At 48.7% G+C, this 60,408-nt stretch overlaps 16 protein-coding genes, 1 non-coding gene and 1 pseudogene across 23 annotated transcripts in view; 12 read left to right on the top strand and 6 right to left on the bottom strand.

Moving 5' to 3' along the window:
• The first annotated feature begins 8,715 nt into the window (after positions 1–8,715).
• Positions 8,716–10,724, top strand: LOC9659154 (proline dehydrogenase 2, mitochondrial). The gene is made up of 3 exons (XM_002990743.2): positions 8,716–9,538; positions 9,681–10,329; positions 10,418–10,724. Exons 1-3 carry the CDS (start codon positions 8,891–8,893, stop codon positions 10,699–10,701), a joined length of 1,581 nt encoding a protein of 526 aa, XP_002990789.2. The 5' UTR covers positions 8,716–8,890; the 3' UTR covers positions 10,702–10,724.
• A 3-nt stretch (positions 10,725–10,727) lies between these two features.
• On the top strand, positions 10,728–12,411 carry LOC9658553 (pre-mRNA-splicing factor CWC25 homolog). Its single transcript, XM_002990744.2, has 3 exons — positions 10,728–10,986; positions 11,060–11,345; positions 11,443–12,411. The coding sequence occupies exons 1-3, from the start codon at positions 10,799–10,801 to the stop codon at positions 12,271–12,273; spliced, it is 1,305 nt and encodes a 434-aa protein (XP_002990790.2). The 5' UTR covers positions 10,728–10,798; the 3' UTR covers positions 12,274–12,411.
• Positions 12,412–12,468: 57 nt separating this feature from the next.
• On the top strand, positions 12,469–12,542 carry TRNAV-AAC. The gene has a single exon. It is a non-coding gene; the product is annotated as a tRNA-Val (tRNA).
• A 268-nt stretch (positions 12,543–12,810) lies between these two features.
• On the top strand, positions 12,811–13,311 carry LOC9658555. Its single transcript, XM_002990746.2, has one exon. The coding sequence runs from the start codon at positions 12,811–12,813 to the stop codon at positions 13,309–13,311; it is 501 nt and encodes a 166-aa protein (XP_002990792.1).
• A 149-nt stretch (positions 13,312–13,460) lies between these two features.
• Positions 13,461–17,257, bottom strand: LOC9658556. The gene is made up of 5 exons (XM_002990806.2): positions 17,128–17,257; positions 16,843–16,936; positions 16,116–16,776; positions 15,738–16,051; positions 13,461–15,680 (listed from the first exon to the last, which is right to left on the bottom strand). The coding sequence occupies exons 2-5, from the start codon at positions 16,895–16,897 to the stop codon at positions 13,513–13,515; spliced, it is 3,198 nt and encodes a 1,065-aa protein (XP_002990852.1). The 5' UTR covers positions 16,898–16,936; positions 17,128–17,257; the 3' UTR covers positions 13,461–13,512.
• A 169-nt stretch (positions 17,258–17,426) lies between these two features.
• On the top strand, positions 17,427–19,599 carry LOC9659155. 2 transcript variants are annotated; one of them, XM_024664554.1, is made up of 13 exons: positions 17,427–17,672; positions 17,728–17,792; positions 17,844–17,885; positions 17,959–18,030; positions 18,092–18,247; positions 18,298–18,347; positions 18,394–18,559; positions 18,623–18,733; positions 18,806–19,081; positions 19,129–19,185; positions 19,242–19,289; positions 19,354–19,410; positions 19,461–19,599. In XM_024664554.1, exons 1-13 carry the CDS (start codon positions 17,441–17,443, stop codon positions 19,524–19,526), a joined length of 1,398 nt encoding a protein of 465 aa, XP_024520322.1. In that variant the 5' UTR covers positions 17,427–17,440; the 3' UTR covers positions 19,527–19,599. The 2 variants fall into 2 exon arrangements, with proteins under 2 accessions (XP_024520322.1, XP_024520324.1); XM_024664556.1 differs by having other exon boundaries at positions 17,558–17,672; positions 17,723–17,792.
• Positions 19,600–19,697: 98 nt separating this feature from the next.
• On the top strand, positions 19,698–21,488 carry LOC112342563 (heat shock 70 kDa protein 12A-like). The gene has a single exon (XM_024664596.1). The coding sequence runs from the start codon at positions 19,698–19,700 to the stop codon at positions 21,486–21,488; it is 1,791 nt and encodes a 596-aa protein (XP_024520364.1).
• Positions 21,489–25,525: 4,037 nt separating this feature from the next.
• Positions 25,526–32,366, top strand: LOC9658557 (annotated as a pseudogene).
• A 261-nt stretch (positions 32,367–32,627) lies between these two features.
• Positions 32,628–35,015, top strand: LOC112342564. The gene is made up of 8 exons (XM_024664597.1): positions 32,628–32,747; positions 32,913–33,279; positions 33,329–33,388; positions 33,479–33,558; positions 33,645–33,874; positions 33,936–34,519; positions 34,568–34,631; positions 34,710–35,015. Exons 1-6 carry the CDS (start codon positions 32,628–32,630, stop codon positions 34,285–34,287), a joined length of 1,209 nt encoding a protein of 402 aa, XP_024520365.1. The 3' UTR covers positions 34,288–34,519; positions 34,568–34,631; positions 34,710–35,015.
• Positions 34,398–34,862, top strand: LOC112342565 (telomere repeat-binding protein 1-like). Its single transcript, XM_024664598.1, has 2 exons — positions 34,398–34,519; positions 34,568–34,862. The coding sequence occupies exons 1-2, from the start codon at positions 34,398–34,400 to the stop codon at positions 34,860–34,862; spliced, it is 417 nt and encodes a 138-aa protein (XP_024520366.1).
• Positions 35,016–39,773: 4,758 nt separating the features above from the next.
• LOC9659156 lies at positions 39,774–40,896 on the top strand. Its single transcript, XM_024664599.1, has 2 exons — positions 39,774–40,673; positions 40,774–40,896. Exons 1-2 carry the CDS (start codon positions 39,774–39,776, stop codon positions 40,894–40,896), a joined length of 1,023 nt encoding a protein of 340 aa, XP_024520367.1.
• A 605-nt stretch (positions 40,897–41,501) lies between these two features.
• Positions 41,502–42,983, bottom strand: LOC112342546. 2 transcript variants are annotated; one of them, XM_024664558.1, is made up of 5 exons: positions 42,684–42,983; positions 42,331–42,597; positions 42,219–42,267; positions 42,065–42,140; positions 41,502–41,626 (listed from the first exon to the last, which is right to left on the bottom strand). In XM_024664558.1, exons 2-5 carry the CDS (start codon positions 42,402–42,404, stop codon positions 41,577–41,579), a joined length of 249 nt encoding a protein of 82 aa, XP_024520326.1. In that variant the 5' UTR covers positions 42,405–42,597; positions 42,684–42,983; the 3' UTR covers positions 41,502–41,576. The 2 variants fall into 2 exon arrangements, with proteins under 2 accessions (XP_024520326.1, XP_024520325.1); XM_024664557.1 differs by lacking the exon at positions 41,502–41,626 and having other exon boundaries at positions 41,634–42,140.
• Positions 42,984–43,105: 122 nt separating this feature from the next.
• Positions 43,106–45,738, bottom strand: LOC9658559 (fasciclin-like arabinogalactan protein 17). The gene is made up of 3 exons (XM_002990808.2): positions 44,135–45,738; positions 44,000–44,062; positions 43,106–43,927 (listed from the first exon to the last, which is right to left on the bottom strand). The coding sequence occupies exons 1-2, from the start codon at positions 45,594–45,596 to the stop codon at positions 44,019–44,021; spliced, it is 1,506 nt and encodes a 501-aa protein (XP_002990854.2). The 5' UTR covers positions 45,597–45,738; the 3' UTR covers positions 43,106–43,927; positions 44,000–44,018.
• A 539-nt stretch (positions 45,739–46,277) lies between these two features.
• Positions 46,278–47,804, bottom strand: LOC9659157. The gene is made up of 4 exons (XM_002990809.2): positions 47,469–47,804; positions 47,141–47,380; positions 46,889–47,048; positions 46,278–46,818 (listed from the first exon to the last, which is right to left on the bottom strand). The coding sequence occupies exons 1-4, from the start codon at positions 47,706–47,708 to the stop codon at positions 46,640–46,642; spliced, it is 819 nt and encodes a 272-aa protein (XP_002990855.2). The 5' UTR covers positions 47,709–47,804; the 3' UTR covers positions 46,278–46,639.
• A 38-nt stretch (positions 47,805–47,842) lies between these two features.
• On the bottom strand, positions 47,843–49,999 carry LOC9659158 (adagio protein 1). The gene is made up of 2 exons (XM_002990810.2): positions 49,622–49,999; positions 47,843–49,558 (listed from the first exon to the last, which is right to left on the bottom strand). The coding sequence occupies exons 1-2, from the start codon at positions 49,897–49,899 to the stop codon at positions 47,920–47,922; spliced, it is 1,917 nt and encodes a 638-aa protein (XP_002990856.2). The 5' UTR covers positions 49,900–49,999; the 3' UTR covers positions 47,843–47,919.
• Positions 50,000–51,865: 1,866 nt separating this feature from the next.
• Positions 51,866–56,226, bottom strand: LOC9659433 (DNA (cytosine-5)-methyltransferase 3). Of its 4 annotated transcripts, none has more exons than XM_024664550.1 (20): positions 55,168–56,226; positions 55,020–55,115; positions 54,873–54,974; positions 54,702–54,824; positions 54,557–54,653; positions 54,350–54,498; positions 54,230–54,295; positions 53,907–54,173; positions 53,801–53,859; positions 53,683–53,749; positions 53,389–53,631; positions 53,251–53,337; positions 53,133–53,201; positions 52,992–53,072; positions 52,685–52,939; positions 52,529–52,633; positions 52,437–52,480; positions 52,317–52,386; positions 52,159–52,262; positions 51,866–52,108 (listed from the first exon to the last, which is right to left on the bottom strand). In XM_024664550.1, exons 1-20 carry the CDS (start codon positions 56,053–56,055, stop codon positions 51,967–51,969), a joined length of 3,114 nt encoding a protein of 1,037 aa, XP_024520318.1. In that variant the 5' UTR covers positions 56,056–56,226; the 3' UTR covers positions 51,866–51,966. The 4 variants fall into 4 exon arrangements, with proteins under 4 accessions (XP_024520318.1, XP_024520317.1, XP_024520319.1 ...); XM_024664549.1 differs by having other exon boundaries at positions 55,020–55,118; XM_024664551.1 differs by having other exon boundaries at positions 52,685–52,794; positions 52,852–52,939; positions 54,873–55,118.
• A 152-nt stretch (positions 56,227–56,378) lies between these two features.
• On the top strand, positions 56,379–59,211 carry LOC9659434 (pentatricopeptide repeat-containing protein At4g21065). Of its 2 annotated transcripts, XM_024664553.1 has the most exons (2): positions 56,379–56,575; positions 56,725–59,211. In XM_024664553.1, the coding sequence occupies exon 2, from the start codon at positions 56,764–56,766 to the stop codon at positions 59,128–59,130; it is 2,367 nt and encodes a 788-aa protein (XP_024520321.1). In that variant the 5' UTR covers positions 56,379–56,575; positions 56,725–56,763; the 3' UTR covers positions 59,131–59,211. The 2 variants fall into 2 exon arrangements, with proteins under 2 accessions (XP_024520321.1, XP_024520320.1); XM_024664552.1 differs by having other exon boundaries at positions 56,379–59,211.
• A 50-nt stretch (positions 59,212–59,261) lies between these two features.
• The window catches only part of LOC9658560 (pentatricopeptide repeat-containing protein At3g12770), a 2,373-nt gene continuing 1,226 nt past the window's right edge, over positions 59,262–60,408 (top strand). Inside the window, exons 1-2 of the mRNA XM_002990751.2 lie at positions 59,262–59,791; positions 59,837–60,408. The exon at positions 59,837–60,408 is cut by the window's right edge and continues 1,226 nt beyond it. Of these exons, the coding sequence (XP_002990797.2) occupies positions 59,263–59,791; positions 59,837–60,408 (1,101 nt within the window). The 5' untranslated portion in view covers position 59,262. The remainder of the gene's footprint in view (positions 59,792–59,836) is intronic.

A 60,408-nucleotide genomic window follows, 5' to 3' on the forward strand; every position in this document is an offset into this window, starting at 1 on the left:
TTGTCAACACAAAGACCAACAAACTCACTCCATCAATCTTTAATACTTGCAGCTCAAATAGTAGCATGGGCTACTAGGGATCTCCATACGGTAGTTTCCTCTTCAGACTCAATGGCCTCTCAAAATAAAGATTACCAACATTGTCCAAAACAATCCCTGTGGATATGCAAAGTTCACAACATAGTATTTTTCCACACCTGAAACTTTTTTTTGGAGAAGTTATATGTCAATACAATAATATTGTCAACTATACATAGATGACTTTGACTATTTGCTGCGACTTTTGATTATTATCAAGTACTTGGGTGGCTAAGTACAAACACATTGGGTCCTCATCCTTGGGAGGCAAAGATGGACAGCACCACCAGCAGCCCTCCACAGACATATTTCCAAATGTTTGGCCACTGCTTCTCTAAATAGCTTCCAAAGTCTTTGGAGAACTCTGTGTCGGAGAGGCTGCAAAATCTGTGTCAAGGCTGGATATCTCCTCAGAAGCTGTGTCACCTACCTTGGGCTTGGACGACGGATCATAGCTTAGCTCGGTTAGAAGGCCAGAATTAGATTTTGCCACACCTTTCTCGTCTTTCGTCTTGCAAGTAGCCACAAAGCCCATACGCTCTGCTAGGCGCTGGCCTGTGATCTTCGACCACAAAGTCGAGAAAGGAAGTGATGTTCGAGTACTTGCTACGTAGAGCCTCGTCCTTGACAAAGACCTGGAGCTTGGTCTCGTACCAGAAGGTTCGGTGGATCGCGAGAACAAGCCCATGAGCACTCCCAGGATAACGATGTAGCTGCCACACGTCCCTGCCAGACTTCAAACAGCATGGCACCAGCACCGTGGGGCACTGGGGACTAGGCAGTGGATAGACAAAAGCTCCTCCAGTGTCCTCCGATCGGCTGCTTAGACGAGAGTCAGAGGAAGTATGGCACTACTGATTAGATCTTACGTCATATAGCAAGGATAGAGCTTCCTTCCTCTGCATGCTCTCGACAAAAGACGGGACACGCTCCAAGTATCCCAAGGGTGACTGAAGAACCTGTGAGGCAACCAAACGAGAATGAGACAATGAAACAGCAACCATAACGCTTACCACTTCTTCTGCAGCTTCAATAGCCCGAGATGGATCTTCCACTTCCTCCGCTTCGATATCTGGATCTTCCCCTTCTTCCGCTTCGTTGGGATCTTCCACTTCTGCTTCGAAAATAGTCCCATCCCTTGCGAGACAGTCATCTGCAATGAGAGGCAGGAGTTAGATGTCTAAGGAAAAACAAGGGAAAACTGTGCACGCACAGCTAATGTTTCGGAACGCTGCGAATGGAAACGTAGGGCTCCTCTCCAGCCACAGCCTGGCGTGCGTAACACAGAAGTAGACCGCGAGGCGGTGGGAGAGAAAGACGGAGTGAGGTGGCCGACGCGTCACCAGGTGGAGCAGGAGCTTGCTTTCCTGCACAGCGGACAGAAGCTCCTTGAATTCGATGTTTGTGACGTGACGCCACCGCCATGCAGGCTCTCGCTCCCCGTCCGCTTCCAAGTCCTCGGTCCGGTCTATCTCACCGACCCCGGTATAGCCAAGGACGGCGCCGAGGCTGCTCCGGTAAACGTTTTCCCAATCCGCCACCTCAACTGGAACGTAGCCTTCTTTGTAGAGTTTGGTCACCTCGCATTCCACAGCCTCTAGACGATCGGCCTCGTCACCTCTGGCTCTGGCCTCCTTGATCCTGCTCCGGAGAGTGGCCAGCGAGGTGGCACAGCTCGGCCCATCCGCGTCACGTCTCGGTGGCGAGAGGAAGTACGTGCGTCGAACAACTTTGGCTACGATGGTGCGAAGCTTGCCATGCTGCGGGTGCTCCCTGAAGGAAAAAACCAAGAGAAATTTAATAGAAGCCCCGTACATCTCACCTTTGCCAATCTTCTTCGACTGCATCCAGGGCGAGCATGGTGCCATCGTTGCTCAGTGCTCCCGCGGGGAGGGGCTGGAGGAGTGACGAGAAAAAGTTGACAAGAGCGGAGAGGGCTTCCTCCGTGACGCCTGCGGAGGATGCGCAGGCACGGAGCTCGGCAGCGTTGCCCTTGAGCAGCGACGACAGATAAAGCAGCGCCACCAACCTGAAGAGATGGGGATCAGACGCCTCGGGAAGCCAGTCGTCACAACCCCAGATATACACCTGGAGCTCGTGGAAGCACTCGGCATCGCGCAGGTCTTGCTGTGCGCACTCCACCAGTTCCTTGTCGAGATCCTTGAGGAACTGATAGACATCCCACTCAGCCCTGGATCCGGGATATAAGGCAGCGCGGACAACACCCTCCATCCTAGAATTTAGGGTTCGCCACAATACTCCACTCTTTATAAGCCGGATAAACGCACGCAAAAATCGTTTGCTTCTCCAGCACGTATCCCCAACACCTGCAATGCATGCTAAGTATCTCGGGAGCCAGCAGCTCTGGAAAGTGGCCTCTTGTAACAGATGCTTGCTGGGAGGACGCGGAGCAGGAGGTTGGCAAGCCTGCATGCTCAGATCCCGACGTCGCGTTCCCGGTCGCAGAATGCGGCTCCCAAGAGCTCGCAGCAAGATTTTCGGTAATACAGGTCGATCATAAGCAGCAGTTCGATGCTCCTAAAGAACTGCAAAAGATCCAGAGCATTGTTCTGAGAATGTGATGACAAACCTATAACCGTGAGAACTGTATTGATTCACGAGGTAACATCCATCACCTGAACCAGAAAACATTTAGCAAAGCACCACCTGGTTAAGAATTCGGGGAGGAACAAGCAGGATTAAAAATGATCGAGCTAACTGAAGAGGAAATGTAAGTCTGAAGTAAGCCATCTGAATTGTATCTGTAACCGTTTTGATGCATGTTTTCTTCTTGTGAAAAAAGCTACTAGGCCGATCACTAGTCTTTGATACAGCGTAGTTCGTTATCTGAAAGATTGTTAAATTAAGTTCAGTTGAACATTTAACATACCGTCGTAAGAGTTTCCAAAAACTAAAGTGAAAATAGCTATGAATCAGGCCGTGGAATAGACAGTTCCAGTAACATACCACGTATGCTTAAAGTGGAATTGAAAAGAGCTCTGCACAAGCGCGACAAAGGAGCCGACTGCTCTGTTGTTTTGTGGATTTCAAAAATGTGTTCAATGCCAATTAGAGCACCATGAACACAATCCGCCACCTCTACACATGCATTCAAGCCGAGCTGGCCAGACAAGCCCCCTGTCCCATGCGATGCCAGGGTCAAGCAGGGACACAGCCCGATGCTGTTCAGTATATATATCAACGCCTTAGAGAGTATGCTGGCCGAGCGCAAGCTATCTACCATGTAGATCACTGGCCTTTCACTACACCTCCTACTATATGCTACTTTTCGCCACCACCAAGAAATCCTCGCCTCCAGGACTCACGGTCAACCTGTTTTGGATCCAAGCTACGCACCACCCACAAGGGACAAGAGATACTCCAAGTGACTATCGGCTATGTGCACCTGGACCATGGGCGTCACACAACGAGAAGCTGCTGCGGAACACATGTAGTATGGCATGATTTTTTGGAACAAATAGCAACAGACCAGACGCAATCAAAGGAAATTGCGAAGGCAAATATAAACGCTGACGGTTGGCCGTCAAATTTCCGCCGCTCAAATGAAATCGAACACCTGTACCCGCCTTTCGTTATCAACAAATATTCGAAATTCCAAACTTAGTGGTCGATAAGATTGATCGCCCAATTCATTCAGTCACACAAAACAGCAGAGATTCTTTTGTGCTGTCCCAGCAGCCGCACTCAGGCACTCAGGCATAATTCCTGCAAAATCTCCTTTAGATCATGAAAGCTTCAGAGCTTCTTCCAGATGTTGCTCTTGTGATGAGCCCTATGGTCTCTTTTAATCATTCTAGAGCTATCATGCTTCCAAGTTCATGAAATGGCCATCCCATATGCCTTTATAGGGAATCTTGTTCCGTTTAGGCATCCTCCAAGCCCAGGTATCTGCCATATGCCCAAGGATGGCATGGAAATTTGCATATGCCCACAAAGGTCATCTTGATGATTTACATCAGGCAAGGAGGCAAGAGGGAGAAACAATGAGAAAAAAAACTTATCTCATCTCATCTAACAACGTCGCCTGCGCAATCACCTGGTTGATCACGCCATCCACAATCTCTCGTCTCAGCTCTCCAAAGAACGCCGCAACTTCCTCATGCAGCAGCTGGAGTGACTCGTCACCACATCCGGCAGCCCGGTAAAGAACGCCCATCTTCGACAGCGTCTCGAAGTTCCTGGGAGCAGTCTCGTGCAGGATTCTCAAGTAGTCGCCCGCGCTCGGAAGCTCCGGATGCTTGAGCACGCAGACCGCAGAGTAACGCTCCACCTGTGCCGCACGGATGCAATCCTTCTCCTCGTCGCTGAAACCCCTCGCAGTCATCCTATTCTCCAAGTCCAAAACTTCGTCGAGGGTCTTCTCCGCGTCACCTCGACGACGATCTTAGAACTTAAAGCTGGCGAGAAGATCCTTGTTCGTCCTCTCCAAGATGCACCGCTTGCAAGAGCACCCAAAGTCGAGGCGCTTGCACTTCACCTCCCGCGCCGGCAACGGAGCCAAGAGCAGTGGTTCCATGCTCCTAGTCGCCTCGAGATAAGAGAGCAGAACCTCGTCTCCGGCACTCATGTTCCTGGCAGCCCGGATGAACATCACGCGTCCGAAGCACACCTTGGAGGCATTGGGAGTGCACGAGTGATTGAAAAAGCCGCTCGAGGCCCAGACTCCGGCGATCCAGGCATCTCCGGCCTGGGTGGTGAAGCCGCACCGGTGGCCAACTCGTCTCACTCGCTCGATATCCCGGCGGTACCACAACTCTTCCAATGTTGCACTTGAAGCGATCCAATCGTCATCGTGCTCGCGTCCGCCATCGGTACCGTGGCCTGCTGGAAGTGCCGCAAGATCGTAACAGCTCCACGTACAAATCCCTGTCCGCGTTCTCGATCCTCGGAGTCTTCCGTACGCAGTCGGGTTGCAAACGATGAGCAGCTCCCCCCGCCTCACGTCCCGAGTGAGATACACACCTTCTCCTCGACCGTCCGGAGTCATCCTCAGCTCCAGAGGTCCGAAGTAGTCACTACACTCAGGTTCCACCTTCCGGCCCAGCACGAAGTTCGTGATATCGTACTCACCGTCCCGGCTCTCCCGCAAGTAAGTCCTGGATCTCTCCAAGTCGATCGAGACGTCAGGCGGAGCGTCCGGCAGCGCCACAGACGACTGGAAGCATGGAAGTGCGAGCTCGTGCTCCTGGAGCGCGGTCAGGCTCTTGCCTTTGCACCACAGGCTCCGTGCATGGTGGCTATCGGACGCCCCCGGGATCTTGGTGGCGGTCTCGGCGTCCACAAAGGGCTCCTCGTACCGTCGCAGCCGGAGCTTCGCCTCGGCTCTCCTGGACAGGACTTGCTTCTCCAAGACACCGTAATGTCCAGCAGCTCGGTGTAGTACAGCTCGGCCAGCACGTAGCTTCCTCGACTGAGCAACGCGTTGGCTTCCTTGAGGAGCCTCCCGAGCGGCTTGGCGCTGGCGGCTCTCGCGAATCCCAGGAACTCCACGGACGCGGGGCTGGAGCAGACGAAAAGCACAGCGGCTCTTTGATGGCAACTCTGGCATTTGGCGGAAACAAGAGCTCGCCATCTTCCTGCCTCGAGGTGGAGGCGACGGCATTGAAGACGTGCAGCAGCGCACAGCCGCGGTTCCTCCTCCGACTCCACGAGGCACAGCACCGCATTGGCGGCCGGGAGAGCTGCGGAGGTGCATATGTTAGCATACACTACGCGACCGTGATAGCAAACGTCGCGGCTGAGGCAGGCGTATGTTCCCAGGACACTTAAGTTCTCGCGAAGTATGATCACCGGAACGTGGATGGATTCCCGACGAACATGGCGTACGGAGGTGCCGGTAGCTACGCGCTCGCGGAGGACGATTGCCTGACAAAAATGTCTGCGCCCCCTGCTCTTGACTTTGGCAAGCTTGTCACCAACGAAGCGTCCCCATTTGGGACGCAACCTCCAGAGACCATGCTCTCAAACAAGGAAAGCGTGTTTCTGGAAGAACAAAGTATCAGTCCGTAACCAACGTAGGAGTAGACTCACGATTGCAAGGAGCTATGTTGGTCACTGTTCCTTTGATCGGCCCAGAGTTTCCACAAGCAAGCGAGACAATGATGCCTTTCTCCAGGGCCATCATTCTCCAGGGCATGGATGTCGACGAAATGCCTCATACCTGTTACAGTGTACTAGCACTGAAGTGTTTGTTTTCGGATCATTTACGCAAGAGCTATACCTGTGCACTGTGTAAGAGTGTGATCCAACAATCATGTCCATACCTGTCTCAAGGACTCCAATTGTCACGTCGCTGGAGGTCTCACCCTGAATTTTATGCTCAGACAAAGTTACTGCTTTCGACTCTGGGACCTGAAAAAAATCCCACGACCGAGTTGACGAGCTTTGTTGGGATGAACAGTGAGAACACTTCTGGCATTCCACCATCACTAGTGCTTCTCGGCAATTCGCACGGCATTGAGAGCTACTTGTCTTTAATTGCTGCACACGAAGATGTCTAGCCTGAGAGAAAATGTGAGCATTTTTTTGGATAAGCAAAAGAGAGAACCCATTTTGGCCATTTTGAGAGAGATCACGCCTTATCCTTCCCATAGCAACATCATCCATGCTTGACACTTGGCTTAAACAAGTGAAAACTCTAGTCAAATGGAGTATGGAAACCACTACCTTCAATAGCCCCACCATCAACCACTGTAACCCCAGTTGTGCTCGACAGTATTTGTGTCACAGCTACTGTGCCACAAATGCACTAGATTCAAAACCACTTTGATAAACTCAGATCTTCACTAATCTGGAAGAATCAAGCATTAAAAAAAGTGAAAAAGCTTGAAAAGAAGCACCTATGGCTATTTTGTGAGATTTCCTACACCACTTGGCTGCAAGCAAGAAGCAAAAGAGTAATTAGGAAATCTTGATGTCTAGAAGCCCTAGTGGAAGTCGCAGTGGAAATCTCATAAAATAAAATAAAATAAAATAGTTAATATAAAATAAAATATTTAGAAGTATTAGATTACATAAACAAATAAACCTTCTGTATATGATGCTATTGCTGTGAGATTGCCAAAAGTTATTAGTTTTGTCAAATGTCTCGGTTGGGCATTTTAAACTTAAGTCCTGCAAAAGCGAGACAAGACAAATGAATGCCATGACAAATCAATGAGAAACAAAAAAAACATACCTCAAATTCCGAACATTAATTATTGTTACATTGTATAAACCCACATCCATTGTGTTGAACTCCCACAAGGGGATTACAATACCATTACCTTTATTAACATTAATTATTTTTTTGTTTTAGATAATAAACATTAATTACATCTAAAGTGATTATCTATTAACAATTTCTAATTTTTATGTCTTTGAAGTAATGGGCAAAAACTTTTCAAAACAAAATGTGAATAAAGCCATGTCAAAATCTTTAAAAACAAAAATATAAAACAATTAAACAAGTTAAGTTGAGCAAGTATTTATCATTAGTTTTCACAGTTTCTCACAATCGTCATCCAAAGTAGACACTTTCCAATAACGTTCTGTTGCACTTTAAGAAAGGCTTCTCGTAACATTTGATGAAGATTGTTATGGAGCAGAACCATGCGATAAGGCTGTTGTATCAGTGGACCATCCATTTCCTACACATAACAAGAAAGTTTAAAGATTATCAAATTAATTGTACTAATACAAATCCTCCAAAACAAATGATGTTTTTTAAATTTCTTCAAGTATGTACATGTTTTTGATATTTATATCAACAATTTCTCCAAATTTAAATTAGTTTATTATATAATTAGTAATTTATATTTAAAAATAATAGCACTATTTTATTTTCTTTCTTGCATCAAATAATCCTTTATCTGGTTTTTAACTTAAAAAATTTATACTCTAATTTATTTATTTTAAAATATTTACTTAATATTTAATTTATTTGTGCTTAGGAAATTGATTGATCTAGTGTGCTGTTGGCACTCTGATTGTCATGCCCAATGCCAAGATGTAGCGCACCTTATCTCTTTCCCTTTAAGCCAACTGAAAAAGGGGCAATTGCTTGATGAGAGAGCTCTTAGTGGCTATTTTATCCCTATTTATCCCCCAAAGTTCTAAGATCAGAGATTAGATCGCATGATCAGAGATCAGAGCTGGAAATCAAGAAGCACACAGACAGCAGCTGCACAAAAGAAAGCGACACACAGAGCTAGAAACAAAGGAAAGCTCAATACTTCACTGCATAAAAGAGGATTGGAGCTGGAAACAAAGAAAAGCTTGATACTTTGCAGCACAGAAGAGGAGCGAAGCTGGAAACAAAGGAAAGCTCAATAGTTCACTGCACAGAAGAAAGCAAAGCAGGATCAAAGCTGGATCAGAGTTGGCAATGTTTCTTCTGCCACGGAAGGAGCTGCATTTCTTCAAAGGTATAAGAGGATGTATTATTGTTAATTGATAAGCACGTTAAGCTAAACGCTGGGTATCTTCAAAAAAGTTCTTACGTAACTTTGATTTTCTATCTCTTTAAATGTTTTTAGTTTAAAAATGCCTGCCACGTCACTTGGGTCAGCCATGCCAACGCACTCGATTGCTTTAATGACGTGGCAGGTTTCCTGGCTGGCAACTATCGGGCGAAGTGGCGCATCTTCCACGAGACGAGGGGGGAGGACACGCGCAGTACGTGTTATAAAATTTTCTCTTCTCTCCACTTCCCTGTTCTCGCGCTCTAGGTCAAATATTTTTGGTTGCATCGATCGATCGGTCGCTTCCTGGGCCCGTAATATCGATCGATCGCGTAACGCTAGGATCGCTTATGGCAGCAAGGAGGATCGGCATTGGGAGTCTCCGCAAATTGCAGCGCCACCGATTCCCCATCGCCGCTGCCGCCGTCGTCGATCGCGCCGTGCTGCTGCCGGCGCAAGATCGTCGCGCCGAGGTATTTGACCGTCTTGGAAATCTCGCAAAGAATCGCCAGTCGCTGTGCTACCACTACTCCACCTCCGCTCGCATCGACGACGCCGACAGCTTCCATCCGGCGTTTGAGGATGACGCAAGTGGCGGCGGCACAGCGGTGACGCCGGATCTGGAAAGACCGAATGCGGAGCTTCTTTTCTCCCGCATGAGCTCGGGCGAGCTCCTCAAGACGCTGCTCAATCTCCAGGTGATGGCCTGTGGCCCGCTGGTGGACGTGGGGATCAAGGTGCTCAAGTCGCCCGTGGCGAATCACAGGTTTCTCAAGAAGCCCATCGAGTGGTGCGTCAAGAGGACGATCTACTCCCACTTTTGCGCCGGGGAGAACGCGGCGGAGGCCTCCAGGACGCTCCAGAAGCTGTGGGAGCTGCGACTCCGGGGAGTTCTTGATTCGGGCCTTGAGGATGCGGCAGACAACGCCTCCTGCGACGAAAATCTCCAGCAATTGCTCGCTACTATCCGGGAAACCATTGCTCTGCCACACGGATCGGTACGTTTGAATTCTTCTTCCTCTCCTAAGTTTGTTTTTTCAAGAGCGAGTGAGCGAGGGAGAGGTCTTTCAAAGTATTTGCCACTTTGTTTTCTCCTGTCATTGATGGCAGTATCTTATTTCTTTGGCCTTTTCGTTGCAGGTCAGCTATGCCTGTGTCAAGATCACAGCTATCGCCCCACTGTCACTGCTCGAAAAGATGAGCTTGCTCCTGAGATGGCAGCACAGAAACCCAGAGGTGGAGCTTCCGTGGAAGCAGCAGGATGGATTGCCACTGTTCGCACCGGAGAGCCCGACTTACCACGCTCAGACTGAGCCCGAGCCACTGACCCGAGAAGAAGAGTCCAACTTGGTTCTAGCTCTCGAAAGACTGTCCAAGCTTTGCGAGTGCTGCGAGCTCCAAGGCCTTCCACTGCTGGTGGATGCCGAGTACACGTCCGTCCAGCCGGCCATCGATTACATCACCTACACCGCGGCTGTCAAGTTCAACCGAGGGAGTCAGCCGCTCGTCCACGGCACCATCCAAGCTTATCTCAAGGACTCGCTGTCGAGATTGGAGATGGTGGTCCACGAGACAACGAAACGAGGGATTCCTTTCGGCGTGAAGCTGGTGCGTGGAGCATATCTCTCTCGAGAGACGGCTCTCGCGAAGGTGCTCGGTGTCCCATCGCCGATCCACGCGAGCATCCAGGACACTCACCGCTGCTACGACCGCTGTGCTGCTTTCATGCTGGAGCAGGCTTCCCGGGGCCATGGATCCATCGTGCTCGCCACTCACAACTTCGAGTCAGGTACCAGCTCGCTCTTCCAACTTTCCAGGAGATTTTTTTTCTTTTGGATCATAGAACTAAGACTTGGATCTTGTGATCTTCCTTTCAGGCAAAGCTGCGGCGCACAAATCCGAGGAGCTTGGCATGAGACGAGGGGATTTGAGGGTCCACTTTGCGCAGCTCAAGGGAATGGCGGATGGGCTCTCGCTCTCGCTCGTCCAGGCCGGCTTCCAAGTGAGCAAGTACTTGCCGTTTGGGCCTGTGCCTCGAGTGATCCAGTACCTCATTCGAAGAGCCGAGGAGAACAGAGGATTGCTGGGAAATTCTCGAGACGACCGGCGTTGGATCAGCAAAGAACTGGCCGCGCGCTGGTTTGGATTGCCCAGAAACTAAAAAGAAATCTCTTTTTCATCGCATTTTAGGGTTCTTGGGCTTGTTTTAGGGTACCTCTTTTAGGGTTGTTGGGCATTCTCTTTTAGGGTTTTTGGCGATGGCGCTCAAGTTTCTCAACAAGAAGGGATGGCACACGGGGAGCCTGCGAAACATCGAGACGGTGTGGAAGGCCGAGCAGAAGCGCGACGTGGAGAATCGCAAGCTTGAGGAGCTCCAGAAGCAGATCAAGGAGGAGCAGGAGCATTTGGAGTTTCGCAAGCTCCAGGAGCAAGCGGGGCTGGTGCCGTAAGTATTGTAGCTAGATTTTCTTCGCGAGCGAGCGATTGAGTGATGCGAGAGCTTTGCTTGGTTCTTCCAGGAAGCAGGAGCGCTTGGATTTTCTATACGAATCCGGGCTGGGCGTTGGCAAGCCGTCGAATGAGGAGTATTTGCTTGGAAAGCCTCTGGAGGAATCGAAAGGGGAGAGCGTGATCCAGCAGGTGGCCGCCACGCCGGGATCGCTGTTCGTGGAGGAGAAGATCTCGGCTAATGACCAGTGGAGGAAAATTCGATCGGATCCTTTGCTCTTGATCAAGCAGCAAGAGCTGGCGGCTCGGGAGCGGATCAAGAACAATCCCTTGAAGATGGAAGCCTTGCGAAAAGAGGTACACACTTGGATTGCTTCCTTTGTTTCGTTTCTTCTTTGTTAGAATTGCCTGTCAACTCTTCCTAACTCGAAGATGTTTTGATTGTTTTTTTCAGGTAGAGACTAAGATCAAAGCGAAAGAGGAAAAGAAAGAGGAGAAGAAGCGATTGAAAGCACAGATCAAAGCCGAGGAGAAGCAGAAGAGGAAAGCGTTGAAGAAGATGATGAAGAACAACGATGGTCGCGATCGCGAGCCAGAAACAGAGATGGTCGACGGAGAAGACAGCCATAGCCATGCCAGGGAGAATGGCGAGGACAGGCATAGAAGCAGCAGAGCTTCCGAGGACGATGACAGGTATACTAGAAGAAAAAGATCTGCCAGAGACGACGACGACGAAAACAGGCACAGAAGCAAAAGAATCACTTCTTCGCAGGATGATCGACGAGATCCAAGCTCTTCGGAAAATGGTCGGCAAGATCCAAGGAGAGCTTTCGAGAGGGACGAACAAGAGAGGTATAGAAGCAAGCCAAGTACCGAGAACGATACGAGAAGCCGGAGGGAGAGACATGACAGTCCAGACATGGATGATAGGCAGCGCAGGCACGAAGACAGGCACAGGGAAAGCCGAGCTTTTGGAAAGCCACCGCTGCCGAGGAAGAAAGTGGAGCTGAGCGAGGAAGAGAAGATGGCGAGGCTGCGAGAGATGCAGCAGGACGCGGAGCTTCACGAGGAGCAGCGATGGCAGCGGATCAAAAAGGCGTCGGCGAGCGACGCGATCCAGGCGGAGAAGGACTCGATCAAGTCGTCGAGAAACTTTCTGGACGAGGCGAACAGGAGTGTGTATGGTGCCGAGGGCGGAGGAAACGCCTCGGTCGCGGATACTTTGCACCGGCGGTCGCATTACCGCGAGAAGTTCACGGACAAGAACGCGTTTCGAAGATCGTGAGAGAAAGTTCTTCTCGATCGATTGGAAGAAAGTTGGCAAGAACCAGATCGTGAAAGAGTTCTCGTTCTCGAGCGTGTCGTAAACTATCGATCGATTGGAAGAAAGTTGACAAGAAAGAGCATGAGGGTTGGTTTTGCCTATTTGGTCTAGATGTATGTTTTAAACATTGAAAGCTTAAATGGCTTTAACACCATCGGTTTCATGGTGTAGTTGGTCATCACGTCAGTCTAACACACTGAAGGTCTCCAGTTCGAACCTGGATGAAGCCAAGCTTTCTCCTTTTTCTCAACCCTAATTTTCAGAAAAGAGAATATACTTTTTGTCTTGTTTTTCCTAAGCCCTACTTTTTAAACAAGATTATACTTTTTCTCAACCCCGGTCAAGTCTTTGTTGACTAGGTCGTCACGCAAGACGCGGAAGCAAATGGCCAATCGAATGAGGACAATTTTCTCGTCTTCATCCTCTGGAATCTTTTGATCAAATCCACCCCATCCCTTCGATTTCTCTGACGCCAGGTAACTTGATCGCCGCGATCCCATGGATATCTTCACTTACGCTGGCAAGGTGAGGCTCCGCAGCGCCGCCCATCACGCCAAATACCTGGCCGCCGACTCCTCCAGCAATGGCGCCGTCTTCCAGGCCCGGGGTTCCAACAAGCACGACGATCCCTCCACAGTCTGGGAGGTGAAGAGGTTCCGCGACAGCCAGGCCACCCAAATCCGGCTGAGGAGCAGCTATGGCGGCTACTTGACGGGCTCGCACCACAACTTCCTCCTGGGATGGACGGGCAAGAAGGTTGTGCAGACCAATCCCACCAAGGCCGACGATCTGTGCGAGTGGGAGCCCATCCAGGATCTGGCAAAGCACGGAACGCTGATCAAGCTGAGAACACGGTACGGAACTTATCTTCGTGCCAACGGTGGAGCTCCGCCGTGGAGGAACACCATCACCCACGACTTTGATCGCGACGACGATGAGAATTTTCTGTGGGAGGTGGAGATCGTCCAGGAGAGGGACTACTCGGATATCCAGTTCTAGAGAAATGGAGAGAACCAACCTTTTAAAAAGAATAGAAGATCGATCATACGAGCGTGGAACGTAAGAAGAAGAAACCATTCTAAAGGAGATCCAGTTCTAGAAAATGACAGAGGGAACCAGTCTTTTAAGAAGAATAGAAGATCGCGAAGTAACAAAAAAAATTCGTTTTTTCTTGGAAGAGAAACAAGAGACAAGAAGAGCTCAAGAACTAGCTTCTTCAGCTCTCAATCGTTGCGTCGCCACGATCTCGCCGAATGTATCGACGAGCTGATGAGCCAGGCCGTGAGGGTCCGTAAGCAGCGTTCTCACGTACACGAAGATCATCTTCTTCTCCTCCACGCTGGCGCGGAAGCCCAGCCATGTCAAGAGCTTGAGCCGGAAGTCCGGCTGGAGATGGCCCTGGCGCTCCAGCCACACTATCACCTTGATGCTAAACTCGAGGCTCTTGTCAAGGTAGTCCTCGCTCCAGAAGTCACCACTGGTATCAACGTCGTTTTGAGGCTCCCCAAGCGAGAGATGATCGTCGATGATCTTCTTTCTCTTCTTCTCGGCTTGCCGCGGTCGATCCTGCTGCGCTTGAGTCTCGGGGATCACCTTTGCAAGCCTTTGTGGAGGAACGATCGTCTTCTTGCTCTTTTGCCGTATGAGCTTGTTCACGTTTTCATGTTGTACCACTCCATTTCGATGTTGCTCTCGATTCCTCTGGCTCCTGTCGCTGGGAAGGTCCTGGCTCTTGATCACTCCGCTTTGATGCTGCTCCCGGATCTGGTTCTTCTCTTGCTCGATCGCCTCATCCAAGTTTTGCTTTTGCTGCTGGATCGCATCGTTTTTCTCGATGGCTTTTTCTACCACCGGAGTAGGCTGCTGCTCCACGGTGTTTTTCTCGGGCACTTTATTCCCGACAAGATGGTTTTGCTGCTCGATCGCTTCGTTTTGCTCGATGACCACCAGAGCCACGTTGTTTTTCTCGGGCACTTCATCCCCGAAAAGATGGTTTTGCGGCTGGATCGCTTCACTTTGCTCGATGGTTTTTTCCGGAGTAGGCTGCTGCTCCACGTTGTTTTTCTCGGGCACTTTATCCCCAAAAAGATGGTTTTGCGGCTGGATCGCTTCACTTTGCTCGATGGCTCTTTCCGGAGTAGGCTGCTGCTCCACGTTGTTTTTCTCGGGCACTTTATCCCCGAAAAGATGGTTTATCGCTTCGTTTTCTAACACCGGAGTAGGCTGCTCCTCCACGTTGTTTAACTCGAGCACTGTATCCCCGATTTGCGGCTGGATCGTCTTCATTTGCTCGATGACCTTTTCTGCGACCACTTTATCCGCGACAAGATGGTTTTGTAGTTGTATTGTGCTTTCCACTTCATCCTTTTGCTGAGTATGTTTCTCGATCACGTCATCCACTTCAGCATGGTCAGCATGGTCATGCTCCTGGATCGTCTTCTTTTGATCGTCAACGTTTTCTGCCACCATAGTATCTTGTTGCTCCATCACCAACTTATGGCTTTTACTTATCGTCGGAGCATCCATCTCCTTCTGGCTCACTTCATCCACGACATCGTCATGGCCTTGCTGCTGGATCGTCTCCTTTTCCTCGTTAGCGCATCCCACAACCGGAGAATCCATGCTGCTCTTCTCGAGTTTCTCGATCACTATCCGTTGTTTCGGGGTTTGCAGCGGAAGACTTTCTTTCTCGTGTACCCGAGACTTGTTTAGATCAATCCTCTCTCGATCCTCCACGTCCTTGAGCACCTCATCCATGTCCTCGGAACAATACAGCCTCTTTGCAACCGACTTCGAGCCTTGAGAATCATTTTTCTTCTGAGAGGACGGCACCGTCTCTGATATAACGTGCTTCTCTTCCTCAACGGTGGTTGCATTCGCTTCTTCCACGGGTACAGAGAATAGCTCCCCACTTGCCGGGCTGTGTAACTGTGAACCTAGTGCGTTCCTCATCGTCGTGGCAGTACCATCACCATGAAAAAACTTGCCAACCTCACGTATCCGGAAACTTAGATCACCCTTTCCGCCATCTAGCAACTTGTGAAATGGCTCAAGATCATGATCCAGTCTAGGAGTGGAAAACCGAGCCTCAATCCGACCAAACTCACCGGACCCTGTCAATGGAACAAGCCTTAGCTCGTAGTCTACTCCGGGGTATAAGCCAGTTACCACAGCCTTCGTCACTTCCCCACCTGGTACGCTACAAACTGGACCCTCTGGGAAGTTACTTGCACCAGCTGCCCGACACCATACGCTGTGACCGATCACTTCATCTCCCAGTGTATTCTCAGTGCCACTCCATGAAACCACTGCCGACTCGGGCGTTACTTGCTCGATGTGAGTTTTATAGATGCGCTCCAGTGCTCCCCCTGTGTAGCCAGCTAAAACTAAATACGAGAGCAAAAACAAAAAAAGAAAGGTCTCACCTTTCGTCACGAAAATCCTTTGCGTCTCTTGCTCTACGGGCCAAGACGAGGCCTTCTTAATGGCATTCTCGATCTGGTTCTGGACGTGTACGCCGCAGGATAGTCTCGTCACTAAACCCCGAGTGCGCATTGCAGCAGCCAGACCACCGGGGCCTAGTTCTTTTTCCAAGGCTCTTACCGCATCGGCAACCATGTCGTGAAGGTTTTTATATCGCAGAGTGCCATCCAAGAGACGAAAAGCCAACGAGAGTCGAGTTGTAAAAACGTCGATTCGTCGTGCATTCTTGGCGACAGAGAGTAGCCTTCTCCAGCATCTGGAAACAAAAAACAAAAAAAAAGATAAAGAACGATTGAAAAATATATATTCGTTCAGCTTACCCAAGCAAGCAACTGATGAAGCCACAATTCACGCAAGAAAAGCTTCCGTCCAGCTGAATCGTGTTTCCCCGCTTCACGACTCCAGCAGCTCGCAGCTTGAGGCCGCACTCCAAGTGGCAGGAAGCACCACAGCTTCTGTATTTCTCTCCACCGCATTCTATCCACAGGCATGGATCCTTGTTGTCGTCGAAACGCTTGCAAATGCAACAAGAACAGCGCCTGCAAAACTCCTCCTTGCCACTCAGCTTTGCTCGGCATGCAGCGTTCCCGCAAAGACGATCCTGGAAGCCACCTTGGTCAAGAGCTGGCAAACGACGAACTTTCTCGCCTTTCCTGGATCGCTTTCTCAGAGTCTGAAAGACTGGAGTCTCTGTCGCTCGGGTTGGACGTGGTAAGTCTTCTACTGCTGGTCCCGGCCTTGATTTTTCTTTAACTCGCTCTTTACGTGAAACCGGACACTTCTCCTTCGGCCCTGTTTCAATCCGCAGCAGTCGCTGAATCAGCCTCGGCCTGGAATAATTTGCGTATTTGTTGATCCCTCCGATCCGATAGTTCAAGTACTGCTGGAGCTGGCTCCTGGACCAATTCTCGAAACTGGCATGGCCTTTCGGGACCACTGGACAGTTCCCGTGGTGAGCAACATCCGCGAGAATTTTTAAAGCTGGATCGAGAAAAAAGAAAGAATAAAGGAGCTGTTAGACAAAACCAAAGCTGCTGTTCTACTCACTAGACTGTGCTGCAGGAAACACTTCCACGTTTCCCTCCGCGGACGCTCTTGCCATCACGAAAACCAAGTCCTCATATTTGCTCTCTCGATTCTCCTGTCCACAAGAAAAAACCAAGGGAATTTTTCTCAAAACTCTGATAAAATAATTGATCGCGATCGCGAAGTTACACCTAAATCTACACTAAGCCTCACGGCATTGTCCCTATCGAAAGATTACCCGACGATTTCTCCCAAATCCAAGAAGATGTAAACAAGAAACTAAGAATCGTCCGCCCTCTTGCATACCTCGGCAAGGACGAGGAAGTCGCGACGTCAGCGTGGAAGCAATGCAAGGATTCGAGGCCCCAGCTTGGAATGCGCCACGCTCCAGCGGCGCACTCCACGCGCCGCGAAAGAGAGAGCCAACCAAAATGTAAAATTTAGGGCTCATGCTACAAATTTAGGGCTGGAGAGGTTAGGTATATTCTCTCTTTCGAACTGAGAATATACTTACTTTTGTAAGGGTTGTAAATACAACAAATTTAGGGCTAGATCATGTACTTACTTTTTTAAGGGCTGTATAGATAGTGCTTATAGTAATGTGTGGGTGATATTCACGATGGAGCTCTTGATTTCTAGTAAAGTCCATTTCTTGTGGAAGGATAGCAATGTCTTTGGCAGGCAGAAATTCTCCAAGAATTACTTATATTTGAATCGCGACACAGCCAATTGCAGGATTGCTGCTGTTGCTCCTCTCAAACTGGTGGAATTTGCTGCCAATCTTCCCTCTTTCAACAGTGATGTGCTGTTCACATCTCTGGGAGCTTCTGCTAGCATCTTCAGTGCTTGTGGTAAATCCTTTCCACCAAGAAATTAGTCCCCCTTTAATGCGATTTCCCAGTGCAGCTCTGATAACATGGCTTCAAAGGTCTGAATTTCTTCCTGCAGAGACACCAGTGGTTTTAAGCCAGGTTTGGTCTTAAGTATTTGTATCTAATATTTAATTTACTATTGCAACAAAGGTGGCATTTCGAGTTCTGATTCCCTGCTACCTTATGTCGAAGGTATATTTTCATTAACAGCTCTTTAGAGTTATTTTGTGCCTATAACTTTAAGGCTTTGTTTTGTGTACTCTAGGTATCTACCGTTCTTGCAATGCACCATACAGGAATTAATATAGCTGCGATCCCCTTGATCGCAATTGCCCAGGTACTTTGAAAGATGTTTCTTACGAAAACTTGGAGTAATCATGCATGATAATACAACACAGATTTCGGCTGGAGCTTTGCTTGGCAAACTTGCTTGCGCTACTTTGTATCATATTCCAAACACCACCAGAAAACAATTGTCAGCCAAAGTTCTAGCTAAAAAGGAAGCTCTCGTGACGATTTCTTGTGCATTTGGCAACACACTTTCACTTCCACTCGTGAGCTGTTCCTTAAAGAGGTTTTCAACACGATCTTAGTAATAAAACAGGTTTTTATCAGAGGAATTCTGTCTCCTCGAGATGCAAGCCTTGCATCAGGGTAAGAATTCAATGTCTATCAGCTCTAACCAATTCTTTCCTTTCAGCTATCTCGCATTGTTCATTGTTGGATGGTCTCCATTTTTGTGGACTGTAGCGTATCAAATTCTATCTTCTTCAGTCCAGAGCCAAGAAATTCCAGAGAAACAGAAACATTTTGTGGACAGTATTATCAGGTGGTACAAACGTCTCTTGAATCCTCCATTATTTGGAGTAAGTTAATTCCATCACCATAAAGCCATATATGTTTTCTTTTACTTATTATTTTCTTTTCAGGTTCTACTAGGCACCGTACTTGGCCTCTCCCCTGTATCAAAATTCCTGACTCTTGACGACTCCTCTGCAAACGTTCCGCTTGTCTGGAAAATATTTCATCCAGTTTATGATGTAAGCTTCATAGATGACAATAGTTTTGACAATAATCTGAACAAGTTGATCATGTGTCTCCATTTGTTTCAGGCAGGATCATTCCTGGGATCAGCAGCACCAGCAATCCAAGTTATTGTCTTGGCTTGCTCATTGGCCGGAGTTATGAAGTCTCGGAGCGCAAAGTTACCTCATTTCTGGGGACCCAGGAAGATCAAGTCGCTTGCTCCTGCACTGGCAGTGACGGATTCCAGTGTATCTAGTAGCAACCATGAATCATCACCAACTTTGATCGGACGCAAAGAACTGGTGGCAATCTGTTTCGTGAGATGGCTGATACTTCCACTTTTCTTCTCTACAGCTCTATCAGTTGAGTCGTGTACTACTAAATAGCTATGCTAACTCTTCTAATTTAGATTGCGGAGAGGATGAAGGTCTTGACGATGGATCCCATATGCAAGATCACTCTACTGGTATGGTATTTTTCTTTTAAAAAAAAATAAAACTTGTGCATTGTATTTCTTAACAGGTCCTTTCTTCAATGCCATCAGCACAGAACTTAGTTGTTCTTGCCCAGGTATGAAATTTCAAATATCATTATTATTGTTTTAATTGCTATATACTTGTCATACTTAAAACAGCTGCGTCCCTCCACAAGGCCACTTGCAAAAGAGTTGGCAAAACTGTTGCTGTTTCAGGTAAGAGCCATTCTAGTTTGCTTACAAATTCTGAGAATCCTGCTTAAAAGTATATTGGAGCCCTGGTACCAATCACACTCTGGCTCGCAGTCTTCATGTCAATGGTATCTAGCTGATTGAGTATCAATCTTTCAAATGTATAAAGTCTTAAGCTTTTTTAAAGAGAGTACAAATCGCAGAATTTCAAAATTTAGTGCTGTCAGTGAGCGTGAGCACAAGTTCCGCGTTAAGTTCTTGATATAAACGCTCTCTATCGTTTCAACTCCAGGAATTTCAATTTCGTAGATATGTCCCTAGCGATTTGTGATGCGCCAGTGCCAAAGTTTGTCGTGGGTCTAGATTTTGGAACCACATACTCTGGTTTTGCTTATGCACATCGCATCGACACAAAGGACGTCAATCTCTTATACGATTGGCCGTGCTCTCCGAGGCCCTATTGCAAGACACAGACGAGCCTCTTCTACACGCCAGGCAGAGAAGACGATTCGTTCAAGCTCGAAGACTGGGGCTGGGCTGCAACGAAGAAGTTCATGGAGTCAAGACCCTCATCGCAGGATGAGATCGGTTTCCTTGCCAACAAATTCAAGCTGAGGCTAGCGGAAGATTTTAGCGACGGGAACAAGGCCATCCAAGACTCTTTTGCTGGTAGGTTGGAAGTTGAGAGGCTTGTGGTCGATTATCTCGCTTCGATCTCCAAGTTCATTGTCGAGCATCTCAAAGGAACTTATGGTCAAAGCTTTAGCGCGAGGGATGTGCAGTGGTGCCTCACAGTTCCCGCAATCTGGAGCGACAAGGCGAAGCATAAGATGCAAGTCTATGCCGAGAAGGCCAAGCTCGTAAGAGGTAAGTTTTGCTCCAGCTCCAAAGCGAGCATGTATCCCCTGAGGATAATACTGGAGCCAGAGGCGGCCTCGTTTTCGTGCCAGATGGAGCTGGGCCGCATCATCTCGCTAGCTCCAGGGGACAAGTTCCTGGTGGCGGATGTTGGTGGTGGAACAATCGATATAGTAGTGCACGAGAAGGAGAGCAGCGCTCCAGGGAAGCACGAGGTCCATGAGGTGTCCGCTAGCTCAGGAGAGCTCGGGGGTGGAACTTATGTCGACAGAAACTTCATGGAATTCCTTGAGAAAAAGATTGGTTGCTTCAGAAGATTTTGCCAGCAGGAGCAAGCTATTGTCTACCACCGCATCTTGATGTGGTGGCTGGGGCCTGACGGTAAGTGTACGTTCAATGGATCGTGTCCAAAGTTATTGGAAGTACCGAAGAAGTTGTCGAAAGCATGGAAGAAGCATGACAAAACTGTACGGGGTTTTGCTGAGGACGATGACTATTACGACGAGATCAAGATCTGTTGTGAGCAGATGGAAGCAATCTTTGACACCGAGGTCGACAAAACCATCCGTTTGATCCAGGAGAAACTTGACAAAGTTGACGACATCAAGTACATATTTCTGGTTGGGGGATTTGCCTCGAGTCCGTATCTGCGGAGCAGAATCAAGAATCGCTTCGAGGGCGTGGCGAGAGTGGTTTCTCATCCGAATCCGGGTGGTGCAATCTGTAGCGGTGCCGTGGCTCTTGGTTATGGAACAGGCGTTGTGCTCTCGAGAATCTCCAAACATTCGTATGGCATTTACTCGTCTCGCAACTTCCATTGGAATGATCCACCTGCGTACAAGTTTTTTGACGACGATGGGTTGAAAAAATGCGACAACATCTTCAGCCTGTTTGTGAAGAAAGAGGAGTCTGTCTCGGTCAATCAGTCCGTAACACACCCTTATTTTCCGATATTCCGGCATCAGAAGGTACTGAAGATTGCCTTGTTCAGCTCCAGCAGTGACTTCACTCCCATGTACACGACCGACGAAGGGTGTGTAGAGCTTGATAGCTACAAATTCGACATTGGCGAGGATCTACACATGGGAACGAGACGTGAGGTGGAGGTGACAATGTTTTTCGGTCGGAGCACCATCGAGATATCTGCCCGGCGCGTCAACTTTGGAAGCAACCGTGAGTCCGAGAAGCTCTACTTTGTGGAATTTGATGCCCCTGAAGCGTATGTGAACAAAGTGAGTGAGTGAGGACAGTGTAGATCAAAGCATTGAGCTAAGAATTTAATCCTCAGATTCTCTCTACTTCAATTTGGGGCCAGAAACGAGCATTCTTTGTGGACAAGACCAGGCCTTTGTAAGATACCTAGGATTGTAGTATTTGGATGGAGTATATGGATGGTTGAAGAGGCTCTCGGCGCTACCAGGCATCTCCGAGAGCGAGCTAGAGTCAATCCCGGCGTCCATCCATAAGGCAGGGGGCGTCCGCCGGAGCGGAGACCGTGGTCAACTAGGTGGACAATGTGGCGATCATACTTCAGGGCCTTCCTCCCGCCAGCCCATCACGACGAAGTGCTCCATGATGCTTTCCAGAGATTCCTCAAGCGCAAAGGTACTACGAGCGAGCTTGCGCGAGGATGGAAAGTAGGACCAAGGCTTGCATGGCCAGGAGATCTTGGAAACGTTGGCGGCCGTGGACACGAGCAGCGCCATCGCCTATTTGCTATCGAACCTTCGAGGCTGGAGCTGGTGGAGATGGAAATGCGGGACAGGAACGCAGAGCTAGAGGCCGCCAAGGCACCGAAAGAACAATACAGACGTGTGGATAGCGGAGAACTCATGCTCCAGCTTGCCATCGGCCGGGTGTTGGGGCAAGGAAAGATGCTACCGCACATCGAGATCGGGAGTGTGGCTCTCCAGCGACACGCCGGACTTGGTGAAGAAACAAGCCGGTGCCTCGGGAGTGACTTGGGAGCTTGTGAGTCTTGCGGGGGAGCTAGAAGAGGACTTGGACATTCCTCGTCAGCTTGACAGCGCAGTAGGAGCCGGTTATTTCGCTGCTTCGCGGTAGAGGTCAACTTCGTTGACCACGTTGTCTCTAGGGTGGCGTCCCCTCTTCTTAGGAAGGTTATCTGCGCGTTGAGGGAGCTGTTTTCTACCGGCTTGACGTGACATATATCTAAATGGGGTGGTTGCTTGAGTACCCAATAAATAGATAGATATTGCTGCCAAACCTCAAACTCTTCCTAGGTGCTATTTACATCCTTAGACGTTTCTGCTAGTATCTTCAGTGATCCATTTTAACTTTATTTTGGTTCTTAGAAGCTCATTCAAACTTTATATATCTGGAATATACTTGAACATTTTGGGATATTCTATTATTTAATAGCTAATATTGATTTAATCTTGTGTTTATAATTTATAAACTTTTTCAATCAATTTCTAGTATATTCTAGTTTATTTACCTCTAATGGTAATAAGTGTTTACAAATTATAATTAATGATCAATTGTAAGAATGCTGTGAACTGTTTTCTCTGTGGTGTTCATGGATTGTGAACTTGATGATCCTAGAGATCTAATAGCCATGCTCTGTCCATTTGCTCTTTTGTGTGTTTTTTTTAGGTGGTTTAGAGGCACTAAATGATGTCATTCAGCAAATAATACCAAATAGGAATAACATTACTATTAAGCAAACTAAAAGTATGCAAAATTATCTATAGCTTTTTATGTTATATATTATTAAAAATCTTTTCCATTAGGGATATAATTAGGTTTAATAAATAAAATAACTTATTTCCATTTATTCTAACAGTGTTTCTTAAAATTTCTTTAATTAATTTGTAATATTTACTTATCACTAATATAACCATTATAAAAGATAAAGAAAGCTATGAAGTTATTTTTTTTGCTTCATGGCTAGAACTTAAAAAATAACAAGTGAAACTACTTAACTATGTAAGAATATTTTTAGCAGAATTTTAATTCCCATCCTTTGAATGTTCATAAAACCATTAGGAAGAATTGCCATAACTCCCACTTTCTACATCTAAAACTCTATATAATCCTCTAAGTTAAAAGCAGGCATATAATGTCTTAAAATAAAGCTATATAAACTTTAAAACTAAATCATCATTAAGCTCTCCACACTTATAGTTTCTTTATATAGTTTAGAGCACTTGAATAAAATCTAACCTATTTATATTTTAAACATTGTCTAGAAGATTAATATTTTGATGGTTAAACACTTAAGAATTTAAGAGAGTGAAGATTATAAATTGGAATTGCTGCTATGCAATGCCTTAATCTAAACAAGTGTTTAACTTTATAAGGTGCTTAGCATTTATGTATTCTAAGAAGTATATATTTAAAGACAAAGTACTATTATATATCATATATGAAAATTGCATAAAAAACTAAAAGTGTGAGTGCTCAGGAAGAAATTATATTGTTTCTTAGTGTAAAAAGTTATTTCCAAAATAGTTTCAATTTAGATTCTAGTGTAATATATGATAACAATTACAAACGTGGATCATATTTATTATAGGATTTTTTTCTCATAATGTGTAATACATTAATACAAGCTATAAGTTAGAATGGATAAAAATTTAAATATAATATATAATTAATTTTAATTTAGATTTATATGGATATGTCTTTGTTAACTAAGCTGTAAATTAAAATTTACAATAGCAATTTCAACGTTTGAAAAAACAATTGTTTTATATTACACTTTATTATATTATCTATCTTAGTAGGAATAATTAAAAACTCTACTACATTATTATGAAAATAAATATTTTTATAAAACTTATTTTTATAGTTTTTATTTAAGCATAATCTTAAGTTTTATAATTAATTAATTGTTTTCAAAGTAAGCTAGTATGAAGAATTCTAATATTTTATCTAGTTTAAACAAAAACAATTTATCATAGGATTTTAAGACCGTAATTATATTGCAATTATAAAAAATTTCTTTCTCTGTCATAAAAATAAATATGTCAGATTACATTTTTTAAAAATGTTATATTTACTATTTATATATTTAAATATTTAAAAATATATATAATAATATAATTGTTTTAATGAAATAAGGATAATAACTATGTTTATAGAGTTCCTTTTCGCAAAAACTGTGGCAAGCTGAGAGCAAATGACAAGCTGCTCAAAACATTCAAATGTATGTACCTGGGTTTTTATACCATGACTAATATTGTGAAAGCTAATGGTAAATAATTATTTAATTTAGCTTGTTTAACTGTTTTATACTTTTGTTTTTAAAAGATTTTAACATAAGTCTAGTCACATTTTTTTTTGGAGAGGTATTGTTTATCACTTTAAAAATGCAAAGACTAAAAATTGTTGGAAAATGAAATATGAAGAATTTTAATATTTTACTTAACAAAAAGTTTATCATAGGATTTTAAGAACATAATTAATATGAAATTACAAAAATTATCTTTCTCTGTCATAAAAATAAATATGTCAGATTATATTTTTTAGAAAATTGTTTATTTACTATTTATATATTTAAATATTTAAAATTATGTTATAATAATATAATTGTCTTTATGAAATAGCAATTATTTATATTGTATCCGATATTAAATAATAAAATTATGCTATAACAATATAATTGTCTTTATATATATATATATATATATATATATATATATATATATATATGAGAATCTAGTTTTAAATATAACAGACAGTCAAAGTATTTTACACCTTTTTGAAATATCTTAAGTTGTAATGTTTTTAGCTTTTTAAATATATAAATCATAACTTTATTTAGACTACATTTTATTTACATTTAAAGTAGTATTCTTTATTTTCTAACATATTACCGTGTCACACTCAAACTTGATAACCATTCTCTCTGCACCTATAATCAAGAGTAGGATGTGGATTGACGGCTCTACTTTGTTTGTCTTGAACTCCTCATCCAATGGCCCACAACACATCAACTCATAAGGGGTAAAAAATGTAACACGAATCTTTAAATTATTCTTTGGCACCTCAATAGAGTAGGACAACGTATAACTTGCCACACGAAATCACGAAATCACATCGAATCTCCCCGCAGTGCACTGCCAGGGAATAGGACAATCCCGCAAGCATATTCCGCCATAGGGCAGCGAATATGTCGTCAAATACCCAAGACCGTTTGTTGTCAAAATGGATTATTTTATGGGGTAGAATAAGTTTTCTAAACCCCTAAAATCCCCTGCCCAATTTCTCCACCACTGGTTTGTGGAGAGAGAAGGGAACCATCGCTACGCTCCTCCTGTGCTATCCTCGTCTTACATTGGTTTGAATGGACGGCCCACATTAACCAGGGCACACGCCTGCCTATTGCTTGCGTTTTCTCTCTCTCTCTCTCTCTCTCTCTCTCCCTCACTCTCTTCTCCCTCTCCGCCCGCCTTGTTCTTCCACACTGGACCATCGATTCATCATCGGCGACTCCGACGCGTTGGATTCGATCGGCAACAGTTCTTTGGCGTCGCGCGGCGGGTTAGAATCTCTCGTTTTTGCTCCCAGATTTGTGGATTTTGTCCATCGATTCCGGCCTAGGAGCTGAATCCGCTGCGAGCTTGGTGAGAGAGCGTGTTCTTCTCGTTCTTTTTTCCTTTTTTTCTGTGAATATTTCCTCGCCGCGCCCGCTTTCTCGTGATTTTATTTCATCATCCAAGTCGCTTTTCAATGCGGTGTCCGCCGTTGAGAGAGTAGGACCTCGATTCATTCATTCAGTCCGGGTGGCTGTGTGGTTTGATCAATAATTTCCTTGTCCGGGCACGCATTTGATTTTAGAGTCGCAGTCAGCAGTTTTGTCTCGAGAATCTGATTGAAGCGCTCATCGTTTAGAAATAGAGTGAGAGTCTATAGCGAAGTGATGCGAGGGTCTAGATAGAAAAGAGCGAAAGAAAAAAACAACAACTACGATGGCTCCAAGAGCCACTTCCAAGTCGAAGAATCACAAATCCAAGGGAGAGAAGAAGAAGAAAGAAGACAAGCGTAAGCTGACCAAGCTCTTTTATATTCCTGTTTCTCGTCTTCTTCGTTTACTGATTCGTTGCTTTCATTCGTGCAGTGCTTCCTACCGTTCTCGATGTTCTGGTTTATCTCCCAAGTGGCGACGAAATAATTCTCAAGGTAAGGCTTTTCCTTCTCTTGATATCGTACTCAGGCTTTCCATTGTTCGTGGTACCAGGGGATTTCTACTGATCGAATCCTGGATGTGCGCAAGCTTTTGGCGGTCAATGTTGAGACATGCCACCTTACGAGATTCTCGCTATCCCACCAGGTACGTTTTATTTCTCTTTAGCGGCTATAGTCAAGTCGTGCCATTAAAAGGTTCGTGGAGATCGACTGAATGACTCTCAAGAGGTCATGCACTTGAAGCCTTGTGTTCTCACTGTCGTCGAAGGTAAATCCTTACATCTTTGTTTTTCAGTTCGTTAGATTACATGTATTGCAGAAGCATACACGGAGGAATCAGCCATGGATCACGTGAGAAGGCTATTGGACTTGGTTTCAAGTATTACTTGCTTTGGTCCTTCCGGGAAGTCATCAGTGCCAGACAAAGAAACAGATGGTAAAGCAGATGGTACAACAGGCAGGACGGAGAGTGGAGAGAATAGCATCAATCTCAAGGATATCAAGGACATAACAAAACTCTGTCCTCCATCCGAGCTGGGGAAGTTTTACGAGTTCTTTTCCTTCGCGCATCTAAAGTCACCTGTCCAAGGTTTGTCAAATCTGCTAGCGGTTTATATTTAAACTAACCACTTTCTCATTGTGACAGGCATTAAAATTTCTCGTCAGGCAGGCTCTAAAACAGATTTTTTCTCGCTAGAGGTATTTCCTGCATTGTATAGACTATTGTATTTATCTGAACTTTCCTTTTTACAGGTTAAGGTGACCAACGGGAAAATTCTTTCCGTTACAGCTTGTAGCACCGGATTTTATCACACGGGGAAGCAGCAAGTGAAGTGCCACGCACTGGTCGATTTGTTAAGGCATCTTAGCAAGTCTTTTAACGACGTGGGTATGTTTTTGTGAAATGCTCCTAGAAACTCACAGTTTTTCTTGCCGTGATTGCAGAACTACGAAGAACTGTTGAAAGCATTTTGCGCGCGCAATAAGGTGTGTATCGCTTTTCACGAAAGTCTAGTGCTTACTTAATTGTTTATTACAGTTTGCGAACATTCCGTACGGTCTGCGAGCTAATACGTGGGTGGTTCCACCAATAGCAGCAGAATCACCGTCTACGTTTCCGGCTTTGCCTGCAGAAGATGAAACTTGTGGTGGCAATGGAGGTGGCCGAGGTAGAAATCCCGAAGGCCTCAACGTGCCGTGGTCACAGCACTTCTCTTTCATAGCCAAAATGGCTTGCGAGACGTCGGAGGAACGAGAGGTTCGGGATCATAAAGCTTTTGTTCTCCATAACTACTTCGTCGATGTGGCTACTACACATGCTGTAGCAGTCATAAGGGAATTGGATTCTTCAAGCTCATTCCAGACAGAACATGTAGAGACCAGAGGTACTCTCAAGTTCTCCGTCACTCGAGATGCCACAGATCCCGGCAGAAAAGTTGTATGGAAAATAGAGTCGAGCTCAACAACGGAGTTTCAAAGGGAAATATCGGAACGGAATGTTTTGAAAGGAATTACGGCTGACGAAAGCACCGTTGTCCATGTAAGTTTTTTTGGTTTGAGCTCTCGTGTAAAAAGTTCACTAACGTTTTAAGTTGGCAGGACACTTGTACATTAGGTATTGTTTTAGTTCGACATCAAGGATATAAGGTAGTTGTAGAGGCAGTCCCGACGGAGCGCACTCAGGATATTCTCGAGATCATGGATCCACCTGAAGGCGGTGCAAACGCACTCAACGCAAACAGGTATTTGTCTTAGAGCATAGATTTCATAAGTGACTTCCCTTATTTTATCTTTTTGTCAGCCTCCGCATTCTTCTGCATAAGAAGTCTCAGAGACTGGATACTAGTGGCGAGGAAGAGAAGCGCGCCAAAGATCTTCTTTCTGAAACAATAGACAAGGCAATTTCCAGCGTAAGCACGCAGGGACCCGTTAATCCGAGCCAGTATTTCAGGTGGGAACTCGGCGCATGCTGGGTCCAACATTTAGGAGAAATAACAAAAGCAAACAGCAGTGAGAAAAGTGATAAAAGTGGCCAGAAACCGAGCAAGGACGAGGAACCTGTGTCTGAAGATGTCTCCCCTCTGAAAGGACTCCTTCCCGAGTCTTCTTTGGAGCGACTTAAAGGAACAAAATCAGGCCTTCACCTAAAGGTAGCAAGCCTTTTATTTCTTATGACGTTACAGAATTTTTTCTTTTATATAAACTTTCAGTCTGTTGCGGAGCTTATGAACGCAGCGGAACAATATTATAATAATGTGGCGCTTCCTAAGCTTGTAAGCTGATCCCATACCTCTTAGTTTTCTCACATCTTGATACCTTAACTTCCAGGTGTCAGATTTTTCGGCTCTTGAGCTCTCTCCTGTTGAAGGGCGAACTTTGACAGATTTTATGCATATACGTGGGTTGAGGATTTTCTCACTGGGACAACTGGTATAATAATCTAGCACTTTTCTGATAATTTTTCTTACATACTGAGTGTTTGACAGGCTGATCTGTGCTCAAAACTTCCGCACATCAGGTCGCTGTGCATCCACGAAATGATTATCCGCGCTTTTAAACACTTGCTTCGAGCTGTAGTTGCCTCCGTGAAAGAAACTTCCGAGCTAGCTTCTACAATCGCGACTGCTTTGAACGCCATATTTGCTAGCCTGCCAGCTGAAGGCAAAGAGGAGCCTGTTGAGAAGCATGTCTGGAAATGGCTGGAGTCGTTTGTCGCCGCGAGATTTAGATGGAAACTCGCTTATGATTCGCGGCTAAACCTGCGTAAGTACGCACTTCTTCGAGGGATTTGCTATAAGGTCTGTTCTCTTCACTTATTTATATTCATCTACTTACCATTCTTTTACTAGGTTGGCATTGAAATGGCTCCTCGAAGCTATAACTTTAACAGTACCACAATTTTCTCGAAGGCAGATGTAATAAGCTTGGTTCCCGTGTACAAGGTTTGTTCTTAAAACCTGTTTCATTCTTCCGTCATTTTGACAGAATTTTCATTTGTGCTTCCAAAGCATGCAATTTGCTCGTCCGCTGATGGACGCACGCTCTTGGAGTCGTCAAAAGCGGCATTAGATAAAGGAAAGCTAGAGGAGGCCGTGTCTTTTGGAAGCAAGGTAAATCTCTACCATTCTCGTACATTTTTCTCTAATGTTTGTTTGTAGGCCCTGACAAAATTGATAGCTGTTTGCGGGCCTTACCATCGAATGACTGCTGGAGCATATAGTTTGCTTGCAGTGGTTCTTTACCACACAGGAGACTTCAATCAGGTACACAAAAGCTACATATTGTATTAATGTAATTGATGACTTAATTGATGACTTTTTGTGATCAGGCCATGATATACCAGCAAAAAGCTTTGGACATAAATGAGAGGGAGCTTGGACTTGACCATCCGGATACAATGAAAAGCTATGGTGACTTGGCTGTCTTTTACTACAGGCTTCAACATACAGAGTTGGCATTAAGGTAAAGTTGCTCTTTTAAGTAGTGTACTCTATTAACTTCTGAGGTCAGATACGTTAATCGGGCACTTTACTTGCTGCACTTGATCTGTGGACCCTCACATCCGAATACAGCTGCTACTTATATAAATGTAGCTATGATGGAGGAGGCTCTTGGAAATGCTCACGTAGCTTTGCGATATCTACATGAAGCACTTAAATGCAACGAGAGGCTTCTCGGCAAAGATCATATTCAGGTGATACTATCTCAAACAAAACAAATCAGTTTTCATCTGGAGTACTTTACAGACTGCAGCAAGCTACCATGCAATTGCTATAGCACTCTCACTGATGGAAGCATATACACTCAGTGTCCATCACGAACAAACTACGTATCAAATCTTGCAAGCAAAGCTTGGTCCAGATGACATCCGCACACAGGTTGATCGACTCCCTCTTGATTGTGAAACAGTCTCTCATGCATGATATGTGTTCTTTACAGGATGCTGCTGCCTGGCTTGATTATTTTGATTCTAAAGCAGTTGAGCAACAAGAAGCCACAAGGACAGGGGCACCTAAGCCTGATCCTTCTGTTGCAAGCAAAGGCCATCTTAGGTAGATGTCTAGTTTTATTTCTTCTTAAATCATATTGTGCTGCTTTTTATTGTAGTGTCTCTGATCTTCTAGACTACATTAACAAAGAAGTATCAACATCAAGTGAGAAGGATAAAAAGCCTAAGCGTTTGAAGGTAGAGTACAAACTGCCATTCGATTGTGCGCCACTTACTTTGTTTTTTTATACAGATTCTAACTGTAGAAGATAATGCGGATTCTCCAAAACAAGAAGCAGGGAATTCAAGCAGTACTCAGAGCCAAGAGGAGAATCCTATCATTAAAGAAGAAGTTTCGGGACAGGTTAGAGAGCCTCCTTCCAACGCAGAAGATCGCATTGCCAAGATTTCCAGCTCAACGGAAGTTTCCAACGCAGCGGTGATATCTTCGGAAGAGGTTAATGAAGATGAAGGATGGTTCGAAGCTACATCAAGAAGGAAAACGCTACAAAGAAAGAAGTTTAGCAGTTCAGATGTATCTGGCACTAGCAGGATGGGATTTAAAGGCACACGCCCTGATACTCCTTCCGAGAGTGGTAGTGGTACGCAAGAGAAGCTGGACGTTCCTTCCGATAGTGGTACACAGGAAAAGCTGGAAGTTTCTTCTGGGGTGGCTGAACAAGGTCAGGTTCCTAGCGTCACAACACAGGGTAACAGATCCTACAAAGACGTGGCTCTGATGATGATACGGCCGTTACAACAATTGCAGCAAGCAGCAGTGAAAGTGGCAGGGACCAAAACAGAAACGAAAACAACAGGGCAAGCTGAAGAGGAGGATTTGATGTCTTGCGAAGGATCTTCGAGCTGTTCTTCATCAGCAGCAGCCACAACTCCTGCGAAGACTAGTATTCCCAAACCAGCTTCTCGTCCCGACTCACAACAAACTACCATTGAAGTGGCCATGACTCCCATTCGAAAGCAGGTACACCTTCCTTCAAAAACTCAGGACTGCCAACCTTCTGTTGTCACACCGCCACCTCTTGCAACTCCAGCCTCCCTTTTCAATGCCCCTGGATCTCCTTCTCACCATCCTCCTCCCACCACACCTGGTGCCAAGAAGCTTATGAATCCTTTTGCAATCGAGTTTGTCCCGGGCAGAAAGTGGCATCCGTTTCTTCCATCCGAGACTAACTCTTTACAAACAGGAGGATCAGGCTCTAAAGATCAAGACGAAAAGAGGGAAAGCCAAGGTGGTGTGAGTGATGGTGATGGCGATACAACAGAAAGTCTAGAGCAAGGCAGTCCCGAAAAACCACAGGCAGAGGAGACAGTAAAAAATAGTGAGTTAGAAATGGCAAAGACACAAAGGCTCCAGGAAGAAATTTTATTACATGAAGAAGCGGCAGCAGCAGCACAAGGCTCAATCGCACAGGAGGAGCAAGACGAAAGTTTTGAAGGGGAAGTAGCAATAACAACACCAAGCATAAGTTTGGAACAAGAGGACACTGGTAGCAACAAGGAGGGGATTCACAGTGACAGTGACGAGAGATTGCTAGTTGCTGCGGGGGACAGAGATCAATCTGGCTTTGCAGCAGCAATGGCAAGCAAAAGGTGGTGTAGCAGTAGCAACTTTACGAGATCACGGAGTCGCGGGGCTCGCTGGCAGCGGCGCTCGGACGGAGCGATCACCAGAGTGTACAGGCTGCAAGAAGGGAGCTCCAGTGCCAACCCGCAGCTGAAAACCACCTCCACTTTCACAAACGTCCCGGAGCCGCACACATTGCAGTCGCCAGCGTCGTCCACTCTCATGAGGAGCGTGCGAGTAAGCTAGAGAAGGGCGAGAGTTCTCACGAAAGAAAAATCCATCTAGCACGCTTGGAAAGGACGAAAAAATAAGAACGCTATGTCATGGAATGCTCCATAAGTGTCTTCTCTGGCCCAAAGGTTTAAAGGTTTAAAGGTGGCACCACTTTTTGTTTTGTTTAAACAACCAGTTTAGGGTTTATGGTTGCCGAGGCTGGGGGCTTCGTTCCGTACCACCGAGGCTGGCTGGGCCAGGTTCGGTAGCCAAGCGGTTTTGCGGTTTCGTTAATCTTGGGCGAGCGGTTCTGTTTCATCATCGTCATCGTCGTCGTCATCACCAACAGTGGTGTGGGTTTTTGTTGGTGGTTTTGCGTTGTCATCCGCTTTGCTCGCTCTCCCTCCTCCCGCGAGCTCGCCACTTTGATGCCACAGCGCTTCCATGGATCCCCAGAACCGAGGAGCAACCGGAGGAGGAGCTAGTAGCGCCAGCAGGTTCCTGGGCTACAGCCGCCTCGCCAGGCCTCGCTCCATGCGAGCCTGCCGCGTTCGTTCTCTCAAGGTTGGTCTGCGAGGCTTAGACGCACAAAAGCAAATTCTTTTTCCACGAAGTTTGTATGGCTTATGGATCTCACAACTTGGGTGGTGTAGTTACAGGAAAGAAGTGGCGCAACCCAGCAAGTCCCAGGGCTTAAGCAGGGGACAGAGTTCTTCGAACTTCTAGCAGCCGTTGCCGGACAGTTTCTCCAGGACGCCAGCAGCAGTGGAGAGCCCGAGTGCGATGGTGGTGGCGGCCGAGACAGGAGTAAAAAACCCGCTACCACTGCTGCGGCTGCGGCTGCCGCTGCCGCTGCTGCTGCCAAGCATGGTGATTCTTTCATTCGTGTTTCTTCTTTCCATTCTGAATGCTTGGCTTTCAGCTGGCTCGTTTCGCAAGAGAAGGTACCAGAACGATCCTCCCTTTACTGCTCGACAAGGAGGAGGAGGAGCTCGCGGCTCGTCGTCCAAGCGGAAGAAATCCCCGGATGACGCTGGAAGTGCCGACGATATGTCGCAAGGATCTCTGGATAATATGATGAGCATCGACTTCGAAGGTATGCTTGCCATCTTCTTCTTGCTTGATCTCTGTGATCTTGTTTGTAGCCAAGGCGGCAACGCCAACACCATCATCGGCCAGTGGATCATCGTCTCCTCGAAAAACAGGTGCTGTCTCTAAAGAACAGGTCCTCGGTGCATTGATTTTTCACTCGGTATTGGAATGCTCATCCATGGCCTTCTCTTCTCTTCCTGCAGTAAAACTCAGCATCAAATCCTTCACGGTTCCAGAGCTTCTCATCGACATGCCAGAGTCTGCAACTGTAGCCAGCCTCAAGGTAAAGTAGTTTTTCTCCACTCTCTCGGTAGTTTCTTGTTGGATTGAAAGGAAACGAAAGATAAAAACCGTCTTTGTTTTGCACAGAAAGCTGTGCTGGATGCAACGATGAACCTGCTGGGTGGTGGCCTGAGAATTCGTGTTTTCCTCCACGGCAAGAGAGTCCCTGACGAGGAAGCCACACTGGCTCAAGTCGGGCTTTCCGCTCAGGCTGGAAAGAGCGGCTCTCTGGGATTTATGTTGGAGCCAGCATCCTCTTCCAACTCCGAGGATGCTCTCCTCGGACTCTCTCAAGCAGCCAGCCAGCCAGGAACTTGGTAAAATCTCGACGTCCTTTGTTTCTTCTTCTCATCACTTCCTCGCTTGTTTCCATTCTAGGCACCCGACTTTGGCCGTGAGCACGGACGGGAGCTGGGCCGTGGTAGAAGGCCAAGAGAAAATGGAAGACGCTGTGATTGAGACAGATGCTCGGCTCGCATGCTCGCTGGTTTCGGGTGGTGGTGGTGATGGACAGGCACAGATAAATGCCAAATGGACTGGTACAACAACACACCTGCTTTGTTTAGACGGATGCCATAAAAACAATCTGAGAACATATAAAGCAACACGGGTGACAGCGGCTGGGGGTATGACCTTTCATTTACAGCACACAAGAACAAGGAACAAAAGAACGAACAAAAACCAAGAAAGGATAACAATTCACAGGCTCTTTTCTTTGTTTCTCTCGTGAGAGTGAGTGATCGTTCTCTCCATCTTCTTCTTCTTCCAGATGTCGAGCAAGCAGGAGCCATCGTCCAGCATCCGACACTAGGAGGGGACAACTCGTCGCAGAGCCTGGCTATGGTTTCGTTGCGGCAGAAGCAGCTCACCATCGAAGGCACCAAGCGCAGGATACGAAGGCCCTTTACAATCTCTGAGGTGGAAGCTCTTGTCTACGCCGTGGAAAAGCTCGGCCTTGGAAGGTAAACGTTTTCTTCGTCAGAGGTGGTGGTGTAAGCTCATGTTTCTAGATGGCGTGACGTGAAGCTGTGGGCTTTCGATCAAGCCAAGCACCGGACTTACGTCGACTTGAAGGTGAACACGAAAAAACTCTCGTGGATTTCGAAGTTTTTGAGTCTGTGCTACAAAGTTTCATGGATTTTCATTCTCCAGGACAAGTGGAAGACTCTAGTTCACACGGCACGGATTGCGCCGCACCAACGCAGGGGCGAGCCCGTCCCTCAGGAGCTACTCGAGAGGGTGATACGAGCTCAAAACTACTGGACGGCGAGGCAGGCAAAGCAGCAAGCCGAGCTCGATTTCTAGACATTCTTTCTCCCATTTTGATTTATCTTATATTTCTATACTGCACAGCTCCACAGCTAAACAGCTAAGCTCGCTCGCAAAGTTTTTGCAAGCAGTTGTGCATGCGGTTGTAAGAGGCCGAGCAGCGGTTTAACTGAAACATGCCTTCAACGTCCAAGCATTCCTTCTGTAAACCAAATGGTTTTTTGGTGTTTGTTTGAGTAGACAAAATGCTTTTTCGGATGAAGAAGCTCTAAGATATATTTGCTTGTGTGGTTTTTTGGTGTTTGCACAATCCTTCATCATAGTCTGCGGCCGATTTCAGAGCTCCCAGCTCAGCCAGCTTGTATCCCTTCTCAAATGCTGGTGGCCGATACACATTCGCGTTGAGTGGCAGCAGGATTGGGAGTCCACCTCAATTCTGCCCCTCGCCATTGGTTTGCACAGGCACGTTTCCCATCATAGCCACTGCGTCGTCGAGCTGGTTTGCAAGCACATGAATCATGCAGCCATAATAGGCGTCACGGCAAACTTTGTAACATAGAAAGCTGTCTTCCGTTGCTCTTGGGCCATGGCAAACTGTGTTAAGTTTGAAGGAAGAGAAAGATTTTCAACGCGGCAACTAGTAGATTAGTTCATGACAATGATCCAGATGTTTGATATTACTTTGAAGTCTAAAGCTCCCTTCTTTCTAGTTCTACCAGCAAACACATGCATTGCTGCTAACACAATGCTACTAGAAACGTTAGTCCTGGCACCGTATCTCCATCATTTCAGTGCGCTTGACTCCAGCTTCGAGCACCTGCACAAGTGGTGGCACACTGCACAACCAAGTTTCGTCATCTTTTACCTTGCCCACTTCGGTGAAATGGTCGGCCCAATGCAGCTCTTATCACAGGGTTTCGTAGGAAATAATTCCTCTCATCTCGCCACCTTGATGCCACAGCGCTTCCATGAAGGAGGAACAGGTTCCTTGCCGAGGACACGAATCACTTTTCGAATGTAGCAAACAACCCTAAACTAGCCATAGAGTTTTTCGAACTTCTAACAGCCGCTGCCGGACAGTTTCTCACATTTTCTCATGGTATACACCCTTCATGTCAGCAACAAGGACGGTCGACTCCTCATCTGGGTCCGCGGCCAACAAGGCCGCTGCCGCACTTACAATGTTGTTGTCCCTTTCCCTCATAACGATTTGGAACTCTTCCAGCGATAAACTGGACACTATGAGGAGATCCTCAGGTTGGATCTCGGCCTCCACCACCTCCAGTTTTTGAGATGTAAGCCGCTACCAAAGAAAATAAGAATAAGAAATAATCAACTGTGTTCTACCATACCCTGAAGTGACTGCCTCCAACAAGTGCTACCAGAAAAGTAGGTCCACTCACGGCTATGTGACTTCCCTTGAGTACTATTACATTTGAGTGCAACTCTGGAAGCCACTCATTATCCTGTCAAACACCAAAACATGATCACCAAAATTCCTTTTTTTTTATTGTGCCAATGCTTTCATCTTCATCGTCTGAGTCTGAGTCTCCCTCATTTTTTCTTTCCTCTTTCAATCTTTTCTTCTCTTCCTCAACTTGAATGAGTTCTTGAATTCTTGCTCGAATACCCAGCTTAACTCTGCAACCCACAAGCACACTGCTAGGCACAAACACAATACTACCTGCTGAAAAGAGTCTCTATGGCTTGTGCAACAGTGATGCCACTTGTAAGAGTTTTTTCGTAATAGTTGTTGAACATCTCCAACCGATACAACGCAAGATCTGGGGCCCCTGCATGAATCTCGCGCTTCGATCAGCCTTGTGCGGGTCAAAAAAGAGCTGACTTACATGAATGCCTGGTCCCTCGATGGCCTTCTGACACGATGAAGTGGATCGGCTCGCCATTAACTATTACCTTTTGAAACAGAGTCTACAACACCAAAAATTGGAATTTAAGCAGAGCACAAGAAAAAACTTACAAGATAAGACGCCACAAGTTTATCTACTCGAGCAAAGACGATGCCATCATGGTGCACTTGTGGCCCAAAGCAGCCTGGTTGAGAGTAGAAGCGCTCTCCCCTCGTCACCATAAGCTCTTAATTAGGGCTTCTAAAAAAGGGCGTGGTTTAATAACTCTTAACAATAATGTTTTGTAGCGACCACCAAGTTTTGCCGCTTCTAGCACGATCGTCTGGCTTTCACTGCACCATAGTGAGCTGATTTGCTCCACAGAGTACATCGTAGGCGTGACGTTACCAGATGAAACATGGAAACCCATAGAAAGCTGCTAAGTTTGGGGGACACCGCCAGTCTGGTGCTGAGGCCGAGCTGAGCAACTAGTAGATGAATTCATGACAATGATCCAACTGGGATGTTGGATATTATTTTAAATTCTACCGTGCCAAAGCTAGTTCTATACACTCTTGCTACTAAGACAACGTTACGCTTGTGATCCACTCGGTGCCTGCATTCCAAGCTGTAACCCAGAAATTTGCACTCGACGCTCTTGGCATCAAGCTTTCTTCTCACCTGACCCGGGACATGAGCCCAAGCCTCGCAGCCGAAGATGCGCCAGTGTGCCATATAGGGCTTCCGTCCACACACCAATGATATCTGTGGTCCCATGCAGACGCTTGGACGAGGTTGGTTATCGATATTTTCCTGACATTTATCAATGATTTTTCTCGCTATACGGTGGTGTATTTTCTACGCCTCAATTCTGAAGCGGTACCGCATTTTCTCAAGTTCACAGCTGTAGGCAAGACACAAACTGGGCAGGGTTTGAAACGGCTCAGGTGTGACAGGGGCATCAGGTGAATTCAATCGAGTTTCCCAAGAGGCTGATACATATTGTTCGAGAATTTCACAGCGGCGTATATTCCGGTTGTGCGGAGAGGAAGAATCGCACTCTGCACGAACAGGTTAGTGGCTTACCCAATTCTTTTTGGATCAGCCTGGCTAACTATGTCCAAAATCAGTTCTGCCATGCGGCTGACCAGCTCCATCTTCTCACTACCACACGGAGCATTGTCTTTAGTGTTTTCACTTTCCATTCCTACAGGGTCAGGTGACAATGGATACTTGCGACCGGTGTTTCAACTTGAACAGGCCACGAGATGTCATTGGGTTGACCATCCTTTCCATGGTCACCAAGGTGGGCAAGGCCAAAGATGATCAAGTGCAGGTGCTTGAAGCTGGTGAGCTTTGCTCAGCTCAGTCTCGCAGCCTACCTCCTCCAGAAACTGTGGGAGCTTCTTCATCTGTGGGAGATCCTCCTGACGAGCTTCTAGTGGGCTCTGTCTCCATCATCCTCCTGCTGCCCTGGTTCCTCCAGTGGTGAATGCCGCCCCTATTCCTCCCCTGGATCCCGTTCCTCCGGGTCGTGCTAGGGTTGACGCGGACTCCACGCCGCTCTGACCGCCAGAGGAAGACCAATTCGCCTCATTCGTTTTCACTGTTGGAGAACGTCCTATCCCAGCTCTTACGGTCAAGCCATGGGATTCTCCAGAAGCAAAATTCGGACGAGATGCGTTCGCGGAGGAAGAATAGCACTCCCGTGCTGGTTTCGTCTATTCCTGCCGGGTGTTTTCTTTGAAAGCACACCCTGATGGCACCACTCGTTTCAAGTCACGACTGGTTACAAAAGGAGTCCCTGCAATCCACGAGACTTTTGCATGCAGCAGGGTTACGTATTGCTCTGCAATCTGTATAGCGTGGGATTCAAGCGAAGCCAGTCTGCATCCAATTCGGCCCACCAGATTTCACCATCCTAAGCTTACAGTTGACAACGTATCCCAGCAGCAGTGAATTCCGCGAAACCACGTCTCGGCTCGGCATCTTGTGGAAAACTTTTCGAGCTTCCACCATACTTTCGCAGCGGGTCTACCAGGGAATTTGTCCGAGAGAAAGCCACACTTCACAGACTCCGAGTGGACTTCCTGGACAGCGCCGGCCTTTCTTGTGATAATTCTTTCTGCTCCGCCAGGCTCGCACAAGCCATGAGGGCAGCGACGAGCGTCTGGAACGCACATTCACGTTGCATGAGCGAGAAGAGCATCAAAGCCATAGACTCTGGAATGAAACTCTCAACTTCATGGACAATTCATGAGTATATTATAGAAGATCATCTTGGTCAACACAGTTTTCCATATTCCTCTGGCCACTATCCCAGAACTGGAGACGCTGAGGCATATCGAAAACCACACGTCGCATGCAAATCCACCGGAGTGATCGAACATCCCAACCCTTGGCGAATATTCGGCCTCCATGTTGCTTAGTTTAGGGCAAAGCCGCGGTAGAAGTTTCCACATGTTTGCCAGCGAGTCTTGGTTTTGTCTATGCGGTGTTTGATAGAATAGTTATTGATAGACTGGACTTTTCAAAAGCTAGAGATTGACGAGCCCACATAACACACACATACACACACACAAACGCGCACGGGTGGAAATCCCTTTGGCCGTCAATGTGGATTACGCGCGAGATGCTCCGAAACCGCGTCTTTGGCTCGGCTCGGCTCTCTCTCATGTAAGTAGAGCGTCACTACTCGGGATGGGAATTTGACAAAGGGCGAGGAGAGCTCAAATGTGGATCTGGATGCGTGGATTTATAGAGTGGACTCGTGAGCAGCAAAATTTCTCCACCGCAGGCTTTACAGATTGTCTCTCTTTCTAGGGGTTGGAAAATTAGGTAGAGGATTGCGAGCTGGGAAGGTGAAAAGGAGCGAAAAGGAAAGACACACACACACACACCCATCGCCAATCAATCAATCAATCAAGATCTAGTTCTTACTCGAAAAGGCCAGGCAGGGAAGCTAGAACAGGGGGCCACTCCACGAATTCCCATCTGGGCTCGCGAGATAGGATCGATTCGTTGCGACCCACGTCGCCAAATCCCTCGATCCGCCGACCCAAGTCGCACATTCCCCCAATCTCGGATGTTCTGCTAGATGGGTCTCTTGCCGGTGCTCGTCTACTACGCCTCGGTCTCGCGATCGGGCGGGCGGGCGCTCGCGGAGTACAAGAACCGCTCCTCCTCGCGCGACCTCGCGCCCGTCGTCGTGGAATGCCTCGAGCAGATGCCGCCACTCCACAGCCGATTCACGCTCACCATCAAGCGCCGGATCTTCTCGTGCCTCATGGAGGGCGCCTTCACGTACTGCTGCATCGTGGACGAGGCGCTGGGCAAGAGCGACGCTTTCGCATTCCTGGAAGCCATGCGAGACGAATTCGTCGCGTTTCTCGACTCGCGGGGCCTCCGCAGCGACGGCGAGGGATTGGAGTCCTTCGCGTCGGCCATCAACAAGGAATTCGGCGCCACCATCAAGGTTCTCACGTTGCCCCTCATTGGAGTGCCGCAGAAGGAGATCGATAGCTTGAGAGCTCAGGCCAGTCCGCGCGGCTCGTCCGTACCACCGGCGGCGCCCTCCGTACCATACCGCGCGGATGAGGGCGCCGCGATGACCGACCCGTTGTACAGCGGTAGCGAGCGGTCCGACGGCGGGCCCGAGATGGGGAGGTCGGGTAGCCGAGCTGTCCGCTCGTCACGGCACAAGAGGATGAATGGAAACCTTCACCAGCAGCAGCAGCAGGAGCCCATCCAAGTCCAGCATTTGCTAGCGAATGGTATCGGAGGTGACGAGGAGGATGGTGGCGATGATCGAGGTGGCCGGATCGAGGTGGTGGTGGATCAACCGGGTAACAGCAGCTTCAATGTGACCGCTCCGGCTGGCAACGCGAGGAACAACGAGGCCGGCGACTTGTATCCCCACAGCAAGAGCTTTAGCATCCGGGAGGCCGAGAACAAATGGTGGAGGACTGTCAAGTTGGTGCTGCTGGTGGACGTAGCGGTGTGCATTCTTTTGTTTGTCATCTGGCTGGGAATTTGCCGGGGTTTCGAGTGCGTCCGGTGAGATGAGCTCTTGCTGCAAACAAATACCACTGGATCAGATAAACGAGCACAGTGGAGAGAAAGAACAAAAACAAAAACGAGTTTTACCTGTCAAGGGAGCGATGACGACGAACTTGTTTGTTAAGCTTGTCATCAACTCGGTGGACGGGGCGAACGGATGAACAGCAAGTCAGCTCCATGGTGCGTAGTGTACAAAATTATTCCTTGCACAGCCGGCTGCTGGCTTTTTGCCAGAGTTTTCTTCGGTGGGTTGAGCTGGTCCGGTCTCGGGTCCAAGTTCTCTTTTTGGTTTTTCTTTTCGTAGTGTAGCACGATTCTTTTGAGGGAATTTTAGTCGGTCGATCCGGCTGGCTGTTGGGCACGACCTGGTTGAAACATATCTCGTTTGAACAAGCTCTGGTCGACGTAATAACAGTAGCCAGAAGTTGAATAGAAGAGCTGGTCTGTCGTGCCGGAAAGTCTTTGTTTATCCTCTCCCTCTTTCGACGCCTTCAAATGGCTGACCATGAGCATGTGAGGCGCCATAAGTTTGCGAAAAGGATGATCATCAGACCTTAGATCAGGCGGCATAAACTCCTCGCTGCCTGATTTGTTTCGTCTGGTGGTTTTATGGTGATGTATTGATGATGGATGAATGACAGGTGTGCTCCAATCGATCGCTATCATCCTCGAGCATTGCCACGACAATGCATTCACGTTGCATGACTGATATATAACTTAACCTTCTCTTACACTGATCATCTTCTGTCTGTGCAGCCTCTGCACAAAAAGCGAGCTCTGGATGAGTCGAGATGTCACGGGAATATAAAAAACAAAGAAAAGCGAAATGGTCGTACCAGCATCACAGATTGTGCACGGGTTGTGTGATTTGCTCTCTCGAAAATGATTCCACTTGTCATGCAGCAACAAAATGATTTTCCTTTTACTTTAGTGTTGAGACACAGATACAAATCAGTCAATCAATCGAAATCACGCTAGTGTGCTGTTACAATCTATAGCCGAACGCTCGGATGGAGAAATTTGCGAGCGAGCGAAGCGAGAGAATGTCAATTGCGTGAGCTCAGTTGTCAGACAGAAGCATATAGTGGGACTAGGTGGGCCGAGAAAGCAAAGAGCGAGGGAGGCATACAACTCTCTGAAAACTTTACCAAAATGCATAGACAGTCAACCAGCCTACACTCAAGCCCGCAACCACCACTAGATCTAAAGCTTAAGAAATTCTAGATTTCACCATCCACAAATGGTAGTTTATGTGTCGTGGTGGTCCAGAACTTCCTGTAGCTCTTTCCGCCAGTGGACTAATCCGAAGTTTAGGAAGAAAAACAATACCTGAGTTAAGGCAGTAGCTTCCATTTTCCCAGATGTGTCCAAGAACCAGCCAGACGCAAACAGCTTGCCAACCAGCCTGTGCAACAAACACCCTTATTAAAATCGCAAAGAAAGAGTGAAGACACCAGGATAAAAAAGAAAGACGAAGCTTTACCAAGTTGCGCTTTGTTTTGTGATCTGCCAGCGGGATTAGTGCGGCAGTGCTGCATTGAAAAAAGGAGTCCTAACCAAAACGCTTTGAACTGTTCAAAAACTTCAAAGCTTACCAAACGAATCTGTCCAGCTTTTGTAGTATGTAGTGCTCACCACTGCACGATCGATCGTCGTTGATGGGAGCCATGCTTCCTCGGATTCGCTTTGGATCACTGTTTTGATTCTAAACAAAGACGTGTGCGTAACAAGCGAGGAGGGACCCCCCCTCCCGAAAAGAAAACAGCAACACCCTGGAAAGCACCGCATGCTTCCTATGACAAAAATCTCGCTTCTCCCTCAGCGAAGAAAAGAAGAAAAACTCGTGAAAGTTTCTCGCTTTCCTACCATCCACCAACAAAAGAAAAAAAACGTATATGAGAAGTCGGATCGAGAAGAACTAGTTAGCGTAGACAAATGGTGTGCTTACCGCGACAAGAGTGGAAGTTAAGACGTAGCTCCAGCTGTGGGCCTCCTCTCCTTGATCACCAGGAATCGTGGCAACAATGCTAAGTGTAGTGAGCTCGAAGCAGCTCGAAAGAAATGGCCTACCTCCTCGTCTCGCGTCCTCCATAAAGGAAGAGGACAACGCAAAACTCGAGCTCTTTGACATCTCACCAGCAAGAGCAGCACCAGCACTACCTTCGAATTTAAGTCCTTGCTCTCGCAGTCACAGTCTGGTAGCTAGCGCGTACATTTTCAGATACTTTTCCATCGCATCATCATGCCTGGAAGAAAACACCACAACAAAAAACAATCGCATAAGCTCAGAGAGCTTTGCAGAGCGTTAGAACCGCGTTAGTCGAGGAGAGTAAAAGCAAATCCAGAGAGAGCAACTAAAACGCAATGAGATTATTCACAAACCAGTGGCCACTGAGAGAGATAGTTTTTTTTCTCCAAGAAATGGGGAGTAGCAAGCAACGCTCTCTCCTCTTGGCAAACTTTTTACAACTTGAGCCTCGAAAAAATACAGGATACCGAGAGCAGGAATCCAGTCTTATTTTGTGGCATACCCCCAGCGTTTCTCCTGTCTATCCATGAAGATAGATAGCATTTTCTACACACGCGTCCTGCTGCTGCTGCTTGAGTTCCTGAGAATGCTACCAAAGGAACTCTTCCGCTTATGCCAGAGTGATGTCTGTCCACTGTCCATCCTTTTTTTTTTTTCTTTTTTCTTTCCCAGAGTGCCGATCCACCATCTTTCCCTGCTTCTTTTTATGTTTTCCTGGTTCTTTTTCTTCTTCTCCTGCTGCAAATCCCGGGGAAGAATCGCTGAGGAGTAACTCCAGCCTGCTCTTCTACAGCCCTCTAAAAAAATATGAAGCGGCCTAGCGCTTGTGCACCTGTAATTACATTTGCGATGAACCATCACTTGAGTAGTGAGAAGAGGAGCCTGCGAACTTCAAAGGAGTGATCACCACCATCTGTGTCTTCGCAGCGTCGGTCGATCGGAAGAATTGCAAGATCATTGTAAACTGCAACTGCAACCTTGAGAAGAGAAAAATCCAACCCCGGTTCCAACTCTGCTGGACGAGCTCGAGAACTTTAAATTCCAAAACGAAGTGACCTTGATGATGTTGCTCACTCCCCCGCTCAAGGATGACACGTACTACCAACCAATGCATTTAATTGGAGATTCTCCACTAAAATTTGCGGACCAGTTGCTGTTGTGTCCTGCAAAGAAGCCCAGCGAAGTGATTAAAGTTGAGATGCTGCATTGTCAAAAAGAGCTAACCACCAACTTACCTTACCCCAGGTCCCCTGACTAAAAATGTAGCAACTGGCGAATGCTTTGCGTGATGCCAAATCCTGCAGCCACCAGACCGAAAATAAAATCAAAACTCCACATCGAAAGTTCACGGGAAAGCTTTTAGAACTTACCGCTTTGTTTTGATCTCGTCTCAAACAGCCCTCTCCCACGCTTGCTCTTCGGGCTGCCAGCACCGCGTACAACCTCCTTGGGATCCTTGGTCTCTGCTGGTGGTATCGTCAGAACTTTGCTGATGCCTTGTATGGAGATGTGGCCATCTGTGAAGATATCGTGATCGTAAAGTAGCGCGCCACTTTCCCCCTCACCAAACTGGACAGTTCCATCTGTTTCCTTGGCGTGGATCGTATGCGGCTGCCATAGCGTGAGGAACTTCACCTTCTCAAACCTTCTCACCGCGTTGTAGAGACTCTCCTCGGTCTGGTACTCCGTGAGGACATGGTACATGAGAATCGCCTCCAATCCCCCGGGGGCGTTGAGCTGCTCGGTGGTGAGATGGTCCATGGCATGATCGTTGGGCGCCAAGAGCGTCAATCTGTGCCCCTCGTTCACCAGCTTGGCCATGTCCCAGGCAAACGATGTCAAATTCACCAGTAGCTCCGCCATCTCGCTGTAACCCCCAAAATTCGCCAATGTCGATACGAAGTCGTCCACGTCTTCCCAAGTGTAGACCCGGTGCTTGCCGGAAGATGGTCCCGGAGCTGGGGCCGGGGCGACCTCGGGGGCGTAAGCAAACTCGAGTGGTAGTGGCGACTCGGCGGCCTCGAGGAAATCCTGGAACTCCTTGCTCATCTCCGCCAGACTCGCCCCCAGTGGATCAAACTCTGGCGATGCCTGTGGCAGTAGTGCATTCGCGCTGCTGCCCAGCTTCTTCACCGAGAACGCCTCCTGGACCGATCTGGGCACCAGCAATCCATTCACCCCGTGGACGACTCCATCCTTCTTGTTGATATCATTGGGGCTGGTCACCTCGGACAGCTCCACCCGGTTGATCCCGCGGTGGGAATGGATGCGCACGGTCTCCGTGGAGAGTGTTCTCACCGTCCGGTTGCTCCAATCTTCCGACATTATCTTCCCGGGGACGATGTGGTGCTTGAGAACCTGGCGCAAGTGCTTGATGTTCCCGGGCTCGAGGAGGAAATGCTTGAATTCGCTGTCCACCTGTTGCTCCATGTAAGCGTTCCTGGGAGCGAAGATTGTGATGCTGCCCTTCCCTACGACTTTCTCCAGCGGCTCCAGCATCCCTGCGTGCCCCATGAGCTCCATGAGCTCCGTGTACTGGGATTCCATGAGCGCCGCCAGGACGGAGCTGGAGCTGGAACCCTTGGACGAGATTTTGGGCAAAGAATCCCCGGAGGAGGAGGAATGTGGAATGGAGGACGAGATTACCGTGCTAGGATCTGCTCGCGGACGATTCAACGGCGATCTTGGGCCTAGATCTGGGCTGGCCTGCTTCTTGTGCGTATTCCGCGACGAAATCTCGCGATCGTGCACGGCGCGCGATGGGATCGCTGGCGCCGCGCGCAATGCTGGAGTCGTGATCATCCACAGAAGCAAGAACAATCGCCAATCCATGGCTGCGTGCTGCCGATCTATCGAAATCTATGCGTGAGGTGCTCCACCTTGCCCTGCCTTGCTCGTCGATGGCGCGCCTATACTACCTCTATACTTGACGTCTCTAGCTCCGTCTCATTAACAGTTGCCGTCTGTCCGATCTGCCACGTGGGCCCATCGCAGCCGTTGCCGGCCGTGAAGGTTCGATTCCGGCTGGTGCGGGGGACCTTTCGTTTCAAGCCAAGGGTCAAGATCGATGCATCTGCTCTGGTGGCCAAATCATAGCCGTCAAACCCACGCACACGCTTTCGTCCAGCTGGCCGCTTACTCCCATCCGACGGACTAGATCCTGCCAGCCTGGACGGCTGTTAATATCGTTAAGTAAGAAATGTAAAAATTGTGGCGCGTAAGCAACTCTTTCTGTTTCGCGGCAAAAACACTAAAAAATTTCATCCCCACGCGGTAAAAATCTCGTCCCCAACTTGCTCCAAAATTTTCACCTTGCGGCTCTTACAGTCCACATGAATCCTCTGCAACGCTTCGTGCCAGGACCGGATTCAAGAAAAAAAAACACATTTACTCCACACCGGTTTGGATAAAACGGCGTGGCGTCCGCCAGCGAACAATTGCCTCTCCACCAACCATGCAGTCGGACAGCATTCCATAAATTTTACCAGAATCCTATGGTTGGGTAAAACCCAAGGCATCAAGCGGCGAATATTCTGATTTAAATGGTTGAATCTCCGTCCAGGCTGTGCAGCACAGCACTGCGCCCACTTTAATCCAGGAAATTCTTTTTGGGAGCATCTAAAGCATGGAAAGCTGGATCGACGGCCCGGATTGCCCGATGCGGGAGTGTCGGTGGAAGAGTTTGTCGAGAAGACCATCGCCAAACAGTTGAACTGCGTCTAGCTTTGCCGTGCAATGTGCTCGTAAAAGAAACGAGTGACGGTGCCAGTCCAACCAGGGAAGATTCGAAGGATCTAGCAATGGGGGAATATTCATCTCGTACAAGAGAATGTGAGTGCATATTCTTGTCGTACAAGGGACCATGCCCGCCACCTTTAAGGCCACGTTGTAAACTCGAAAACTTTGGCGACGATCTCGAGTCCTGTGGGGATTTGCGACGCAAAGAGGAGGAGATTTGCAACGTTGAGCGCGATGTGAAGATTTCTGGCGGTCTCGTTGCCCTTTTGCATCGCCGGGACGAGCGAGGCGGCGAGAGCCCACAGCACAGTGATCGCTGCGAAGAGAAAACGAGGAAGGAAAATCGATCGATCAAATGGCAGTGTGCTTAGACGAGAGAAGCTTACCAGCGCCGCTAAACAAATGAGGCCCCGGGAAGAGCTTCCCAGAGCGAAACCACGTATTGACGCAGCCACCCACGGCTTCGGTCACTCCAAATCCCAGGAGGATGGATCCAGCGTTGAAATGCCTGTCGCGAAATCCACCCTTGACGAGTTCTTTCCTTACCTGGAATTGGAAAGCAACAAGAAACCAACCAAGTCAGAAAGAAAAAAAGCGACAACCATAGAAATCCAAGGCTTGATGTCACTGTTACGTACCTCGGTGAGTTTCTCGATCTTTCGCTCGATCTCCGAGGGCGGAGAGTTCTCCTCTCGGGGCTTGACTTGCTTCTTGAGCTCCGTGACCTCCGCTTGGATGGTTCTCACTTGTCTCCATTGCCACCCCAAGTAGCCAGCCCAGATCGTGTAGGCAAACAATCCTCCCATGACGATCGGGTGAAGTAGAGCGAACGAGCGTCCTTCCAGGATGCCAAATTGTCCATCCACAGCCAAAGCAGCCTAGGAAGCAAAAAAGCTCTCCAAGTTAGAACGAACCAAGAACAAAGATGGAAGGCTAATCTCTCGAGAACTTCCAAGGAATTCTTACCTCTGGAAGGAAGAGCACGGGAGCAGCGGTCGCGGCCGACGAGACGATCGACCACCAGCATCGTCCACTTGAGAACAAATCCCTGTTGTGTTCTTGGCGTTCTTGGCGATCGGCACGATCAATCCCCTGCCCCGCATTCCCGCTGCCGCCATACCTGCATTGAATCCCACGCCGTGGACATCGCCCCAGCCCGCGAGGAGGAAGCACCAAGAGTAGCGAGCCGCCGCTCAACACCGCCATAGCTGCGATGATCCTCCCCTCCGCTCCACTCGTTGCCCAAATCGCTCCGGATTAGCTTAGCGCCGTGCTTAGCCGTGAGAGATTCCATGTGGCGGGCACGCGCCTCGCGGCGATCGATCGCGCCACGGATGGAAGAACCCTAAAATCCGATCAATAGTATAGACAATAGGAAAAATTTACACGAGAGATTTCGCGGTTGATCGAGGATCTTTCACTGCAATCGCCGGATCCACTGCGAGGTCGACGACAGCGACAATTCGTGGAGCTCGTTGAGAATCCAGTCCTCGCCAGTGTGCCCGCCAAGAACCACCGCTCTCGTTCCTCCGACGAAGCAGGTGCTATGCCCCCACGCAAACTTTGGCTTCTGTCCTGGAACGTTGAGCATCCTCCAAGTCGGCTTCTCCTCGCTGGGATCCAGCAGATAGATCTGCGACGCCGAGTGGAGCCCCGCGATGGATCCACCAAAGATGAGGATCCTGCCACCGGGAAGAGTCACCGCGACGTGATCCAGCCGCGGCGGCGGCGTGGTTCCTCCGATGTTTGCTCCACCTGGTAGTGTGCTCCCTGTCACGTACTTCCAAGTCGGCTCCTCCTCTCCAAGATCGATCGTGAAAGCGTCGCTGGAGCGGAACCTCAGCGGCCCGCTCTTGGCCAGACCACCGAAGAGAAGGATCTTCCGACCACCGTAGGCACTGAGAGAGTGTCCGAGCCGCGATGGTGGCGTCCAAGCCACCGGGATCTCCCTCCACATCGGCTTCTCTTTCGAGATGTCGAGCATGTAAGTGTCGCTGAGCAGCACCCCCGAGTCGGCACATCCGCCATACACGACCAGCTGCGTGCCATCCAGCGTACACGAGCTGTGCCACGAACGAGGAACCGGGGGCCCGACTCCGGCTACTTCTCTCCAGCTCGGCTGCTTGGCGTCCAAGTCGAGCACGAACACATCGTTGAGGAGTCCCTGCCTGCCGCATCCGCCGAAGACCACCAGCCAGGATCCATTGAGGCACGAGAGTGTGTGTCCCCATCTCCCCGGAGGAGCCGAGCCAACGTCGACGTGCCGCCACTCGGGACAAGCAGCGCTCAAGTCGAGCACGAAGGTGTCGTTCATCGGCTGCATGTTGACGCCTTCGCCTCCGAACAGTACCACCTTGTTCCCGACCGCGCAAGCGCTGAAGTTACACCGCGATGGCTCCACCGCCCCGCCAACTTTGAGCTTCCTCCACGCTGCGGCTTCCAGCGTCGTCAGCTCCCTGGCCAGCTTTCCCCAGTCTATGCTTCTTGGATTGTGGACTCGCTCGAGCACCGCGGTCGTCTCTCGGCCCCAGGCATTGCGGCAAACCAGCCTCCACAAGTCGGTGTTCTTGGTCATCTCGTTGAATCGCCGGCACACCAGAGCGACCGAGGAGACGTCCCTTGGAGTGAGCTGCGCGAGGATTTTCTGTACCAGGACCTCGTCGCTGAGTCTCAAGATCCCACACCTGTCTTTGGAAGACTGTCCCGGGCCGACTGGCGACGAGGCGTACGAGTAGCCATCGTCGAGCAAATGCCTTCTTACGAGCCAATGTTGCGAGGACTGGTTTCTCCAGAGAGGTGGCGGAAGAGGGCCGAGGTCGAGCTTTACTTCCGAGAAGGATTGTATCCCGATGATGTGAGTGATCCTTCCATCTTCCCCACGTATCGGTTTGAGGCAGAGCTTGTTCATCAGCGGGGTTCCATCTTTGCGGAAGTTGAGAAGCTCCCCCCAGAATTCGATGCCTTCTCCCACGCATCGCCTTATCTCGGTCACAGTCGCGGAGTCGACGAGAGGATGCCTTCTTTGCGCGAAAGGACCTCTAAACTGGAGAAACCGGCTGCCAAGAGTCCAAAACGTTTTCTTTCGAGCACGAGAAGAAGAAAAATCGAGAAAAGCTTACCAGTTTCTTCCAAGAACTTCCTCGGCTTTGTAACCAGTGATAAACTCGAAAATGTTGTTCACGTAGATTATCGGGAAATCGACATCCAGCGCGTCCGTGACAACCACACTGCAAGGCCCGAGCATTTCCAGGCGCTGGAACACCGACGCGTCGAATCCAAAGAGCGATAGATTTGGAGCCGTGGTGTTGTGTGCCTCGAATTGGAATCCAGCATCGGCGTCGCCATAGCTCCCCAAGCTGCTGCTATTGTCGCTGTCTAATTCCACATCCACATCCATCGGCTTACCTCACAGGCCTAGACCCCCGCCGGGACGAGATTGCAATTGCGATGCGCCATAGCCAGGAAGCTCCCGGCCATAAACCCTAGCCTGGGAAACGCACACCACACCACACTTCACTGGCTACAGTGGAGGAGCGAGATATTTTTTTGGCGCCAAGGACGAACCGTGTCGCAATCTCAGCCGTCCGATTTTAAAAAATTTGCGAAAAAGAGAAAAGGGGAGAGAGAAAAGTCTAAAAGGTGAAAGCAAACGAGCAACAAAATCTACACTATTTGCGAAAAAAAGGACAATCCATTTAAAAGGTAAAAGGAAGGAGCAACAAAATTTACAGTGTTTGCAGTGAACCATATAACTATGGATTCTAGTTGTTACCATTCTTACCGCCGGCATGACCATGGTGACCACTGCCACCGCCGCCTCCTCCCCAGCCACCGCCGCCACCGCCACCGCCACGGCCGCCGCCGTGGCCGCCCCATCCGCCACCACCACGGCCGCCACCCCACCCTCCGCCACCACCGTGACCACCCCATCCACCGCCACCGCCACATCCGTGATGTCCACACCCGCCGCCACCCCACTGCGCGGTGGTCTTGCCACCATGCTCGTCCCGCGCCTCCTCGCGAGTAGCGGTGGTGGCGGTACTAGCGCTCTTGGAGTTGGAGCTCTCCTCTTTGGCGAGCGCGGAGATGGAGGAGCTAACGAGCAAGACTAGAAGAAGGAAGACTAGCCCCATTCGCGGAAAGGAGAAGGAAGCCATGGCTGGTGCTAGAGAAGAGTGTGGAGCGTCTCGGGGTTTTAAAGGGCCCTGGAACTTTCCCGCGAGGGTGATGGTCGATTTCCATCCCGGGAAAGTTTGGGTCAACTATGGTCAATTCAGTCAACTCTCGCCACATAGCCTGGTGTGCATCTGTCTTGTCTCTAAATAAGAGCCTTGGACGTTGGGCTTGGATTATGGATCTAAGTTAAGAGTCTTCAAATCCAAGTAGTTTTTCCATGGAGTTGTGGTTTTGTGCACGATCACCACCACCATTGTACCACGGAACTCTCTATTTGGAAGAAAGGCTCGATTTTCTTCAAGTTTCCATGAGAATATATAAAGATCCTTGCATTCCTTTGCCTCAAACCCATCCTTCACCCATCCATCTCTCTTCTCTTCGTAGCAATGGCTTCTCGTCGTTGCAATCTCTCCATAAGTTTGGCGCTCTTTGGAATCCTCCTGATCACTGGTTCCACTTCCACGCTTGCTTGAGTGCTCAAGGAAAAGGAAGATGGTGGCAAGCTTAATCCATGGAGGCTGGGGTCACCACCGTCACGACACGACTACTGGTGTTGGCAATGTAGATCATGGTGACAATACTACGACTGGCTGGCATGATCACGGGTGCCACCATGGTCACGATTGTAACACTGGCAATGGTGATGATACTACGGATAGCCATGGGGGCCATGATTCTACTACTGGCAATGTGGATCATGGTAACGATACTATGACTGGCTGGCATGGCCATGGTGGTCACAGGGGTTATCACAGTCACGATTCTACTATTGGCAATGTAAATGGCTGGCATGGTCACGGTGGTCACGTCCCAACGTTGGTCACAATTCCACCACTGGCGGTGGCATGGTCATGGATGTCATGGTCGTGCTACTGCCAACGTTGTTACCACTGGCACCTTGGATGGCTGGCATGATCAATGGTCATGATTGTGCTACTGCCAACGTGGCTATCACTGGCACCGTGGATGGCTGGCATGGTCACGATTGTAACGCAGACGGCTGGCATGGCCACGGTGGTCACCACCACGATTCTACTACTGGCAATGTAGACGGCTGGCACGGCCACAGTGGTCATGGAGGTCACCATGGTCACGATACCACTGCTGGGTACCACGGGGGCCACCATGGTACCGGTAACAGTAACTAGAAGCTCTATCCTGTTGTGCATAGAGCTAATCCAAATGAATAAATGAGTGAAAACCCTGGTGTGTTGATCAGCATGGAAATTCGTTAGCGTGTTTGTCTTTTGAGATTTTCCTGGGTCAGGTTCTCTTCTTCGCCGTGATCTTACTCTTGCGATTCAAAGCACGGGAAGCCGGCTGGGAGCTCAAGCCGCGGTTCCTTGCACAGGCGTTGCGTGGTCAAGGCGAGCGAGTAGCCAAGCGCTCGAGCAACCGGCATAGCGACTGCGTTTCCAACTTGGATGTACCTGTGGTCGAAGGGAGTGATACTGATCCCGCAAGAGAAAATCACACTTACCTCTCCTTTACACTTCCTGTGAGCTTATACCAGTCGGGAAAGCCTTGCAGGCGAGCGTTCTCCCGGACTGTTAGCACTCTATCCTGCGTCGGGTGCAACATTCTCTGGAAAAGCACGCGCATTTCGATTGAGGAGACTAAACTTTTTATAAAGCTCACATGGTTGTGCGGCTCAGCTCGTGTGATTACTGTTGGTACAGTCTCGTCCCACCACATCCTCGCAAATGGCCTAGAGTTTTCAAAATATTGGTATGGTTTCAAACACACAGCAAGACTTACTTGAGTGATCTCCCTTTAATGAAAGAGATCGCATAGTCCGGTATCTAGGAAAGGAAACGAGAGGTGAGAGCAAATATCAGACTTAAAATTACCAGTGGTTTTCCAGACGGCAAATACTCTCTTTCCACCGTCAAATCCAGCGTTACTGAATTGTCGTCCTTGATTTTCAGTCCACCTAAATCTCGAAAATTGGCTCCCTGAACAGCGCATTTGTCTTGCAAGTAGCAGATGAAATACGAACCAATTACCTTCCGTTTTGGTATTCTACAAGCTCGTTGGTAATCGTCGTCGTTTAGTCGTAATGGCCGGTGATCATGCACCGTTGAATTCATCGCCCGGGGTCCCCGACCGTAAAATACTGTAAAATCTCGAAGTAGCAAACGTTTGTTGCAAGTTTCAGAAAATAGAGCCTCACCATCTCTGGCGCTTCTAATACGTGTTTGGAATTCGGTTTTCGGCCCGTCTCTATACGGGATCTCGTCCCTTGTCTCACAATTTTTCACCTGGAGCAAGAAAGACTTTCAGAAAACGTAGAAGTTTTTGACAAAGACTTACAGGAGGCAGATCAGATATGGAATCTCCTAGAAACAGTGCTTTCTCAAGTTGCCGCTCGCCAATGTGCTTTACAACGTTCCGCTGCACAACCACGTCACAATAGTAAAAAAGGTGTTTCAACAACAAGCCAAGGCCCCTTACTGAAAATTGGTTGGGAACATTTCCTTTGTAAATTGCATCGTGCGATGGAAGAGGAAATGCTGGTAGCATCTGTGAAAAGACGTTATCAAGCCGCAAAACTAGATAAAGTAAAGCATACTTCCGACGGAGCCGCGCCCCAGAGAAACACACGCATCCTAAACTGTGGTAGTCCATACGATCCAGCAGCCATCATACCAAGTTTTGCCTGGAGAATCAAGGAATTAACAAGCCCCACAAAAAACAAAGGAAAACGAACCTGGTAACGCATATCCACTAGGCGGAACATGGCATACCTGCCAAGAAGGCCTTGCTGGAATTTCAATATATCGACAACGTTCTCCATCAAAACGAACTTCGGCCTCAAGAAACCTACGATGTCCATGAAAATAACCATCTGACGATTACGAGGGCAAGTAAGAGGAGCCTCAGTGTTTCGAAAACGATTGTATCCACTGGCCCCTTGGCAAGGAGGGCCTCCGCACACCATGTCAACGTCTCCCTGGTCGTGACAAAACCTTACAAACTGCAAGCGATAAAATATCCACTTTACCGGCAGAGGCAAGATACGACGTCTCCTTCCTTCCAGTACAAAGTCACGAATACGTTCTTGGCAGGAGCTGCAAGAAGCGGCCTATGATAGTGCGCCACCGAAAAAACATACTACTTACTCAAGGTGATCTACAGGTTCCCAGGTATCGTGATCACTAGTATAGCCTTTCCAGCGTACCTGCATGACGAAGTGTTCGTTACATCCGACAGAAAACCTTTGCCCACCTTGAACTCAAGTCGTCTTTTGATTGGCTTCTCAGGCATTTTGGACGACGTGTCTGGCTTTTTTGGCTTCTGAATCCCTGCCATGCGAATATCAACTACCTGCTGAACTTCGTATTCATCAGCGGCATATTCATCTGCGCCAAGCGTGTTGCTATCAGGGCTACTCGCGTTTGAATTGTCATCCGCTACATGCCCTTCGTATTTCGTACAGAGCTTTTGCCACTCTTTCAGTAAAAGGAGAAAACATTCGGCGTCCTCGTTGCGGACCTATACAAGGAAGAAAACTGAGTGAAGTAATTACCTTCATTTTCAGTAAAATGCACCTCGGTTTCTGGATGATTATACTTCATGCTGTTGCATGCGTGTTCATTGTAATCTACGGCCCATTTCTACATGCACAAACAGATATTACCAGAAGTCGCGATACAATCCACTACACTTACAGTTACAAGATTGACACCTCCCAATGCCGCTCCCATAGACAGCCCCGTTGACATGGCCCCACAACCGCAGTACAAATCCAGCAATATCAATTCCGGCTTGATAGTATCGCTGCATCTAGTTACAGCAGTCTGAAAACTGGAACTCGCGTCTTCAAGAGCATCGCTATCTGAGGTTGCCAGTTTACGTAGAAAAAACAAAAACATTACCTGAGGGCACCTTGTAAAACGTCGAGAAGTCACCAGTATAACCCATGTCAAAATAGTAATCGCAACTTTGTTTGATCTTTTTTTTCGAAAATGCATCCTGTAAAAGCTTCAATTAGCAGCGGTCAAGCATCTCGTAAAGGCTTACCATAACCGGCGCGTATGACACTTTTACTTTTTTAATGATACACTCTATCATGTTGTCATCCTCATCGTCTGACAGAAACACCCTTTTATTGTCAAGGTGAACATCGTCGAGATCTCCTATGGCCTGCAGAGAACATTTACAATCCGGGTATCCGCAGAGACGCAAACATACCGTATCAGAAAATCGGAAAAACCATTGAACCCGAAACCAGTTTTCCTGGTTAGCTGTTTTGAAAAACTCAAGCACCTTCCCAAGGTACTCCGCGTCGTCACCCTGTAACTGGTTGATTACAAAGAAGCTGCAAATGAAAGACTGTACCTCTAACGCAACGCAATCGCCAACTTTGTAATGCTTCCCGTCGACCACAGCTTCCTCGTAATGTTCCACGCATTTTTGAGAGCCGGCTCCTGCACTCTGCTGCGTCTAGCAGGTCAGACAAAGATGCAACCACTTAAAAAGCCTTTACCTTGTCATACCGATTAGGCCACTGCCTCTTAGCTCGAGCAGCAGGAATTGGCTTGCCAACAAAGTGGGCCTTGACAGCGAGCTTATGACCCTTTCTGGGACACGCGACGAGAGCCGCGGAAGGAGAGTCCTCCTCGTCATCGTCGTCGGACTCCACAAGGATAGGCTCTTGAGCAAAGTCGTCATCGTCCGGTGAAGGAGGTGGTGGGAGTGGTTGCTTCTTTGGGCCGAAACTCTTCCTGGGCTTGGGCTTGGGCTTGGGGTTTGGTCCAGGATCCTTACGTTGGACAGACTTTCCAGCCTTCTTGTCAACCTTCTTTCCAATATCTTCTTCACGCACCACTGCCGAAGGACTCAATTGATCCTCTTCCGACGAATCCAAAACCACAATGCAGTCACCACTGGGACGTTGTGGACATGGGTCTTCCTTCGCAGCAACATCTTCTTCCTTCACGGTGCCAGAAGAAGTGGCACTTGCTCGTCGAGGCCCAGATTTTTTTCTAGACCTCGCACTACCTGTGCCAACCTTGGCCATAGAGGCTGGAGTTTCTTCCCTCGACCCCATGCCTTCTGGGGATGGATCCCGGAGCTCGTTTTGTATGTCTTTCATGGCTCTTCGATTCACATCCTCCAGAGAGATTCGTTTAAGCTTCCTGGGCTTGGATGGCTGTTGGGACCTCTCGGGTGACACAGTAGCAGCGGAAGCGGTGACGGCCGGGGTAGCGAGTTTCCTCTTCCTGGATTTAACCCGCGTTGCGACGCTCCGCTGCTCGGCTGGAGGAGAGAAGACTTTCCCGCTAGCGTCGTCGTCGTCATCGGAGGAGCTGAGCACGATGGCGTCCACGAAATCGTCATTGTCGCTGCGAATGACACTAGCAGCAGCAGTCATCGCCGCTGCCTGCAAACCCTACCTCCAAGCGCCACAGCCTCCGGCCAGTAGAAAGAAAACTTTCTCCAGCTACCAAGCACCTGGATCCATCGCCGCAGGAGCTCCCCTCTCTTCCGCCCGCGCTGGAGCCCTAGCCTAGCGCGCGCCACTGCTCCTCCCGCCCATCGCTAAGATTTCGAATTGTCAGTGCCACCAAATCTTGCCCGTCCATTTCCCGTACACCATCGGAGCCGTCGAATTTATGCTGACGTGTACTCATGTAAGTGGCGACACGTCATGACAATGCCACGTCACGTTGATGATTTAGGGTTTATGGCCTCCTCTATTAGGCGGGCAACCACGAAGTGGTTGTCCCCGGTGCTGGAATGCGGCGGCGTCGATGCGATCCGCGAGGCCGTGGATCTGCTAGAGCAATCTGGCGCCGCCGGCGGCAGTGGAGATCTAGAGCAGCTCATTCGCCGCTGCGCGGGCGCCAAGGCGCTGGAGGAAGGCCGGAGGATCCACCGGTGGATGGATTCAGGTACGCTGGACAGGCCTAGATTTCTCTCCAATCTCCTTGTGGACATGTATGGCAAATGCGGCAGCTTGGTGGAAGCTAAGCGCGTGTTTGATGCCATGCAGCACAAGAATGTCTTCTCTTGGACGATGCTCATGGCTGGATTTGTGCAGAGCGGGCGTGGAGTGGAGGCGATCCAGCTCTTCCACCTGATGTGCCAAGAAGGGGAGCTCCCTGACCGAGTAGCGCTGCTCAAGTTCATCGATTCGTGTGGAGCCGCCAGGGCACTCTCGCAAGGAAGAGGTATTCACTCGCTACTCTCAGATCACACGGAGTTTGCGACGGACGTGATGATCAACAATAGCTTGATCAGCATGTATGGGAAGTTCCAGGAGCTAGAAGAGGCGAAGCTCGTCTTCGATGCAATGAGAAGGCGCGACATCGTCTCCTGGAACGCCATGATCGCGGCATACGCACAGAATGGGTATAACAGGCAGGCTGTGGAGATCTTCGACGAGCTGGAGAGACAGGGAGGGGTGATGCCGGATAGAGTGACTTTCATCAGCACGCTGGATGCTTGTGCTGGGCTTGACGAGGAGGAAGGCTTGGCTAGAGGCAGGGACGTCCACTCCAAGATCAACGAGTTCCGGCTGGATGTAGATGGATCTCTCGCGACAACTCTCGTCAACATGTATGGGAGGTGTGGAAGTTTTGCCGAGGCCAAGGCCATCTTTGACAAGATGAAGAGGAGGGACTTGATATGCTGGAACTCCATGCTGAGCATCTACGTCAACTGTGGCCTCGCGAGATCGGCCATCCAGCTCTTCCAGGAGATGGATCAGTGCGGCGTGCTTCCGGCCAACATGACGTTCGTCGCTGCTCTAGACGCTTGCTCCAGCTTGGAAGCTCTCAAGCTGGGGAGAGAGATCCACTCGGCTGCTGCTTCGTGCGGCATGGATTCGGACTTGGTCACCGCCAACGCCATCATCAACATGTATGGCAAGTGTGGAAGCATCGGGGAGGCCTTTGCCATGTTTACGAGGATGCCGGAGAAGAACGTTATCAGCTGGAGCACGATGATCGCGGCCTTTTGCCAGAACGAGCTTGCGGACGAGGCCCTCCTCTTCTTCAAGCTCATGCAACAGGAAGGGATGGAGCTGGACAGGATAACTTACGTCAGTGTTCTAGACGCCTACACCAGCGTGGGAGCTCTGGAGCTCGGCAAAGCTCTTCACGTCAGGATCGTCTACGCGGGGCTGGACACTTCCATCGTTGTTGGCAACACACTCGTCAACATGTATGGCAAGTGTGGAAGCCCCGACGATGCCAGGGACGTGTTTGACAGCATGGTGGAGAAGAATGTGGTCTCCTGGAACGCGATGCTAGCAGCTTACGGCCAGAACGGAAGATCGAGAGAAGCTCTGGCCTTGTTCGACAGCATGGACGTGAAGCCGGACAGGATCACATTTATAAGCGTGCTGGACGCCTGTGCCAGTGCTGCAGCAGGGGACCGAGGGAAGCAAATCCACGCTACGGTGAACTCCACGGCTCTGGGACTGGACGCTGGCATCCAGAACGCGCTCGTTCACATGTATGGCAAGTGCGGCAACTTGGCAGAAGCTCGGCGGATCTTCGACTACATGGACTCCAAGAGCGTCGTCTCGTGGACGTCGATGATGACCAGCTACGCCCAGAACGGCCTCGTCAAGGAATCGCTCCGGCTAGCGCTGCAAATGAAGCTGGAAGGCATGAGGCCGAACGACATCACCTTCGTCACCATCCTCTACTGTTGCAGCCACTCTGGGAAGTTCAAGGACGCCGTGAGCCACTTCGTGGAGATGAGGCAGGACTTCGGCATCACTCCCAGGGAGGCACACTTTGGATGCTTGATCGACATGCTTGGGCGGTCCGGGAAGCTCGAAGAGGCCGAGGAGCTGATACAAGCCATGCCGATTCCAGCCGACGCTGTGCTCTGGACATCGCTGCTCTGCGCCTGTGTGACGCACAAGGACGAAGATCGAGCTGCCCGAGCGGCGGAGGAGGCGTTCCAGCGAGAGCCCAAGTGTGCCGCGGCCTACATCATGCTCTCCAACCTCTACGCGGCGCTCAAGAAGTGGGACGAGGCTGCCAAGGTGAGGAAGAGGATGGAGCAAGCCGGGGTGAGGAAGCAGGCTGGGCGGAGCTGGATCGAGATCGACAAACAGGTGCACGAGTTCGTGGCCGGGGACTCGATCCATCCGGACAAGTCTCGCATCTTCAAGACGCTGCAGAGGCTGATGTCGGAGATGAGGATCAAGGGGTACGAGCCGGATCGAAAGGTGGTGATCCACAGCATGGAAGAGGAGGAGAAGGACGAGGTGCTGTTCTATCACAGCGAGAAGCTGGCGGTGGCGTTTGGGATTGCCAGCACGCCACCCAGGACGCCGCTGTGCATCGTCGAGAACTTGCGAGTGTGCTCCGACTGCCACTCGGCAATCAAGTTCATTAGCGGCGTCGAGGGAAGAAGGATCACGGTCCGGGACAGCAACCGGTTTCACCACTTCGATCGTGGCGAGTGCTCTTGTGGGGACTACTGGTAACATTAAGATGGTGTAGAATATGCCAGGAATAGTTTAGCACAGTAAATCAGTTTTATCAATTAAAATATTCATTACAGTTAAGCAACAATTTAAAAAATATTACCATAACTAGATGATCACTACGTAGAGATTATGCTCGTTCGGCTCAAATGCCGGATCCGCGCGCTCCGATGGGTTTCCACTAGCAGTGCCAGATTCTTCCCTCTCACTGAGAAAGAGGAGCAGCAGATCGATCGGCTCGAGCGCCTGGATCTCCGCGACGCCGTGCAGCTCCTCGAGGATCGATCCGTGTCACCCAGCGCCGAGGTGCTGGCCTGGTACCTCCGCCGCTGTGGGAGCGAGGCCGCCATCGCCGAGGGCAAGCGCATCCACTACCACATCGTGCTGTGTGGATTCAAGAGCAGCAGGTACCTTTGCAATCTCCTGGTAGAGATGTATGGCAAGTGTGGCAGTCTCCAGGCGGCCAAGAGCATCTTCCACATCACACCCAGAAGGAACGTTTTCTCGTGGACTATCATGGTAGCAGCATTTGCCCACAATGGGCATTACATGGATGCGCTCAAGCTCCTGGAGATCATGGATCTCGAGGGGATTTCGCCCAATTCCATCACCTTCATCGAGCTCCTGGGGGCCGTGGCGGCACTGTCGTGGCTGGATCGAGGTAGAGCTCTTCACAGACGCATCGCTTCTTGTGGATTTCTTGCAGATATCTTCGTGGCGAACTGCCTGATCAACATGTATGCCAAATGCAGGAGCTTGGCGGACGCTTGCAGCGTGTTTGAGAGCCTCACGAGCAGGAGCGTGATCGCCTGGACCGCCCTCGTCGCTGCCTACGCTCTCAATGGATTCTTCCGCGACGCGCTCAAGGTGTTCTTGCTCATGACGCTCGACGGCGTGGAGCCGACCGAGGTAACTTTCGTCACGGTGGTGGATGTGTGTGCCGATATCGCCGTGTTTGGCATTGGCAGGGAAGTTCACGGGGTGATCGACGCCAGGAGCGAGGCCAACGTTTGCGTGGGGAACGCTCTCATCAACATGTATGGGAAGTGTGCCAGTCCCGACGACGCGAGGAAAGTTTTCGACGCGATGGAGAGGAAGGATATCATCACCTGGAACTCGATGATCGCGGTCTACGGACAGAACGGCTATGGCTTCCAGGCTCTAGAGATCTACAAACGGATGCAAGAGAGCCGAGTTCTTCCGGATGGCGTGACTTTCACCAGTGCCTTGGACGCCTGCTGCTGCAACTCGTCACTTCTAGCTCGAGGACAAGCGATC

The sequence above is a fragment of the Selaginella moellendorffii genome, unplaced genomic scaffold (genome assembly GCF_000143415.4).
Source record: "Selaginella moellendorffii unplaced genomic scaffold, v1.0 SELMOscaffold_112, whole genome shotgun sequence".
In the NCBI taxonomy this organism is placed as follows: domain Eukaryota; kingdom Viridiplantae; phylum Streptophyta; class Lycopodiopsida; order Selaginellales; family Selaginellaceae; genus Selaginella; species Selaginella moellendorffii.

What these genes read in the sequence shown, in the direction of transcription:
- LOC9659154 (XM_002990743.2), top strand. Translation starts at nt 8,891, where the DNA reads ATGGCAGCAAGGAGGATCGGCATTGGGAGTCTCCGCAAATTGCAGCGC. An exon ending in TTGCTCTGCCACACGGATCG is followed by an intron (nt 9,539 to 9,680) that starts GTACGTTTGAAT and finishes TTTTCGTTGCAG; the next exon opens with GTCAGCTATGCCTGTGTCAA. An exon ending in CACTCACAACTTCGAGTCAG is followed by an intron (nt 10,330 to 10,417) that starts GTACCAGCTCGC and finishes TCTTCCTTTCAG; the next exon opens with GCAAAGCTGCGGCGCACAAA.
- LOC9658553 (XM_002990744.2), top strand. Translation starts at nt 10,799, where the DNA reads ATGGCGCTCAAGTTTCTCAACAAGAAGGGATGGCACACGGGGAGCCTG. An exon ending in GAGCAAGCGGGGCTGGTGCC is followed by an intron (nt 10,987 to 11,059) that starts GTAAGTATTGTA and finishes TGGTTCTTCCAG; the next exon opens with GAAGCAGGAGCGCTTGGATT. An exon ending in TGGAAGCCTTGCGAAAAGAG is followed by an intron (nt 11,346 to 11,442) that starts GTACACACTTGG and finishes TGTTTTTTTCAG; the next exon opens with GTAGAGACTAAGATCAAAGC.
- LOC9658555 (XM_002990746.2), top strand. Translation starts at nt 12,811, where the DNA reads ATGGATATCTTCACTTACGCTGGCAAGGTGAGGCTCCGCAGCGCCGCC.
- LOC9658556 (XM_002990806.2), bottom strand. Translation starts at nt 16,897, where the DNA reads ATGGCAAGAGCGTCCGCGGAGGGAAACGTGGAAGTGTTTCCTGCAGCA. An exon ending in TTCATCAGTTGCTTGCTTGG is followed by an intron (nt 16,052 to 16,115) that starts GTAAGCTGAACG and finishes TTTTGTTTCCAG; the next exon opens with ATGCTGGAGAAGGCTACTCT. An exon ending in AAGGATTTTCGTGACGAAAG is followed by an intron (nt 15,681 to 15,737) that starts GTGAGACCTTTC and finishes CTGGCTACACAG; the next exon opens with GGGGAGCACTGGAGCGCATC.
- LOC9659155 (XM_024664554.1), top strand. Translation starts at nt 17,441, where the DNA reads ATGGAGCTCTTGATTTCTAGTAAAGTCCATTTCTTGTGGAAGGATAGC. An exon ending in TATTTCATCCAGTTTATGAT is followed by an intron (nt 18,734 to 18,805) that starts GTAAGCTTCATA and finishes CATTTGTTTCAG; the next exon opens with GCAGGATCATTCCTGGGATC. An exon ending in TCTTCTCTACAGCTCTATCA is followed by an intron (nt 19,082 to 19,128) that starts GTTGAGTCGTGT and finishes CTTCTAATTTAG; the next exon opens with ATTGCGGAGAGGATGAAGGT.
- LOC112342563 (XM_024664596.1), top strand. Translation starts at nt 19,698, where the DNA reads ATGTCCCTAGCGATTTGTGATGCGCCAGTGCCAAAGTTTGTCGTGGGT.
- LOC112342564 (XM_024664597.1), top strand. Translation starts at nt 32,628, where the DNA reads ATGGATCCCCAGAACCGAGGAGCAACCGGAGGAGGAGCTAGTAGCGCC. An exon ending in GCCGCGTTCGTTCTCTCAAG is followed by an intron (nt 32,748 to 32,912) that starts GTTGGTCTGCGA and finishes AACTTCTAGCAG; the next exon opens with CCGTTGCCGGACAGTTTCTC. An exon ending in GATGAGCATCGACTTCGAAG is followed by an intron (nt 33,280 to 33,328) that starts GTATGCTTGCCA and finishes TCTTGTTTGTAG; the next exon opens with CCAAGGCGGCAACGCCAACA.
- LOC112342565 (XM_024664598.1), top strand. Translation starts at nt 34,398, where the DNA reads ATGGTTTCGTTGCGGCAGAAGCAGCTCACCATCGAAGGCACCAAGCGC. An exon ending in GAAAAGCTCGGCCTTGGAAG is followed by an intron (nt 34,520 to 34,567) that starts GTAAACGTTTTC and finishes TCATGTTTCTAG; the next exon opens with ATGGCGTGACGTGAAGCTGT.
- LOC9659156 (XM_024664599.1), top strand. Translation starts at nt 39,774, where the DNA reads ATGGGTCTCTTGCCGGTGCTCGTCTACTACGCCTCGGTCTCGCGATCG. An exon ending in TGCTGCTGGTGGACGTAGCG is followed by an intron (nt 40,674 to 40,773) that starts GTGTGCATTCTT and finishes CCACTGGATCAG; the next exon opens with ATAAACGAGCACAGTGGAGA.
- LOC112342546 (XM_024664557.1), bottom strand. Translation starts at nt 42,404, where the DNA reads ATGGCTCCCATCAACGACGATCGATCGTGCAGTGGTGAGCACTACATA. An exon ending in AAGCTGGACAGATTCGTTTG is followed by an intron (nt 42,268 to 42,330) that starts GTAAGCTTTGAA and finishes TTTTCAATGCAG; the next exon opens with CACTGCCGCACTAATCCCGC. An exon ending in ACAAAACAAAGCGCAACTTG is followed by an intron (nt 42,141 to 42,218) that starts GTAAAGCTTCGT and finishes TTTGTTGCACAG; the next exon opens with GCTGGTTGGCAAGCTGTTTG.
- LOC9658559 (XM_002990808.2), bottom strand. Translation starts at nt 45,596, where the DNA reads ATGGATTGGCGATTGTTCTTGCTTCTGTGGATGATCACGACTCCAGCA. An exon ending in GACGAGATCAAAACAAAGCG is followed by an intron (nt 44,063 to 44,134) that starts GTAAGTTCTAAA and finishes TGGTGGCTGCAG; the next exon opens with GATTTGGCATCACGCAAAGC.
- LOC9659157 (XM_002990809.2), bottom strand. Translation starts at nt 47,708, where the DNA reads ATGGCGGTGTTGAGCGGCGGCTCGCTACTCTTGGTGCTTCCTCCTCGC. An exon ending in CCGTGCTCTTCCTTCCAGAG is followed by an intron (nt 47,381 to 47,468) that starts GTAAGAATTCCT and finishes TTTGCTTCCTAG; the next exon opens with GCTGCTTTGGCTGTGGATGG. An exon ending in TCATTTGTTTAGCGGCGCTG is followed by an intron (nt 46,819 to 46,888) that starts GTAAGCTTCTCT and finishes TTCTCTTCGCAG; the next exon opens with CGATCACTGTGCTGTGGGCT.
- LOC9659158 (XM_002990810.2), bottom strand. Translation starts at nt 49,899, where the DNA reads ATGGATGTGGATGTGGAATTAGACAGCGACAATAGCAGCAGCTTGGGG. An exon ending in GAAGTTCTTGGAAGAAACTG is followed by an intron (nt 49,559 to 49,621) that starts GTAAGCTTTTCT and finishes GACTCTTGGCAG; the next exon opens with CCGGTTTCTCCAGTTTAGAG.
- LOC9659433 (XM_024664548.1), bottom strand. Translation starts at nt 56,055, where the DNA reads ATGACTGCTGCTGCTAGTGTCATTCGCAGCGACAATGACGATTTCGTG. An exon ending in TGTCATACGCGCCGGTTATG is followed by an intron (nt 54,654 to 54,701) that starts GTAAGCCTTTAC and finishes AAGCTTTTACAG; the next exon opens with GATGCATTTTCGAAAAAAAA. An exon ending in GAACCTGTAGATCACCTTGA is followed by an intron (nt 53,750 to 53,800) that starts GTAAGTAGTATG and finishes CGCTTCTTGCAG; the next exon opens with CTCCTGCCAAGAACGTATTC.
- LOC9659434 (XM_024664552.1), top strand. Translation starts at nt 56,566, where the DNA reads ATGGATTCAGGTACGCTGGACAGGCCTAGATTTCTCTCCAATCTCCTT.